We start from the raw sequence: 70,328 nt of genomic DNA, 5'->3' as shown, positions 1-70,328 counted from the left end.
TTGAGCCGATTACAATCTGCGCCTAGGGTGACGTCACCCGAGGCGCAGAGGTTCGGCCTCCGCTGCTGAAACCACGCCCACAACCAGCTCTCTCCGTCGGCTCGAGCTCCTCCATTGTTCAGCAGCGGTGGCTGTTTGAACTGTTTGAACAGCGAGTAGAAATGAGATTTTGCATCGACATTTACCCTCATAAAAGGATCAGATCCCACAGCACGGACCCGGCAACTGCACACGAGTCAGCGGTAAGTTCCTTTTTTTTTTAAATGTTATTTATATATTTTTTTTTTTAGTTAGTTAGTGATTTATTCCGAACATGCAATGATATATAACGTAAATATGAAAGTAAAACAGAAATAATAATACAAAATGGCCGATCAAGACAATTTTACAAAACAAAACAAAATAAAACAAAAAAACAGCACAGTAATTTCACTTGCATGTCCGAAAAGGGGTGGGAAGAAGTATAATTTATTTAATCCCACCCCTTCTCCATAAAATATTAACAATATTTATTTATGTCCTTCTTATTTTTACATTACTCTTTTCTTAATTATATATAAATATATACATACACACACACACACACACACACACACACACACACACGCACACACATACATACTGTACGTACATAATATACATATACACACAAACATACAAGTACACATACATGCATACATACACACACACACATACACTCTTTTTTCGTTATATTTCTTAATTGTGCTGACAACATATAAATAAATAATAATTAACAAAAGAAAAAATATATATATATACACATATATATATATATATATACATATACATATACATATTGTAGCGATCAGGATGTATCAGAAGGATGAGGAAGCGTAAACCAGTTTAACAGATTTATTATCTGTCACAGAAATGGGTTACTGATGGCCGTAACCACGCCAAAACAACAAAAACGCTGCTGAGTTACTCAATCAGCTGTTCAACTCCGCTCAACAGCTGTTCAACTGACGCGCCTCCTAACGGGCGCCGCTCAGCCGCTCTACGCATGCGCACACTCACACTCACAACTCCCGTGCTTACCCCGCCCCTACCTGTTCTCTACCCACAGGCTTAACATTAAACAGAACATCTGAACATGACAACATTACTAACATAACTGAACATAACTGCAGGGTCGCTACATTACCCCCCCCTTACTAAGTCCCTCGCCCCGAGGGGTGGCATAAAAAGTCTCTGAGGTGGCCCGGGGCTCTTCTCAGTCTTTGAGGCCGCCTTGGGGTGAACTCACGCGGCTGCACCTGCAGTCTGGGAACATCCTGCCTAAGAGCAGGGGGTGAGTTTGTGGGTGGGGGAGAGTGTGGGGAATCAGAGGGGGACACAGTCACTGAATCCGGGGGTGTGACTGCCTGGTTTCTCTGAGAAGGTGTAGGGGGGTTGAGGCGCTGATGTGGGCGTGCATCACCTCTGTATGGGGCCAGCCTGTCTCTGTGGAGGACCACCCGTCTCCCTCTAGGTGGCAGCTGGACCCTGTAGACCACCTCTCCCAGCTTCTCCAATACCTCACAGGGGCCCACCCAGTGACAGTCCAACTTAGGGCACCGGCCCTTCTTTCTTCTTGGACTATACACCCACACCAGGTCCCTGACCTTGAAGTCCCCCCCTCTAGCTCTTGTATCGTAATTTCTTTTCTGTCTCATGCCAGCCTTCTGTAACTGGTCACGGGCAAAAGCATGTGCTGACTCCATCCTATCTTGGAGCCTCCTGGCGTATTCCGGTCCCGGTGGGACTGTCGGTGTGTCTGGGGGTCTGCCAAGAGCCATTTCTGCTGGTGTCCTTAGCTCTCGCCCCAACATGAGCAGGGCTGGTGTGCATGAGGTGGAATCCTGCACAGCCGATCTGTAGGCCCATAGGACGAGAGGGAGGTGCATGTCCCAATCACGCTGATGCTCCGCGGTGAGGATAGCGAGTTGTTTTGCCAGAGTCCTGTTGAAACGTTCAACCAGTCCATCACTCTGCGGATGGAGAGGAGTAGTCCGTGTCTTTTGCATGCCCAGCCGGTCACACATAGCAGTGAACACTCTAGACTCAAAGTTTCTACCTTGGTCACTGTGGATGACCTCAGCCGCTCCGAATCTGGCAAACATGCCCTCCACCAGAGCATCTACCACGGTCACCGCCTCCTGGTCGGGTATAGCATATGCCTCTGGCCATTTTGTAAAATAGTCCATAGCGGCCAGGACATAACGGTTCCCCTTTTCTGTACGTGGGAACGGGCCCATTATGTCCACTGCCACCCTCTCCATCGGGGCACCCACTGCCAGCTGTTGAAGTTGGGCACGTGACTGATCAGTGGGACCTTTGTGCGCTGTACAAAGGTCACAGCGACGGCAAAAGTCCTCAACATCCCTCCTGAGCTGGCCCCAGTAGAAGCTCTGGCGGAGTCGACGCAGGGTTTTGGAGACGCCAAAGTGTCCTGCTCCCGTGGTTCCATGAGAGGCTCTAAGCACCGATTCCCTCAGTGCTCTGGGGACCACCACCTGCCACCTCTCCTCCCCTGTAGCAGTCTCTTTCCAGGCTCTCTGAAGCACTCCATCCATCAGCCGGAGAGCCTCAAACTTTGAAAACAGTCCTTTGGTGGCAGGCGAGCACCCAGCGACCTCATTCCACAGTGGCTTTTGTCCTGACTCCACCCACCTCAGCACTGGGAGTAGATCAGCATCCTGTTCCTGCTGCGCTCTCCAGTCAGTTGGGTCGATAACCTGCGTCTCTCTGCAGACCGGCCCGGCCCCATGGTGTGTGTGATCTTGCTCCTCCCCTGCCCGGAGCTCTTTCTCCCGATCCTCTCTCTTTTCGCAGTACCGGCAGCCGCTGGGAGCACAGGGGCGCCGGGACATGGCGTCAGCATTGGTATCGCGAGCCCCAGCCCTGTACTCCACTGTGAAGACGTATGGCGCCAGCTCCTCCAACCAGCGCGCAATCTGCCCCTCAGGCTCCTTGAAAGACATCAACCACTGGAGGGCTGCGTGGTCAGTTCGCACCGTGAAGGGCAGGCCGCACAAGTAATACCTGAAGTGGCTGATTGCTCTCACGATTGCAAGCAACTCTCTGCGTGTCACACAATAGCGCCGTTCCGCCTTGTTGAAGGTTTTGCTGAAGTACGCCACCACTTTCTCCCCCTCTGACCCCACCTGACTCAACACCGCCCCCATCCCAACATCACTGGCATCTGTGTCCAGGACAAACGGTAGGTTGAGGTCTGGGGGGGTGAGGATGGGAGACTCCGTCAAGGCCTTCTTCAAAGAGCTGAAGGCCAGCTCGCACTCAAGAGTCCAGGCAAAATCACAGTCTTTCCGTTGCAGGCAGAACAGGGGTGCGGCTATACAAGAGAAGCCACGCACGAACCGCCTGTAATAAGACGCAAGTCCAAGGAAACTCTTCAGCTCCCGTAGATTAGTGGGGGCTGGCCAGTCCTTTACTGCCCGCACCTTGTCCTCCAAGGTGCTGATGCCTTCTCCTCCGACTCTGTGTCCCAAGAACTCCAACTCTCTCCTCATGAAGCAGCACTTGTCGGGGTGGAGCTTCAGCCCCGCTGCTGCTATCCTCTGTAGAACCTGTCGCAGAGCTCCTAAGGCCGCTTGGAAGGAGCTCCCGTGGACCAGGATATCGTCCAGGTAGACCAGGCACTTCTGTCGGGGGACGTCGGCCAGCACTTTTTCCATTAGCCGTTCAAACGTGGCCGGGGCGTTGCACAGGCCGAAGCAGAGAACTCGAAACTGCCACAGCCCCCGTCCAGTGCAAAAAGCTGTCTTTGGTCTAGCTTCAGGACTGAGGGGCACCTGCCAATACCCGCTGCGCAGGTCTAGGGAGGAGAACCAGGACGAGCCGGACACTAAGTCCAGACACTCGTCGATGCGGGGCAGCGGGTATGAGTCTTTCTTGGTCACACTATTCAGCGGTCTGTAGTCCACGCAGAATCTCATCTTTGGACTCCTTTTCTTATTGACCATCACAACCCCCGAGGCCCAGGGGCTGTCAGAGGGTTCAATGATGCCGGTTGACAACATCTCATCAATAGCACTGTCTGCTGCTGTCTGATGGGCCAGGGGGAGGCGGCGGGGGCGTGTTTTGATGGGCCGTGCATCGCCTGTGTCAATTTCGTGCTGCACCAAGTGTGTCAGGCCCACCTCCTCTTCTGTCAAAGCAAAAATGTCCTTAAACTCCCACAATACCTGCCACAGCTCCTCCTGCTGCTCAGGTTCCAAGCTATCACAGCTGCGTTTCCACACCTCCCTCACTGCTGCCAGTCTGTCCACTCCCAGAGCTGTGGGTTGTTGAGTGGGGGTGAGGCTGGGGGCGGGGCTGGGGGTAGCATTGGTGTTGGGGGGCATTGCTGCAGGAGGGGGGATTTGGAGCGGGAGGTGTGTTTCAGCCACTCTCGAGGTTGGTGGGTGTGGTGACGTGGCTAGCGTGGGGTGCACCATTTCAACTGTGGGACCCCCTGGAAAGGCCAGTGTGTTCTTCCCCAGATCTAGCACACAGCGAGCAGCCCTCAGGAAGTCCAGTCCTAATATACAGGGGTCCTCTACTTCTGCAACCCACACCTTAAAAGACACTGACAGCCCCCCCACCCGTATAGCCACAACCCCTTTCCCAAGCATGGGGGCTAACCCACCAGTCACTGTTCGCAGCTTCACAAGAGTGGGTGTCAACTGTGTCCCTGCTGGAACCACGTCCGGTCTGATTAATGTAGCTGTGGAGCCGGTGTCGACAAGGGCCGTACATGGAGCCCCTGCCAGGGTGACTGGAACATGGCAGAAATCCCCCATGTGAGTCCAACCAACCACCCTCACAGACTCAGCGATGTCATCTGCTTCTGGGGGGAGTGGAGCCCCGCTCCCCCGTCCGTGCGGCTGGGCTCCGTCCAATGAAATCAAGGCAGGGTGGGACACCGGGGTGGGGGTCTGTGTCGTCCCATTTACACAGACCCGGGGGCGTTTCCCTGAATATCAGCATGCCTGGGGCACCTCACGCTTATATGGCCAGCCTGGCCACACAGCCAACACACAAGGGGGCCCCGGCGAGGGCGGGTGCCGCTCTGTGGTGATTGTAGAGACACAGCACGGATCAGTTCAGTCAACTCGGCTGCCCATGCTGGTTTCTCTTGTCCTGGGTCTCCCTGCATCGCCGTCCTCACAACAGGGTTGCTCTCCGGGTGGCCGCCCTCTACTGCTCCTCCAACGACCTCTCTCTCCAACGCCAGCTCCAGTGCTTCCTGCAGAGAGCTGGGGTGTGCCAGTTGAGTCTGGATGCGCAGCTCTCTTGGGGTTATGGCTCGGATGAACTGGTCCCTGGCCAGCTCGCTCTGCACCTCAGGAGACATGTGGGCGTATGCTCTCCGTGCCAGGGTTTCAATGTCATTAGCCAATATGCGGAGCGGCTCCCCTGGCTGTCTCTGTCTGCTTGACAGCTCTGAACGCAGCACACCAGGCTGGCTGCACTGACCAAACCGCCGCTTCAGAGCCCCAACCAAGGCCCCATAGTCCGCCCTCTCGGATGGGCTGAGTAGGAGCAAGCAGGATAAGGCTTCTTCTGTAAGGCACAGAGCTAGCTGGAGTGCCTTTTTGTCCTCAGACCAGCCCACAGCCTGAGCCAACAGTTCAAATTAAGCCTGGAAGGCTTCCCAGTCCGCTTTACCATTGTATTTCGGTGTTTTCACCTGGAACTGGTTATAATGGGCGCCACCATCCTTGGTTACATCCGGCACCACGTCACTTTCGGCAGGAGCTCCCCTGCTGGAGCGCCGCCCCGCGCTGGGTGAGTCGAAACCGGCAGCAGCAGCCAGCTCTATGGCTGTCTGTCTAAGGCGAGACAAACGTTCTGGGGCATTGTCATAATCACGCCATACACCGTCCATCCCCTCCTGTTTGACCTTCTGGCGAGCTCCGGATCGTTCCTGACGTGCTGCCATTACGTTTAACTGGCGAGGAAGAGCTGACGTTGGCAGAGCAGGGTGGAGGAAAATCCGTTGTTTAACTTCTGACACCAAATGTAGCGATCAGGATGTATCAGAAGGATGAGGAAGCGTAAACCAGTTTAACAGATTTATTATCTGTCACAGAAATGGGTTACTGATGGCCGTAACCACGCCAAAACAACAAAAACGCTGCTGAGTTACTCAATCAGCTGTTCAACTCCGCTCAACAGCTGTTCAACTGACGCGCCTCCTAACGGGCGCCGCTCAGCCGCTCTACGCATGCGCACACTCACACTCACAACTCCCGTGCTTACCCCGCCCCTACCTGTTCTCTACCCACAGGCTTAACATTAAACAGAACATCTGAACATGACAACATTACTAACATAACTGAACATAACTGCAGGGTCGCTACAATATATACACATACACACATATACACATACACATATATATATATATATATATATATACATATATACACACATATACATATATATATATATATATACATATACACACATACACATACACATAAACAAATATTTGTATGATCTTTGCATGGGCTAAGTATTTAGCTTAGCTCCGGAGCCCTGGCGCCGCATACGGAGCTGCAGGGGCTGCTCATGGACCGGACCGGCTCCAGTGTTCCCTAACGGAGCCACTCACTCGTTAGGTAAATTAGTAATAAATTTTTTCTGTCTGGTTTCAGATCTTTCAAGCACCTGAAGCTGTTCGACACCTTCAGAAAACGCACGGTCCTTCCTTGAGCCAGCAATAGTGCATAAATGTTATTTATATACAACTCATATTTTATTTTTTTAACAATAAAGTTGCCATTTGTGATAATTCAGTGTTGTGATTTCTTTACAGTTAACATGATTCATTTGTCTTGTAACATAAGAAGTGAAATGATGAGGAATTGGAGTAAATAACCGTGGTGTACCTGTTTAGAATTAAATTCAATCTTCCTGTGTGAAGACGAGGTGACTAAAGGCTGATTTATGGTTCCGCGTTACACCAACGCAGAGCCTACGGCGTAGGGTACGTGTCGATTTAACGCAGAACCGTGGACACGCTTTGCTACGCAGCAGCTGCTCTTCTGCCCGGAGCGACGCTTTGTCTCCTCCCCAGCTACACGTCATTCAAGCAGCCAATCAGCGCAGAGCCTCATTATCATAGCCCCCCCCGCCCTGAAAATGAACCACAGAAAAAGGCTTTAGAAGCGGAAAAAATAAAAACATGGCCCAGGGACTGAATTTCTGATTTATGTAGAAAAAAACAAGCTTTAGATTGTTTTTAAGACATTCAAGGCCTGTTTAAAATATACATTAAATGCCATAATATGTCTCCTTTAAAGTGCAAATGTTTGCACTCCGGCTCTTCTCGTGTACTTCTGCATGTTTCTTCAAAGATTTTTTACAATGATTGTGATGTTTTTCCTGAATGTTAGTCCAATACAATGTTAGAGGTATTCCATGTTTTCATCTCGCAGACATTATCTGTCAGAGTATGGCTGTATGCTCGAAGATCTGGGTGATGTGCTGTGAAAGATGACACCTCGACAGCTGATATGTTAACACCATCCTGTCAAGTTCATGGCCTCACCTTAATTTATAAATATAAACCATGATTTTTTTCTTTTCTTTTAAAGCTCTAAAACAACAAACCACCAAGAATGTAGGCTTTTTCTTTTAACTGAATAATTTGCTTGTTTAGTCCAAGATGCAGCACCGGTGTTTAGTGCTCTGCTGGTGTTTTGAAACTTGAGTCCTGTTTTGCCAGCAGATGTGCAATCACTGTGTATGAATGGTGTTTGTGAGAACCATCATTTTGTGTCATTTGATGCATGTTAAAACATCCCCGCGGTTTAAACCTGTAATACCTCTGCCCCTTAGATGTCACAGAGTTTTCATTAGACCTGGCGCAGGGTCTGCTGAGACTTATAATGGTCCAAGATAACCCTTTAAAGAATGACGACAAAGTCGGGCCTCAGCACTCAGGCTCTACCTGGAAGGCTGTCATTACTGCCTACGGGGAACTTATCCTTCCACACCCAGTTCAAAGTAAACACTTGACACTAAAATTACAAAGGAAGACATACCTTACTGCTTTTTCCAAGCAGTTCGATTCAGGCCATAGCATTTTATTTTTTTTATTTATTCATTTTTTTGCACAGTGATAACACAATAATTTTTTTTTTTATCATACAAGGACAAATAATTTGTGCAGGAGAGGAAAAGAAGCCCGAAGGGCTTATAAAAAATCCTCCCCTCAATACAAAATCACCAAAACAAATCAGTCAATAGCAAAAGAATAGAAAGGAAAAAAGAAAAGGTAAAAGAAACAAAGAAAAATACAATAAGTACACAAACAAAAATATCCATGACATGGCAATTTCATTTCAGTAAGAATAGCCTAATTAATTTTGTCTAAATAAAAGATACCCCACCAAGCTGGTCCTAAACATTTTTAAGGATGACACTAACTTAAGAGATCTATCTAAACAGTTCCAGAGTTGAGGGCCAAGGAATTTGATAAAGGATTGGTGACTGCAGGTACGACAAAGAGGTAAATGAAAGTTCTTCCCACCTCTAACTGAATAAGAATGAATATCTGATGATAACAGAAAAAAATTATGAAAAGTGCCTGGAATGTCTTGTTTGAAATGAATGAACTTAAACATAAACAGGCATGTTTGAAACTTGTTAATAGAGAAAATTGATAATAATTTAAATTTGCTAAATAAGGGTGCAGAAGGTGCTTGATGAGAAGAATATGAGATCATTCTCAAGAATCTTTTCTGAATTAAAAATAATTGTGTAAGGTACGAAGAATAAGCATTGAAAAATATAATGATAAAACTCGTTGTGGGGGTTTAAGTATGTGAATTATTCTGAATTAGTGTTACTAGGTGTGTTTGTTGGGTGCTTTGCACAAACCTACTTGAATAATACATCACACTTTTCTCTAATGACAGACCAAAGGCTTGTAGCATCCCACCCCTCACACCTAAACTGACTGATGTGGGTAATACGATGCCACGTGTCTAGAGATATAACACAAGCCTTATGTATGTAATCACCCCACCAATCTTCCTTCTGTTGACGGGGTAACTTCTAACCTCAGTTCATAACGTGATATTAGATCCTTCCCAACACCCTACCTTTGTTTGTTTTGAGCAAAACAAACACACACTAACATTTTGTTTCCAGCAAGACTAAACCCATCCAATGAATGCAAGCTAAGATCTCACTGCTGTGCCACGGATAGCATGCTTCAGCATGTGGAAATACCGGACAACCGTCTGCAGGTCTCTGTCCGAGCCCAGCCCGACAGCAGCGGCGGTGGGTCCTCAGGTGGAAAGGCTGTGACCTGAGACAAGGCTCATTTGATAAGCTGAGATCCAATTATTCCCCAGCTGCTAAGCAGAGGGGCATTAGAGCGAGAGGAGGAACACTTAGTCACCTCAGCCGGTGACAGGAACTGCAGGAGACCAGATGAAGAATTCTTCTATGTTTCTTGTATTTTTCCTGTTGTGCACTGATGGGATGTTTCCTGAAAACATATTACAAACCCGGGAGCTCTTGTAATAATGGCTGTGTGCTGAAATGCAGCATGCCATTCCCTTGTATCTTAATTTTATGTTCACCCTTCCTTTCTCTGTGTATAAGACGCAGAGCTCATCGTGCATGAATTACAGATGAGAGAGTTTCTAAAACAGGCCAGCAGACCTCAAGAATCACTCGTGCTGGTTTAAAAATGTCCAGAGACACACTGGAGCTGTCAGTATTGGAGGATGGGTTGAGGAAGACAAAAAGAGAGGGCCTCTGGAGGTGTTTGCTGAAATTCACCTCATTATAGAGAGACAGGGTGGGTGTCTGGACTGGGACTGACCAGTTCATCTGAGTGGCGACTAATGAAAACAAATGATCTGGCAGGGTCGAAGGGTTGAGATCAAGGCTGAAGGATACCCCGCCCGTCTCAATTTCCAACTTAGGAGATTAATGAGGGCAGAAAACAATCATTTCTCTGTATCATTTACCCCCTTAGGCCTTTGAACCTTATGGCAGCAGTCTGCAGCCCACCTGTTGGCCCATTAAGGCCCAGTGACACTGAGCCAGAGGCCATTGCCACTAAATGGGGTTCGTAAGTACTCTTCCCTGTTCACAGCACAGACAGGAGCCAACTGTGCTAATGAGGCTTCATCAAAAATGTTCCTGTGGCATCCAAAGGTTTTTACAATACATTCAGTGTGTAGATTTATCTCATTTGCACATAGTAACAATGAGTACACTCACACATCAAATTAAAGCTACACTAATTTGGAAAGTTATGTAGCCCCTTTCAAGTGATTATTGTGCATGTTTTTCAATTCCACAGTTAACTAAAACATTTGTTGAGCAAATATGAATTTAGACAAGCCAAGGTCATTATAGCAATGTAATAAAAAGTTGAGTTAATGATTTCTGGATTAATACAGTTACACACTGTGGTCGAGCCTAAGTGTTGCAAATCCAGCTAACTTACTAATTATGATTCATTAAGACACTGGATACAGGAATTCCTGATGATGTGTTAAATATGACCTAATCACGACTTGATCAGAAACAACAGGTAAAAAAAAAAAAAAAAAAATGCATTGTAGCATTAGATTGTCAACATTATTGAAGCGCTACCACAATTTAAGTGTCATTTGTTTTTGTAACATATTACAGGGGAATAGATAGCCAGGATAAACAGCCAAGCTGTGATGATTAAAGAGCTGCTTCACACCGCTCTGCTGAGGATGCTCTGTGGTTTGTAAAGCAAGACTGCTCCCTTGTGGTGAGTTAATATAAGAAAATGTGTTAACGCCAGAATAGTTTTAGGATAGATGAATGAATTAAATAAATCAGTTATAAAACTCCACCAGAAAGAAGTATCATATGAAATATGTATTCACCTTATTAAGGATGCTGGAGCCTATTCCAGCTCCCTGCTGGCAAAAGACAGGGGTAGACCCTGGACAGGTTGGCAGTCTATCACAGCTCACATATGGATAACAACATATAGCCTACTCACAGGGGCAGTTAAGACTCCCCTCAACTGAAGCTGACTGTGGGAGGAAGTTATACCTGGAGAAAAGCCACACATGCACAATGACAAGTGCAAACCCTAGAGACCCCTGAGATTCAGATCAGGAGACTTTTTGTTGCAAGGCAACAGCACTAACTCCTCTGTCAACTCCTTCAAACATGTCATAACTAAATCCATAAAGTATACATGCAGCTGTCCCAGCCAAAGTTCTCTCTGATCCTGTCCCCTCACTAACCTCACTAACACTGTCTGTTACTGCTGTTGTTTTGTTACTGTCTCATTTATGGTTGTCTAGTATCACTGTTTTTACTTTTAGTGTCTCTGTCCTTACTTAACTTGTTGTATGTCACTGTAGGTCAAACTAACTGTCATTCTGTGGTGTGTCACTGCATTATGTCTTTATTCCTTTTTCTTTTGTGTCACTGTTGTTGTATGTGCTTTTATTGTCTATATCTTAATGTTACTCCCCCTCTCCCTTCCCCTTAGGAGGTCTTTCACCTCCTACCAGGCCATTGCCTTAAATAAGAATGTATTCTTAGCAATTCTTGCCTGGTAAAATAAAGGTTTACTACTACTACTACTACTAACCCCTTTTTAAATGTAACTTGTTTGAATTCTTTACTTGTATTAGTACATATGAAACACTAGGTAGAGCTGTTAGCCAACTCTCAGCAGTGAAGGTTTTAATGAACATACTTTCATTCACGGGTAAAGAGACATTTTTTCCATGTTTTTTTTTCTACTTTATTTTATTTGTTTTACGACAGTGTGATACAATGGGAAAATATCCCACGCTGATACAAAAGTTGAAAAAATAAACAGATGAATGAATGAATGAATAAATAAATAAATAAAACAGGCATTCGTCTCCGTTGTCTAGGAGACGTAGCTAATGAGACTTAGACGTCCCAGATGTAATTGTCTTTTGCGTTTTCTCCACTTGGTTCAATGTAGTCTTGTGACTAAAATATACAAAAAATATAACAAAAAAAAATCCACAAGAAACACTTTAAAGGCGTCATATTATTTGGATTCTTTACACAAGAGCTCAGATGACTGCATTTCCCACATTGCACTGCTGCGCAGCCGCTACTTGTCCCTGCCGTGGCTCTGTCTGAGCGTGCCGGCGGTGAATTGGTCTAGCATCCCTGCGCAGGCAGTATAGGGCAAATATAAATGTAAAATAGTAATTTTAGTAATATTAATTTGCAAATATGTGATCCTGGAAAAAGATTTCGGCGTTGGCTGCTTTGCAATGAAGGACAGAAAATATGGCAGACTGGATTTTGCGCTGCGCCTCTGTGGAAGACGGACCGATATATTGAAAGAAATAATGCGGAATATTTCCCAACATAGGTGTTAGCGCAAAATAATAAAAGAATACAAAATGAAGAAGCAATTCAACCGGATGCGACAGCTCGCCAACCAAACGGTGGGGAGGTAAGGAAAGCTTTCCAGTGCGCTATTCTCGCCGGGCCAAGTGAAAGAGGAGAGAAACGCTTTTATGGCCCCTTAAGGATGTGAATGAAATCCACACATATGTGAGCTCATTCATTTGTTGTTCGTGTAAATATATATGGCTTGCACGTGATCGGTGATGGTTGGGGTAGGCAGGAGAATACCCCATGTTTTAAACGCCCTCAGTGTCCCTATGCGTAATATCCACTGGGATATGCTACCGCATAGACGGTGTAGGTAGGCGCATTGCCCCATTAGCTCCAAACTGCCCACGGAAATCCATCAAAAAAAGAAACACTTGCAATAACAAAGAGCATCAGCATGACAGGACCTAATTTTGACATCAAGCACAGAATGGGAGGGAAGTTAAACGGTGAGATTAGCGTTTGCATGTACCTCCTGTCACTAAACCTGTCAGCAGGTGAACGTGATAGAGACTGAAGCCGGAATTATGGTTCTGCGTTAAATCGACGCAGAGCTCCGGCGTAGGTTACGCGGCGACACGCACCGTACGCCGTGGGCTCTGCGTTGGTGTAACGCGGAACCATAAATCAGCCTTGATGCGGTGTGGGCTGCGACGTGAGGAAAAAAATGGGGAAAGGCGCAATGTTTTCATTACGCAGTACTGTCAGCTGTGAGGACTGAAGCATCTCAGAGGCGTGGGTTTTCTAGTCCGCCAGGCGAGATCTGGGGTTTATATAAGATGCATTTTGTTGGAGTAAAGCGAAGATTTTCTCCTTAAAAAGACTATTTTCTTAAACCAATTTAATCTGTAAAACTGATCTAAGTAAGAGGTTAATAAGTATGAGAAGATTTCCCACTCCTTCTGCACCTGCCTTGTGTCATGGATGCTTTTAAACCCCTTTACACACTTTCAGGAATAGATGTTTTGTGACCTTTAACTCAGGTCCAATGGGCTTATCAGCTCCCCCCTCCCTCTGCATCCATGGAGAGCAGCTTGTCAAGCAGCACAAGACCAGAAGGTGTTTTCTGTTCAGCACCGGGGGATTAGGAGCAAGAGGCCGGGTCATTATTACTACAAGAAGGCGTGAGTGGCATGCTCTCAGGAGGAGGGACACACCTTGCAGGCTGTGTTTGGTGTATCATCACGATTCACCCCCTGTTCAGGGCTGCATTTTCTTGCTGCAGTCATTTCTGTTTCAGTGTGAATTCAAGAGTGACTCAGTGTGTGTGCATGTCGTGAAAACTAAAATACACCCTATTTCGATGTTAAGGCATCCTCTGGCCCTTACCAGGTCTTAAATCAGGTAGGTGGAATCCCAGAGGAACAACACCACATGACACATTTTACTGTACCATTATTTATAAATAAAAATGAAGCCAAAATGCAGAAACATTGTGTGGAAAAACTCCTCATTCCCTTACTTGTTTCATGCAAATGAAGAGTGTGAAAATCAACCAATTGATGATAATCATATGCACATAATAACTTGATCATCAACAAGTGTAAGCATTTATACAAATTACATTTTTTTTTGCAGTTTGCTGGTCCGGGGCATCCAGGAGTTTGTTAACACGATTCTAAGGAGGAAAGAAATTAGCAGTGACATTAGAGAATATAAGTCTTACTGTCTATTAATCTTCCCAGACTGATAGGCAGTTTCCAAACACTTTCCATTTCATCATTCAAGTTACTTCCAAATCTTCCCAAGAGTGTATGTTCACAAGGTCAGACAGAGAAATTGTTAATGCCAGTACATATTCAAATAAGACATGTTTGTGCAAGATGCAACAAGAAAGCATCTTCTCTCTAAAGATAACATGGCAGCATGGCTTAAGTTTGCAAAGCTTTGCTGGAGTAAACCACAACACTAGAACAATATCCTCTAAAAAGTTTAGATGCAAGTAGAAATGGCCATAAGGCAGGGCACCAGATTTGGTGAAAACCAAGAGCAGCATAGCAGCACAAAAAATGTCCTACCAACTGTCAAACACAGTGGTGGAGGGGCAATGATTTGGACTTGTTTGGCAGCTACAGGGGCTAATTACTTTACAATCATTAAGTCTTAGATAAAGACCCTTTTGAACCAACAGACAGCGTCAAATATGAGACCATCTGTCTAGTTTGACTGAAACGATTTCTGCACAAGGTGTTACAATGGCCCAGTCAAAGTTCACACTTCAAACTGACTGACATGCTTGAGAGAACAGTGAATTTGCAAATGCCTATAAGCCTCAAAGAAGCGTTGCTGTGAAGATGAGTCAACCACACTTCCCCCCCTACAGTGAAATAAATCCATCAATCCATTTTCTATACCCGCTTGACCGTATATACAGGGTCACAGGGGTCTGCTGGAGCTAATTCTGATTCATTACAGGTGAAAGGCAAGGGCACACCCTGCACAGGTCGGCAGTCTATCGCAGTACCACATATATAGACAAACAAACACACACACTCACACCTACGGACAATTTAGAATCATCAATCAACCTAAGATACATATATTTTTGGATTGTGGGAGGAAGCTGCAGTACCAGTGTAGTATGTTATGTGCTCCTGGTAATAAAATGTTGTACTTAAACAATTATATTTCCTAGTATGACACGTAATTATACTAAGCCCAACAGTATAAAATATTGGAATTTTAAGAAAGTGAACTTTGTTCTTCCCATAACTGTATTTGTGACCTTGCAGGTTAAGGGATTTTACACAACCTTTTTTTTTATACATTTCCTCAGGTGTCGTACAGGTATAACACTCGTCTTCTCACTATTTCTTTCTTAATCTATTGACAGGAAGATGAGAATTTAGACTGGTACCAAAGTTATGAGTTGCAACCTACTTCTCTACCCGCCCTACACACCTGTCAGTCAGTCCAACAGTTCACAACTGTCCATTACTTGATTTTAAAGTGAGGCTCTGACACCACACTTGATTGAACATTTTTAGGAACTGAAGCCCTACCATCTCTATTAACCTGGAGAATATTGTTTAAAGAGGACATTTAATGCTTATAGGGGTTTTCCTGAAAGTCTAAAGTTCACACCAAAGAGGTTCATTCTTTTACACAGAAGGAAGTACAGTTGCTTATCTACCTGAAACACCACATGTTCCCTGCGTGATCATTGTTAAAGGGTTGTTATGTTGAACCATGGTTTATCTGTTGGCCTATGTCTGAATAGTTCTTTCTCATATTTAACCACGACGGATGAAAATTTGCAACCCACAAAGAGAGCGTTTATGCATATATTATAAAATGTCAGCATGCTTCATGCTTTATATGCATACATGGATCCATGTGTCCTTTGCACCCACACACTGTCAGGCTGTCAGTGTGGAATCAGTGGGTGGGAACACGTGTGCACATGCAGATTCATTAGGAATTTTAATGTAAGCGCTCACATAACAAACATTCACATCATGGTACAAATCAGCATTCATCCTGCTTTCCTTTTGTTTTTTTTTAACGACCTCTGGTGACTTAAATTGAGATTATTTTAGGGGGGGATTCAGTTCAAGCTTTCCTGTCACTTTCTGCTCCTCATCTTGCCATGTGAGTAATACAAGCCTCATTCAGGAGAAACTGTTAGCGGTTTCACCAAAAGCAGAGGCCTGTGATGTATTGCTTATTCAAGCTTCAACCATCTTCAGTCTGGGACAGTATTACATAAATGGTTTGAGCTTCGTGAACATCAGCAATCTCTGTGGAGTTGATCATCCCACAGTACAATCTTCTGTCACTTTCAACCAGCTCAAACTGAAACAATATGATTTGATGAGGATAGTCACCCCTCAATGGTATCAGAACATTCATATTCATACAGAAGTGTTCCTGCATGAAGAGGCTTTTCTATGAAGTCGCTCACTGGTTCATGGGCTGTATTGACATCTCTATCGTGGCACGTCTTTCTGCATTAACAGTCTTTTATCTTATACACGGTGGACAGCGACGGTCTTGTTTTAGACGTGCAGGCTGGCGTTCAGGTGTGCTGTGTCAGCATCCCTCTGGCTGCTACCGCCTGCCTGAGTAGCATCCATGTCATGTGATCATAAGCTTGACCAATTACCTTGCAAAGGAAGAATTTATAGTGAAGGCTGTGCAGCCATGCATGCACCATAGCTTGAAGAAATGTGTTGTGGTAGTGCAAGAGAGATGGAGCACCAGAGATCTGCAAAGTGGAGGGAATTAATTGTTTTCTTTTTAGTATATTGCTTCTTACTCAAGCATCAATATTTCAAGAGCAGACATATGAATTTTCACTTAATTATTTGAAGCTTTTCTAAAGATAACTATCTATCTATCTATCTATCTATCTATCTATCTATCTATCTATCTATCTATCTATCTATATATATATATATATATATATATATATATATATATATATATATATATATATATATATATATATATATATATATATATATATATATACATATATACACTGTATATCTTTATAAAAACTGAAGTGACAAGAAAAAAAAATCTGGTCCAGCTATTTTTCACCCTCCGTTTCTCATGACCTAGATCTCTATTCCCATCTCGCCGCCCTGTGCAGGTCTGGGACAGCGCGGCTGAGGCGTCCATAATACAAGCCTTTAAATGTGTACTGTATGTTGTACCCTACAACAAGATTGTACATATGAATGAAAAAAAAGAGTTAAACTGCATATAATCTCTTGCAGGAAATGTTTTGGTCCTGAATGTCAAGTCTGGAGAATTTGCTCAGTGATTGTCTCAGGCAAGGATAAACGTAATGAGGACGAGGGGAACATGGGGGAGTCATCGGAGAAGAAGACGCACCTGCACAGCTTGTACCACCAGCAGAGTGAAGGATGGCTGATACCCAGCAGTCATACAAGTGGCTTAGAAAGGGCAGCGAGGGCAGAAAGATAGCACTGAGGCACAAATCAGGCAGCACACGAGCGATAGAGGCAGGCATTCAGGGTTGTGATAATGGCTCCAATAGATTCCAAGTAATCCTATATCTTTGCCTCCTTAAATTCTTCTAAAAGATCTTGTGTTTGTAAATCTTTTCAAAAACTTCCAAACATGCATGCAGCTTTCCATGCCCTTTCCATATCAGCAGTCACCACCTGACTGATGCTCGTCATCAGCAATAGGATCAACGCCTTCTTCCTGCTTTTGTCTTTAGGTACTCACCACTCACCATTCCAATTATCAGAAAATGGCAGCCGTTCGTGGGCTGCGGATGCTGAATTGTCTCACTCTAACTTTCAGTTTCTGTCCTCACGGCGTGTGTGAAGGCATTACAAGGCAGCTTTTGTGTTTTGCTTTAATGGATTTGAAGTTACACACAAAAACTATAAAGGATTTAGCTGCAGGAAAAAAATTAAGAACACAAGAGAAGTATTACCTAATATGCCGGTTATTCACTTTTTGCATCCACTATATTGTGCTTCTTTTATGTAATCCTGACAGAAGGGTAGAAATAAGATTTAGTACAAATATGTGCAATATTCCTGAAGGAAGAAGCGGCATTTATCTGCAAACCAAATTCTTTTTGCATAAAAATGAGGTTCAACACTGAATGAGCATGTCTGTATCTCTTGACAGAAATTTGGGAGGGATTGTAAAAGAGCATCTTGTAGCCGACAGGTGAGATGAGGGAGGCAGCTTGTTGCATGCACAATACATCTCCCTTCATTATCCACCATGTTGCTGTGTTTTCCCACTTTGGCATGTGACAGCAGCACAAAGCAGGCCTGACAGCATGCTGCTTTCACTCTGCAGTTCCATTTTTGATTTACATTTGTTCACTTTGGGGCTGATCACTTTGTTTAATCTTGAAATTAAGGCCATCTCATGACAAGATTTGTGTAAGATTACCACATGAGCAATAACTAGAAAACAGTCATTACTTGCGTACTATATTATGTATTTTCATTCAAATGGAGAACAATTGCTGTTGTTGCACTGTGGTGCAAGTGTGCAAGATATTTTGATAACCCTTCCATAACCCCTTTCAGAGACAGCGGGCTGCAGCGCTCTGCAGGGTTTGGTCATGATAAAGAGCCTTTGTTAAGGGGCCATTTTGGCTATCAAAAGAGATGATGTAATATCAAACAGAAGCGTCTTTTTTTGTTGTTGTTTTGTTTTCTCCTTTCAGTGTAGCCGATTCCTCCAAAAGACTAACAGCTTGAAGAGCTTGTGTTCTTGTGATCTACTACAACTTCAGCACTAGACAGAACAACACTCACTTCCATCTGATGCACAATTTCTTTTCCACTCTGATTTGGGTTTTTTTTATCGTCCCAGTAAACCCACTGCCTGCTAATGGAGAGATTATTTTCAACACAACGAACTTTGCACCAGCTGTGTCAGTGCAGCACCGTAACCGTTCATATTGGTGCTTGAGGCGTCTTGTATTTGCTGCTGTCTTTATGCTGAACAGTGGGTTTTGTTGCTGAGAAAATTACACTTTTACATTGCAAAAACTCCACTAAAAGGAGTTATAGAAGAAGTACACCGGACTAAGTTTCATAAACCAACTTTATTACACAGTGTTCACTAATCTCTTTTACTTTAACATTATATTAGATATTTTGGTAACACTTCCAACGATTAAACCTTTCTGGGTTTTGATCGGTTGTACAGATATTATATTGTTGAATTGGTAGACTGCAGATGTCACATGACCAAATTAGATGACGTAAAAAATGTATGAAGGCACCATACTCTTAGCCTTTTGTTTAGTGTTAGGAAACACAATGTGACATATGGCATATGAATATTGCAATTTATAACCCCTAGCCATGTATATTTTTCTAACCTTAATGTCACAGTGAGTCGGGAGAAACCAAATATAGACTCACAGGTGGGAGGCAGATGGAGGAGGAATATATTTACTTTATCAAGTAAAATGAAAACAAAAGCATGCCAAAGGCAGGGTGTCCACAAACAAATACCCAAAGATGCAGAACAGACTTGGCAAAGAGAAAACAGCGCTGTGGGCTAACGATGACAATCTGGCAGTGAGCTACATAGACACGGTATATATTCTGAGGATAACTAATACAGTGCAGATGTGACAGTCAGTAACTGAAACCTGGTGTGAAACAAGGACAAAACAAAATTTAGCAGAGAACCCAAAGGTGGAATAGTTTCAAAATAAATTAGGAAATAAAGCCAATGCAAGAAACAGGAGAATTCAAAGGCCAAAAACTAAAACACAAGAGGAAATAACAAAATAAAACCAATAGACCATGACACATATGTATTTGTAACTCCTAAACCTGATCATTTGTAATTGAGAGAAAAGTGAAATAACAGAACATCAAATCTGTGGCATGAGTGTCGAATGTGAAAAGGAGCCTCCGACTTGTAGCTTAAATGTTTGTGGTCAAATCAGTACCGTTGGACTACTGATCACCATAAAACAGCCAACATTTGAATGTAGCCTGGATGAAAAGAGCAAGACACGAGTGACATTGTTGTTAGAAATAACTAATAAAGAGATGGGTGACTCCCTGTCAACATGCCAACTTCCTTCCATTCACGAACGTCCGTAGACTCCAAACGGGGAACGCTAATCCTCTAATAACAGTTTCCTGTTTTGTTTACCTACTGCTTTTACTGCAGTTTGCTATTTTTTTGTTTTACTTGTTCTAAAAGATTATTGTCCTCCTCCTCGTTCCTCTATAGAGTAAATGCAAAATCTTTCATTTTCTTGGTTGCCTAGGAACAGTCATTTGGTTCTTGCTGTTTCATCACATTTGTCTGCAAACTCACATTTAAAAATGTCAAAGTGGACAAGACGTTGGCAGAATTAACAAACACAGAGAGGTATTGATATGTATTGCTCTTTTATACTTCTTTGTCTGTTGATATCATTCAGGGGAGGTATGACTGTGAGCTTGGGGAAAGGTGTAAAAATACAGTTAGATCAGAGTACAGGGTGCTTTTTGTGGATTTGTTCACCATGAGTAAAGTTATTAGAGATAACTCAGTGGTTGTGTTTCCAGTTAAACATCACATAACACTGCAGGCTCTCGCGCTTGTTCTTCCTCAATCTGGACATATGCACATTTGTGCATGTGTGTGTGTTCACTCCCCTCACATTTATTCCTGCATACTTGACAGAACTGTGACCTAGTTTGCTGGACAACTACAGTAAGTGGGTTTCTCTGTTTCAGTAACCTCTTATTCTATCAGCCCCCAATGTCACATGGACGGAAGCCGAATGAGCCTTTAGATGCGCAGCAGTCGTTTGGGGAAGAAAAGAAAAAGGATTTAATGGAGAAATATTCAGAGAGCATCTTAAGCATGAACATGCTATCTTTTAATGTGTGGCTGACTGCGCATGCAATGCCAGCACTCCAAGCCATGTGGTGCCCTGCAGAGGCCTAAGGGCATCATTCTGCTCTGCTACCCTGTCCTAGCTGCACAGGGCTGTGCGTCTCGCATTGATCTCGCAGGCCTCAAATTGGGCGCCAGTTTTAGCCACATAAGCAGTGTCAGCTATAACTAGAGAATAGCATCTTTATTTTAGGTTCGACAAACCCCAGATGGTCTCCGTGTTTTGCCGGCTTGCAGACATGCTGCCAGCAGAATACGTTTAAAAGTGTAGATTTTATTTTGTTCACATTTTGACATCAATTATTCAAGCTTTTTAAACCATGCATGCTGCTGGGGGGCTGCGGGTGCAGCCACCCGATAGTAATCACAGGATAGAAATATTTATAACAGAAAATATTTTTCACTTTGAATGCGAAGCTGAAGTGGTCAGGTGGGTATTTCCATCAGTTTTTGCATCCACTTTAATGGAATTAGTCTAAGTTCTCATGTGTGCAATAACATCGCATTACTTCCTGTGCAGATGTCCCTTATTAAAATCAGACATTTTTGCTCATTAGTGTCTTGTTAATTTTATTACCAAGCATGGAGAGAGATATTATTGGAAGTGCTGCAGTTCATCCCTTTACATCTCTGTGTAGATATTGTCATTTAGTTTATCGTCATTAGCTGTCTGAATTCAACCAGGATTGTCTGTACACCTTTAAAGTCTTTCACACCAGTGGAAGAAAGAAATGAAGAGTTTTAGACTTTTTTTTTTGGTATGAGTCTGGTTTGCAGCCTGGCATAAAAGGTCAGCGTTTTGACATAAGCTAATCAATCTGTCCATCGATACATGGCTCCATGTGTTTGTGTTTGTGGGCCTGCTTATACTGAGTCATCAGCAGCTCTAGGTAGAGGAATGCCTGCACTGTGGCAGATGGTTGGTATAACCTGGCAATGTCTTACTCCCTCTTCATGAGTACATCGCCCACATGGCTGCCAGCTCTCCCACGTGTTTACTCTCCCCGGGAGGCTCAATCTGCACACTATTTGAGAGAACTATTACTCCTCAACTCAGAATTCTCCCCCAGGCATTTGCTTTGCAGGGTCTTTAGGACCAGGCAACTCCAAGACCACCATAAAAAAAAGTTTTCGCTCTTCGTTCTTTTCTGTGATTTTGCTTTCCAGTAGGGGTAATAGTTAAAGATTTACACTTGAATCAGTTTGAAGTCCTAATGGCAACATCACTGACAGATATTTACTTTCTTAATTTTTGTTTGGTTTATTTAAATGTCAAATGAAATAAACTTTAGCTTTGGTTATTTTTGTCCTTCTTTGTCAAATAAGCAACAATCTGCAGTCACACTTGTTCTTACTATTCATGCCAGAAATCTCTCTATTTGCTATCGTTCTCTTTTACTCTTTCTCTCTATAAGGCATGCACGCACACATTTCCTGTATTTTCCGTCCTAGCTCAGCGAGCGGTGCAGTTTTCCAAAAGACTGGCTGTGATTAGATCCACTGGAACATGGTTTGACCCAGTTCCCATGGCTCCATGTTCATATCTTGGCACTGAGGTTGGGGATGCTAATAACTGACATCATCAAAGCACTGCTCTCTGTTGTTGGTGATAATCACTGGAATTGGAGTTATCAGTTGCACCTCTAGTTAAGTAGAAATTATCTCTCTGTCATTTCTAGACTATAATTTTGAGGTGTTGTTATGATGTGGCAATTTGATAACCACATACAGTATCATGCATAAAAAGTGCATTTTATTTTCTTGCTGCTGATTTATTTTTGTCTGGGGGATGAATAACAAAGAACCAACCAAGGTCTTTTCCATTCTCTTGGAAAAGACAAATCCACGTTCATTATTTTTCTAGTAAGATTGGCATGGTTCGGGCACAATTGCAGGAAGAGGCTGTGTAGACAGGAAGTGGAAGTGCCAATACAGTGCGTATACTGCTGGGTGGTTTTAAGGGTATATGGGTGTGGTTCTGTCTGACTCCGAGAGGTCAAGCTGTCAGTCCAGTCTCCTCCCTTGTCAGCTTAAAAACTGTTTTTATGAACAGGAAGTGCACTTATCTTTTGCTCTCACACTCCAAAATGGCCAATAACTGTATATTAGCATCTATAGTTTGATAGACTTGAATTTTGGCATATGACACATTAATATGTATCATTCTGATAAATTAATTTACCCATTTTATCTTCTCTTGATGGATTATGAAAAGCATGCTGAGTTCTAATGAGAACACCTCTGCAGGCAAAAGGACTGAAGTCTTATAATATAAGCCGTCTAAACTGAGCTGACACCACGTATTTGCGACTTCCAGCATTTGGCTCTCTTGAGCTAATGGCTCGTTCACTTCTCCGGTTGAGCAGCTTTATCTGCTCCATCGGCACTACAGTTCTGCCCTCCTTTACAGAATTCAGCTGAGTCCCTGTCCTCTGGAATCACAGTGGGATGCCCTGTCCAACAGTGGGAACGGGCTTATCTGACTCAGTGTCTTTAATATTCTGTCATTATGTAGATTGTGCCGACATGACTCTGAGACAAAAGCCACGGACTCAAATGCTACAAGGAGACAGGATTGGAGCGCAGCTATGCCATTAATGTTGGAGATAACAGTGATTGAGTCTAGCTAATCTGTTGCAAATTACAGTTTATCAAAGAAAATTATGATAATTGTAAAATCCTTTACAAAATAAAGTCACATGGTATCAAAAGGGCATCAAAAGCGACATGTTTAATGACATTTTTTCCTATCCTCTGCATGACCTAAATCTTAATAATTCAACTCCCTTGTTTGCAGGGCAGAAAAAACAGAGGTGCTGAGTGACGATCTTCTACAGGTGAGCCCTGGTACAACGTCATGTGTGCATCTGTGTCGGAGAAAGGATTGCAAGCTCATAACATGTGATTTGCACTAAATTAAATAGATTATGGGCTTGCAGGAGTCCTTGTATAAGTAAGATAATTTTAATGTGTGCAAATGATGCGATTACACCAAGGAGGCTAGTGACTCCAACTTTTCTTTGTTTTTTGTCCCGAAATTTCATAAACCGAAGTGCATTGTTCTCGTTACAGATTTAGGCATATAGCTAAATTGTAGCTAAACATTCAAGCATCTCTTTCAGATGGATAGTCTCAAGATGCAACTCCAGATTACTTTATTAGTTACTTTTTATTCATTAATTAAGCTTTTTAAAATAATCTAAAAAAAAATAATAGTCATAATATACTGTCATCCAAAACAATCAATATTACCTACAGGAAAAAACATATAAGGAGGTATACAGTATAAATATTTTATCATTTATAAAATGTTTTTATATTTATATTATTCTTGCAAAATGTGCTTAGATGTCAATAATGCGGGTGCTGCCAATCTGTAGCATAAATGCAGAAGCAGGTGCTGATTTGATGATGCTGTATGTGGAGATGATAGTGGTGCTGTTTTGAGAACAGGGCTGTTTGCTGCAGTACATGGATATCCGTCTACAGAAGTATTTCAGACTTTTTCTCGTACATGTGCGTGATTGTACAGGTGGAGAAGCGTCTGGATCTGGTCAAGCAGGTGACACACAGCACTCACAAGAAGCTAACAGCTTGCCTGCAGGGTCAGCAGGGGACTGACACTGAAAAGAGATCTGTCAAGTCACCTTCTGTGAGTACCTGCCTTTTTTGATGGAAACTGATGGAAAGCAGTATGATGTGTGCTAGTGATTTGTGAATATTTTCACGTTTCTACGGAAACCTTTGTAATATTATGTGTCTGTATTGTCAGAAAAAACTGCCGCTTACAATCTTGGCACAGTGCATGGAGGAGGGTGCTGCAGTGTTGGGGGATGACTCTCTCCTAGGGTAACTAACTACTAACTAACTGACCGCCAGTGCTCACAAACCTCCTTTAGGCACACATACTCCTTCACACACACACGTAATGGGTCATCTTGAGTTATTGATCGAGCTAATTACCCTCCGCGTTTGTGTTTGGCTGCCATCAAACAGAAAGATGTTGAAGATGTGTGGGGAGACGGAAGAAAAACTGGCACAGGAGCTCCTCCAGTTTGAGTTCCAGACAGAGAGAGATGTAGTTGAGCCTCTCTTTTTGCTTGCTGAGGTGAGCTGGTGTTGCTATTATTCTAAGCACTAGTTGTGACATAACATCCTCTTGATAAGAAAGAAATGCAGAGCTGTACTTTAGTCTTCAGCTTCTGCAAAAAAAATAATATTCCTACTGTTGTTTTGCAGGTGGACATCCCAAACATCCAGAAACAGAGGAAGCACTTAGCAAAACTGGTCTTGGACATGGACTCAGCACGGACAAGGTCAAGTCCATTTAAATCAGTGTATTTAACTTTTAAGATACAGACAGAAACCTCTTCCTCTTAAGTTTTCCTCTAAAAAGTTTCTTTTTTTTCGGCCCACAGATATCAGCAATCATCCAAGTCATCTAGTCACCCGAGTACGCTGCAGCCTGGCACCAAATCTGAGTCCCTGAGAGAAGAGATGGAGGAGACAGCAAATCGGATGGAGATTTGCAGAGTGAGTCACCATCCAGATCAAATCAGTTTATCCTCCAAAACTGCTTTTGCTTTTACTTGGATTTGTAACCCTGCCATACATATTACACTAAATGAACCAATTTGTCAAGATATTACTCTTAAAAGATTTTTTTTTTCTTCTTTTTCTTTAATTTTCAGGATCAATTGTCAGCAGATATGTACAATTTTGTGGCCAAAGAAATAGACTATGCAAACTACTTTCAGACTGTAAGTAAATTAGGTCCCCAAATGTGTCAAAATAAGTATTGTTATTTTCACTTCCATACAAACTTCCCTTGTGATTGGTGTAATCTGCTGTTCCCTTCCCTTCTCCATAGCTGATAGAAATGCAGGCAGACTATCACAGGAAGTCATTAGAAATTCTTCACAGTATCCTGCCCCAGATTAAAGCTCATCAAGGTGAGTCATGCAGAGTGTGGACATGTGTGAGTAAAGATTTGCTGTGCTTCTGCACCTGAAGCAACATCATGAGGACAATTAAAAGAGAAGTTAGCAGCTTGTATGTGTCAAATAGCCGCCTCATTAAGCAACAGTTTTGCATCTTTTTAAACTACAGCAGCTTAAACTAAGCATAATTCTTCAACACTACTTTTTTTTTCTAATAAATGTCAAAATAGCATCAAAACAAATCTCCCAGGGGATGATGTCAGCATTCATGTTTACTGTGAGTTTTATCGTACATATTGCACTTTGTATGATTATTGCCGCTATATGTGTTGCAGAGGCGTGGGTGGAGAAGCCATCATTTGGCAAGTCTCTAGAGGAACACCTGAATATTAGTGGGAGAGAGATCGCTTTTCCCATCGAGGCCTGTGTCACCATGCTGTTAGAGTGTGGTATGCAAGAGGAGGTACAGAGTATACACGCATGCATCCCTTAACATATTTTAAAAGTGCGTATTGTTTGTTTTATTTTGAGCCATGCTGAACAATTCCAAATTTATGCCTTCATATATTTCGTAGTTTAAGTGAGGATGAGGATGTTTACCATCCTCATTGTTTTCTCTCCTGTCAGTGTCAGAAGCATGGGACATGTCATAACTGGTAATTACTAGTGATTATGTGATTATTGTGCTGGATTTATAGGGCCTCTTTAGAGTGGCACCCTCAGCCTCCAAGCTGAAGAAGCTTAAAGCCTCCCTGGACTGTGGAGTTCTGGATGTGCTAGAGTACTCCTCCGACCCACACGCCATTGCAGGTGAACTACTTCCACACAAATGCATCCTTAAAACCCACTTCCTAAATAACGTTCCTTTCATTTGTACTTGTTAGCAAGGAATAAGTCACTATTTATATGTAAGTTGTTCCTATGCTTGTTTTAGCAGATCTTGTTTTCTAGACCCACTTTTAGGATTTTATGTTGTTTAATTTAATTTAGGATTTTATGTTGTTTTATTTAAACTCTTTTAGTGTGTATTTTTCATACCCTATCACTTTGCGTTGCATTTTTTATTTGTATGAAAAGCGCTATACAAATAAAGCTTGATTTGATTTGATTTGACGTACAACAAGATGATTTTCCTTTAATGTTGTGAAAAAAACATTGAGCTTGTTTAGACAACATACCAGATACTTAGGATAATTCATTAATGTCATCTCAGGCTACATGTTCACATATTACTGTCTAGTACAGATATTAACATTAAATCTGTGTTGAACTGTCAGAATAAGGCAACCGCAAGAACTACTAATGTTGCTCGAGGGAAGTGAAGATACAGGGCATGGTGTTGCCAGTTTTCCGGGCCAAAAAAAAAAAACAGCCCTCTATTTAACTCAAATATATTTATTTTTTTACCCTCATCTTGTTTGTCATCTTTGTTTTTCACCCACAGGGGCCCTTAAATCATACCTCCGTGAGCTCCCGGAACCCTTGATGACCACTGAACTTTATGAAGAATGGATTCAGGCCTCTAAGTGAGTTGCTATTCTCCTATTAAAAGTATTTCTTCAGTTATGCCTTTAGCAATGAAGAATAACAGAAAGTAGTCCAAAGTCCAAAGTCCCTGTAACTGACAAAATGTAAAATGATGACATTTACAAAGAAGTGGAGAATAAATAGGTTAGCTTTTAAAATGTTTTTCATTTCCTCAGCATTCAAGATATGGACAAAAGACTACAAGCATTAATGACCGTGTGTGAAAAACTCCCTACAGACAACTTGAATAATTTCAGGTTAGTTCCTTTTTTTTAATTTCCTGTCGTAAATTTGTACAATTGTACATTTTATGCATTAACCATGCATATCATAAGTTTGTGTATGTTAACAATGCAAAATCATTCCCCTATAGCAATGCTACATTATCATCTAGTTGAAATCAATGTTATATACCGATAGTTCTAAAAAAAAGCATCTTTTGTTGTATTATTCCTCCCAACCTACTCCGGGCAATAGAGACCATGTACGTGGGAACAAGGGCCAAGGTGGTGACCCCAGATGGCAGCAGCGAGGAGTTTGACATCCTTGCTGGGGTTATGCAAGGAGATACATTAGCCCCCTTTCTCTTCATCATAGTCCTTGATAATGCACTCAGGAAGGCAATCAGTGGGCGAGAGCAGGAACTTGGCTTCACGCTAACACCAAGGAGGTCAAGTCGAAAACCTGCAGTGGTGCTCACAGACCTTGACTATGCAGATGATATCAGTTTGCTCTCTGACAACGTGGAACAGGCACAAGAACTACTAAACAGGGTAGAGCTAGAGTGTGCCAAGGTTGGCCTCAGGTTAAACGCCAAGAAAACTGAGGTCATCACCTACAACATTCCACCAGAACATCAACCTCTGACTAGGTATTTGATGACTTCAAATACCTGGGTTCGTGGGTCAACTCAACTGAGCAAGATCTAAAAGTGAGGAAGGCACTTGCATGGAGGGCCCTGAACGGGATGACCAGTGTATGGAACTCCAACCTCCCCCGCCAAATCAGACTCAGCTTCTTCAACGCGACAGTAGAGTCTGTTCTCCTCTATGGCAGTGAATGCTGGACCCTCAAACCAACCCTAGCGAAATCCCTGGACGGGTGCTACACCAGGATGTTGCATGCAGTGCTTAACATCAGCAAGAATGCACATGTAACCAACCAAGTCCTATATGAAGGAATACCAAGGGTGAGCGAAAAGGTTGCTGTAAGGAGAATGAGACTTGCAGGGCACTGCCAAAGACACACAGAACTGTCAGCCAGCAAGCTGGTGCTGTGGGAGCCAACACGCGGGCGCCGGTCAAGAGGACGTCCTACACCAACATATGTGGACATACTCAAGAAGGATGCCGGGGCCCAGAGTACCAGCGAACTGGAAAGTTGTATGGAGAATCGGGATGACTGGAGACAACGATGGACGGCTCGTCTGAGGACGACCTAGTATATATCTACTAAAAATAACTGTTTTAGCAACAGTCCTTTTGCTAACCATGGTGTATGTCTTATGGAAATTGTTGCTTGCACAAAATCCCAACAAAAGAACAGCAATGACACCCCACTGTTGCTCAACTGACTGTTAAAATGTGCACTTGGCATGAGGACACCCCAGGTTGCAGATCGATGATCGACTTTGTAGTCGTATTTGCGGATTTGCGGCCATGTACTTGGACACTCAGGTGAAGAGAGGAGCAGAGTTGTCAACTGAACACTACCTGGTGGTGTGTAGGCTCTGTTCTATAGGACCTTTCTGGCCCATGGGACTCCAGAGGCACTAGATAGGTATAGGCAGGCCAAGCAAAATTGGACAATGACTTCTGGATGGCCTCAAACGGATTCTGGTCCACCATCCGGTGGCTCAGGATGCGTAAGCGGTGCACCACCAATACTGGTTATAGTGGGGATGGTGCACTGCTGACCTGAATTAAGGACATTGTGAGACAGTGGGGGGAATACTTTGAAGATTTCCTCAATCCCACGGACATGCCTTCCTATGAGGAAACAGAGCCTTTGAACTTGGAGGTGGGCTCTCCTATCTCTGGGGCTGAGGTCACTGCAGTTGTTAAGGGAGCTTCTGGGTGGGAAGGCATTGAGGTTGGGTGAGATCTGCCCTGAGTTTCTCAGGGCTTTGGATGTTGTGAGGCTCTCTTGGTTGACATGCCTGTGCAACATCGCCTGGACTTTGGGGACAGTGCCTCTGGATTGGCTATCCGGGGTGGTGGTCCCCCTCTTTAAGAAGGGGGCAGAAGGGTGTGCTCCAATTACAGTGGGATCACAATCCTCAGCCTTCCTGGTAGGATCCTGGAGGGTGCATGGAATTTTGCCCAACCAGTTCACATGTGTTGTGTGGACTTGGGGAAGGCATCCGCACGTGTCCCATGGGGACTTTTGTGGGGGGGGGGGTTCTCTGGGAGTATGGGGTGCCGGAATCCCTTATACGGGCAGTCCAATCTCTGTACATCTGGTGTCAGAGCTTGGTCCTCATTGTTTGCTGTAAGTCGGACTTTTTTCAGATAAGCAGAGGAAAATGGATGGATGGATTGATGGATGGATGGATGGATGGATGGATGGGCGGACGGACGGACGGACGGACGGATGGATCGTGTTAAAATTTCCTAAAGAACCTAAATGCCAAATCTTCCAGCAACCCAACCAGAGACTTTAAGAAGACGTTTCTTACGGTTACATACAGTACATAATCGAAAATAACAGTCAGAACCAGTTGTCCCGTATGTGAGGCTGCAGGGAAGCTAAACTTTCTACATTTAAGTGCCAAAACAGAGGGTTGCAAGGAAGTCCATCCCTACTTTCTCCATCTCAGACATCTCACACACAGTGTGTTATAATCTGTCAACTTCCTCCAAAAATTTGAGTTTCCTCCTCATCAAGAAAGCTGTGTCATTCCATTTGTCTTGAACTAATTGCAAGGAATCAGACCACCAAAGTTCACATGAGGGTGGTCTCAATTAGCTAGTCCAGGGTATGTCAGGCTGCACTCCAGTGACAAAATACTTCATTTTGGCCTGGGGGCAGACTGTCCTCAAAACAAACCTTCTTGAAACGCGTGAGCACTCAAACTCCTCCACCATGATAAAGTCACATGAAGGGGTGCTTTCCAAACCATGGATGGATAAGATTGAAATGTGTAAAAATGAACTCAAGCAGGTCCAACATTATGAATTCTTGACAAAAACATAAAGAAAGAACAAATAAATAAATGTACATTGATTGGCCCCAACATCATAGCCACCAGCCTAACATTGCGCAGGTCCCCCTTGTGTACCCAAAAGACCTCTGAGAAGTCAGGGTCTCAACAAAGAACATCTCTGTGTGGAGAGCTAAGTATTGAGATGTCAGGAAGGGATTTTTTGAGCCCTGTGGGTTGTGGGAAGGGTTCTCTGTGCATCAGAATGGCATCCCTAGATACCATCAGCTCTTTCCCATCAAATTGGACGTTTGGAGACCAAATTAACACCTTTCTTTGAGCACTTCTTAAATGTTTTCTTGAGAGCCTCCGCTACTGACCTGGGGGAGGAAGTTACTGTAGGGGAATAATATTGCCATGTTGGAGGATTTGATTGCTCTGCAGAAATGTTTAGGTAGGTAGCAAGTGTGAAAATAAAATTAAATAAGCTTTTGTTTAACTCTACAGATATCTCATCAAATTTTTAGCAAAACTGAGTGAATATCAAGACTCCAATAAGATGACCCCTGGTAACATGGCCATTGTCCTCGGACCTAACTTGTTGTGGACACACACAGAACCGTATGTATTTCAAAAGCATTCCTGCTATACTTAAACTATCCATTTAGATATATTATTTGCAAACCAACAGCAGCACTACTCTCTTTTCTTTCCAGAAACATGACGGAGATGATGACTACTGTGTCCCTACAGATCGTTGGTATCATTGAACCAATCATCCAACATGCTGACTGGTTCTTCCCTGGAGGTAGGCATTACATGTGTGTGTAATATTGAACACACACACAAATACTGTAAATTGTACAGTCTATGCTGATGCTCTGTCTGTTTCTGTCACAGAGATTGAATTCAACTTAACAGGCTGCTACGGCAGCCCAATCCACACCAACCACAACTCAAACTACAGCTCCATGCCCTCACCAGACATGGACCAATCTGAGCGCAAGCAGCCGCATGACCAGAGCCGACGCCCACTGAGTGTCGCCACCGACAACATGATGTTGGAATTTTACAAGAAAGATGGGTATGAAGCGAAGTGCTGCCAAACTCTCACTCTGCATATATCACCATTTCACTCTCCTCTCCCACGCCTCTCTTCAGGCAGCTGCTGTTAAATTCCTGCATTTGAGGAGGGAAGCAGTTGAAAATTAAAATTCTTGGGAGCATATCAACACATCATGCAATCTAACATTTTCACCGCAGTGTGTTGAAACGTTCTTACAAGGAGGAGAGCATGCAAACATCGCAATACCATTTATTACAACTCCAACCCCCAGATGCATCAAGAAGAGCCTGATTTTTTTTTTAAGTGGCATTGTATCTATGGCAACAAGTCTCTGATGGAGAGCTCTTGGTTACTTATTTTCTGTTTTTCAACAAATGTTTCTGCAGCACTATCTTCCCATCCTCCCACACCCTGCTCCTCCCCCACAGACTCACTAGCACGTCACCTGGCCTGATTCATTCATCCAGTCTGTGGAAAATAACTAGTGGAGAAAAAATAACAAAATATGCCTATCAAATTAAGAAAATTAAGAGCTTGTAGTCTTGGAAACATTAATCTCAAGTTGCAACAGTAACATACATTAGCTTTAATAATGAACAGAACAGAAAAAATATGTGCACTTTCACGCAAGACTAGAGATGTTTAATAAGATTAAGAAAAGGACTGTAATTACCATTAAGTAGCCAAGTGCACATGGGTAATGTGACCTGACATGCTCTCACCTTTTGGGTATCCCATCTGCTTCTCCCTGCCACTGTGGATTACATTTCCCTTTCATACACGCACAGTGACTGAGTGGCTTCAGTCTGGTATTGTGAGCCATGTCTGCATTACTTATGACCTCACATCCCTTTTGCCTCTCGTTTCCCCTACTAACGCAGCATTAGGAAGATACAAAGGTACTGTATCATTCCTTCTTCCCCACTTCTTTCCCAACCACCCCCGCCCCCCTTCAGACTGGCATTGTCATCCCCATATATAATACTTGACATGTGTTTTTCTCCAGTATGGGCGTGCGGGTTATGGATACCTCCTGGGTGTCTCGCAAAGGTTCATCAACGCTGGCACGCAAGACTTCCTCCACCCCTCCAGGCATGCAAGGGCCTGGCTCTCCTGCAGACACGCTCATCCCAGAGCAGCCTGGGGAACTCACCATCTCTCCGTCTGCCACACCACCACTTGGAGACAGGGTTTGGTAAGTCACCACGGAGGCGCCTACGCTTTCTTTCTCATTCCTATCGTCATCACCATCATCATCACCATCAACAACCCCAATTGAATCTGATGAAGATCCTTGGCTTGTGTCGCCCATGCATCTGTAATCTGCAGTATTGTTTTCGGTGTCAACATGTTCATGTTTCATTCTGTAATGGTTCTTATGATTTGACAATCTGCATTTCTTGAGTTTTTCATGTGCAGCTTTGCCAGGCTATTATGACTGTGGGTGATATTTTCGTTTTTATTTATATTACTTCAGAGGTGCTTTCAGTCCAAGCACTTCATCCAAGTTGTGTTGCCATAAATGCCACAAGCTTCAATCCGCAAGTCCTTGAAAGCATGCTAATATGTCCAACAGTTCCCTGTCGAGTTTTGGCTTTTGCAGTTTAGTCATGCCTCTCTTTTTTAGTTGACACTCAAACTAATTTCACAATATTTTTTGGTTCATATATAAACACATGAATAATCACCTTACGGTCACTGTGTCTGCCTATGTGTCAGACAAAATATATTTTAGCTTCTGGCTTGGCTTGCTTTCCCTCATTTCCTGTGGCTCTTTCAGCCATTGAAAGGGTTTTGTGTCTGTTTTACACTGCCCTGGGCTGACTGCAGGACCAAGGATGCAAACATGGCATGTAGGATGAGGACAGATGGGTTTCACATCCAGCAGTGAGGAGATATTAAGCTCAGCTCGATCATACTGAAAGCATTTTGGCTCCAGAGAAAGATCCTCAGAGCTCTATGCAGTGTGCAGACACAAGGTGATCACAGAAGAAGCCCTATGGACTGTATTATTTTCCTTTGGCGAAACCTGATTTTCTTTGCTGTTTCTTTGTGCTTGTCTTTGTATTTACACTAAGCTGACTGTGTGCTAAGCTTGGTGCCCACCACCTATCTTAAAAAAGAAAAATGCAGATTTTTTTGTTCTTTTTTTTTCCACCTTGTTTTTGGCTACGGACCAACTAACACCGTAATCATCAAAATAGCTTCTATCCTACAGTATATCGCTCCAATGCGTTTCCCTGTTCAGTCACTAGAGCTGTTTTATTTGTGCTGTCTATTCTCGTTATATCTACAGCTCAGACAACGTGTCGCCCAATCGGCCGGATACCTCTCATGCCCACCCACCCCCTGGGGATGACCGGCCACCCCCACCTTACCCCACCTCCTCGTGCCTCTCTGGCCCACACCACTTCTATCCCAAACCCCCGCCCTGTGCTCGCCCAGTGGCACCAGGTCCTGAGTCCCAGCCTCCTTGCTCACCCCCACCCCCAGTGCGCTGGCCCGGCTTCAATCCTCCTGCCTTGCCCCCTTCCTCCTCTTCCTCTTCTTCTTCCTCGTCGCTTGACATCAATTCAAATCCTAAACCTAGCTGTCTGCACTTCCCCAAGCACAGCCCGCCTGGTGACATGTCGCATGCCCCCCCGCCTGATATTAATGCTTCACCACTTTACATCAAAACCCCTTTGGTACTAGCCCGCCATGACCAGAGCCTTGGCAACCCCCCTAGCCTCCCTTCGTCCGCACCCCCGCCCCCACCGTGGACTGCCTGTCCATGTGCCCGAGAGAGAGGACCCCCCAGGCTGACTAGGTAAATACAACACACCCATGGCGACTGTGGATGCATCACAGAGTGGCAGCTGTATTTCTCCTCTAGCTCGCTGGCTCATTTGCTTTTTGCTTTTCTTTTTTTCTTTTTTTTTTTTGCCCTCCCATTTCAATTAGCACACCTAAGATTCTATTACATTGGGGTTGTCTGAATATGCCTGTCATGTGGGTATCCTAGCAACCAAAGATACTCCTGGCTTTAGTAGTTTGATGCTAGTAAAACGCACATGAATGTTTTGTTGTTTTTTATTTGATTATTTTTACAATGAATTTGAATTAACAATTGAATTTTTTTCATTAGCAACTGATGGATAGCTTCTCATTTTTAGAGATTTTTGAAGTTGTTCATACAATACATTGATCAAATATGAAACAACAAGCAATGCAGGACATTATAGAATATCCCCCGGGTAGCATGAGCAAGTGCTGAGCTTGCAGAGAGTGACTTTGGCTCCTTCCTGTCTCATATGGCTTCGGTGTTACAATCACAGCGGGCAGTATGAATCATTACGACAAATCTTCGACAGCTCAATTGACGACACTTCTCCTTGCTCCATGATTTGCATTCCAGGTTGTTTATTTGTTGGGGACAGCAAACTCATTTATAAAGACATTTAAAGTCACTTCGATGTTTGTCCAGACAGTGACTGTACTGCAAGATAAGGGGTCCTTGGGAGCAAAATCTAATATTATGGTGACCATACATACACTAGATAAGAATGTAAAATATTTGAAATACAATGTATGCCACCATCTCATATTTCAAAACTATATAGACAAGGTTTGGAGTTGGGGATCTTACAGGGTTAGGATTTACACAGCTACAACTACACTGCATTGAGAATCAAAGGACGGCAATGGCCCTAATTGGTTCCTGACACAAATTGCGTTATTTAATGGCACAGTTTCCATGAGACAAGGTAATACTAAACAAGACTGATTTTGTCATAGTGCTAAATGCCAGAAGAGACTCAGAGATTTGCTCCAATTGCCACTTTACAATTGCCACCTTAAAAACCCCATCTCAAGCAAGACTTTTCATGGTTTTCTTCCAACTGCAGAAATCAAGGTCAGTATAAGTGGCTAAATGATTTCATAAAACGTTACAGAAAAATCTCCAAGGCATTTCTTCTTAGAAATAGATACATATATTGAAAAAAGAATCACCCATTAGGTAAAAAATACAGGCTTGAAATATGTTTTCAGGTTTTTTTTTTCTGTACATCTCATGTCCCTTTAGACTAGAGATGTACCAGTTCATCAGCTGGTGATCTGAATCAGAAATAATGGTGTAAACCTGCTGAAAGTGCTCAAGGTCGTGAAGTCAGCAAAGGTTAAAAGGCTAATACATGCAGTTGATCATACCGGTATGAGCTGGTCAAACCTTTAACACAGGATTGGTGAAGAAAAAAAATGAAATAGCTGCATCTCTACTTTAAACCCACAGTTTTGATAATAACTACTGAAGTCAGCTTTTACATATCGTTTAGTTCTGACCTGAGGAACACTGAATTATCTCATGTATTTATGGTTTTGTATCATTGTGATGTATGATATAATAAAAAAAGCAGACTTTTTTTGAAACACAAAAGTAATTTCACAAATGCAGCCCTTTTAAATAAGTTGTCATTCTATCACTTTAACATATTTTGCAATCATTGTGATTAGGTTACTTTGTTAGGAGGTCACTTTTCAAACAACTTCGATGCATTTGCTGTTTGTGTTTCACTAACTAAGTGTGCATCCAGTTGCCTGTAATATGTCAAATCCACTTTGATATCTTTGATATCTTCCCGTTTGTTTATGTTACAGCAAAATGAAATGAACTTGGTCTGTATTAATACCGTGAATTCACTTTCCATGTCCTGTTATTGATTTATTTCACATGACAAAATGTTTCACATCACTCATCCTGTGGTTCAGAGGACTGAAATTCAAATGTTGAAGCTTCATCTTTGATATAGTACAAATGTTTTATAATTAAAAATTTGTAGGTTTAAGAAATTCTGTGCATCATTTAAAAAGTTGAAATGTTATTTGCTCTCAATGAATCTGTAGCAGCTCTTTTGTCTTATATATTATTTTTTGGATTTAGATAATGCTTTAATGTTGGTAGGAGTGTCATTTAACGCGATAAACGTAAGTGATGGTGATGATGGTGGTAGTGACTTGTGTAACACCGAGGTAGTGCTCGGCACTTCTATGAAAGAAGTTCAAAACAGTCAAACACAAATGTGTCTGGTCTGATAGAGACACTTATATCTGACTGTTATTATTTTTCCAGTTCACTGAAGAGTAAAGAGCTTTCTCCTGTAATTGGGCACAAAGGCATCCAGGTGGCAGGGCCAACAGTCCCGCCCAACAGTAGCCCTCAGAGCAGCAGCCAGTCCCCCCACTCCACAGAGCACAGTCCACACACTTTACGCAAAGGTCAGTACCTCTTTAAATCAGAGCTCTCACTGCGCTTCCTGAGGTGTTTTGGGGTTTTTTTTTTCATACATTTTCACAGGATTTGTTTATTTGATTGGATCCCCATTAGCAGCTGCACAGCAGCTACTAATCTTCCTGGGGTCCACCCGCAAGTTCACATTGAGTAATGAAAAAGTTCAACTAAAATACGAATTATAATGATAAGGAAAAACTTACACTAATGATGACTGCAACCATTGCAGCAATAATTAAAACAATGATAACAATTAAGTAAAATTACAAAACAAAAAAAACAGAAACAACAAGAAAAAAATACTACCCAATAATAATAATAAATAAATAAAATGAGACAGAAATAATTATCTCATACATTAACTTAAGGAGTAAAACAAAATAAAACAGTAACAACAATCTTGATCATCATCATTTGTGAGTGTGTATGTGTATGTGTATGTGTTTCTGCCCGTGCCCTCGTCGTGTGCCTTCTACCTATTACTATATATTACTATATATTATTATATATTACTATATATTACTATGGGCTATCAGATGACATTTCAGTAGCCTCTTTAAACCCAGTTTTGTTTTTTCTTTGGTGATGGTTTCTGGCAGTGCATTCCATGATGACCTGGCTCGATACAACACAGTACTTTGCATAGCGTCCTTTTTTGCTTTAGGCAGTTGGTAACAACCTCTTGTGGCATGTCTGGATAAAGTGATAAAGCAGTTTCCTGTTTTTCTAGGTTCCAAGAAGTTGGCCCCTGTGCCTCCCAAGGTCCCTTACGCCCAGTCTGGAGGGATGTCCGACCAGTCCACAGGTCAGCCATCACCGGTCAGCCTTTCTCCAACACCTCCAAGCACACCTTCCCCTTATGGACTGACCTGTCCGCCAGGGCAAGTCCCACCATCCTCCCCTGGGCAGACTCCACTAGGGGCACCCCACTCCCTTTCGTCACCACCCTCCCTGACGGGAACACTCACCAAGTCACGGCCTGCCCCTAAGCCCAGGCAGAGACCCACCCTGCCCCCTCCCCAGCCGCCCACCGTTCCCCTGGGGCTCTCTGGCCTGGCCACAGGCCCAGTCCCCCAGCCTCTGGAGCAAGGCCTCCTGGACGGACTGTCTCCTGGAGAGAGCATGTCTACAGGTAAACATCAGCCCTCGACAACGACACCCCCCCCACCACCACCACAGGCGGGGCTGCAGCGGCCCTGTCTCAGACTTGCTGTGGCTCTGTCCAACTTAGACGGTGGTCGAGTGTAGGACCCTGTAGGACTGTAGGCGTAGAAGACACCCTTTTTTCCTTTGACTGTTCCCCAACAAACACCTGAATGAAAAAAAGTTGCCTTTTAAACACAGATGCCTGAGAATTATGCAATGTAAATGTTAGTATTTTTGTGCTATTGTAGTGGGCAGATCTCCTGACCTGTGTAATCATTGCTTCTGTTATGTGATGATGTTTCCGGGTAATGTGTGGAAACATCAAAAAGCATAGCTCGTCCTGCTTGTATGGAAGTTGCCATTAGATTCATCATGTGCTCTCTGTTTATCTGTGTTACCCAGACCCCCACGCCGCAGAGGTAGGTCAGAGGCTTGCACAGTGCACACCAGACAGGTGTCTCTTACTGTGAGCAGGCGTTCAAACATATTCAGATAACCCCCACAGTATAATGTTCTGATGATGAGGTGTGCTGTCAATATATACCAGTCATTCTTTTCCTTTGTTATATTTATCGTTCTCTTGTCCCCCCTGCTACTATTGTGTACTTTACAGCTGTGTGAGGCCAGAGATTCAGTGTGGGCTAAATGTGAGGGGGACTTTTAGGGTAAGCCAGACCGCCCCCGCCCCATGCACTCCATCTCACCGCCTGGCCTCGTACTGTGGATGCCTCTGGGGTCTCCTGCAGCCTGCCCAAACAGTCTCACCTGTAGCTCTCAGTCAAAACACTTTCCCCTCTTTGCAGCTTGTCATTATCGTCTCATTGCGCTGTTTTGCAGTTCAACCAATAATGCACGGCTTAAGGACTTCCCAGAGTGCACCACGCTGTTGTCACATTGCAGACACCATTGCTTACAAAGGTTCATCGTAAAGCCCCCCCCCCCCCCCCCCCCCCCCCCCTTTCTTTTTCTTCCCCCATTCCAAGCTCCCTGCTGGCAGACATCCCCCTGCCCTATTAACGGGGGTCCACTGGTAACCCCCCCACTTTTCCTTTTGCAGGTCCATCGCTGCTTCTTCTTTACTACACTGCCTCGTACCATCTCATTCCTACACAGGAACAGTCACCAATCTGGACACGCAGCTTCCAGTAAATGGAGCCGCACATTGAATTTTTTTTTTTTTCAGCAAAATTTTTACAGGAGATTTTCAGTTACTTTAAGCCACTTGCTGTATTTGTGCCATTTTTTTTTCTAGAGTTCCACATACATCTTGTTGCCTCTGTGTTGGTTTATCTGGCCATTGTTGTAGCTGTGTAATGTGTCGTTGTAAGGACATTTTGACCGGTTATTGAATGTTATCTGACAGAATATCTGTTGCTATTGTCTCAAAAGACACAAAAAGCTGTGAAACACACCAGTATTCTTTGCCAAGTTTGTTGGTATCACTGATACCATACTTAACGTATCCCTGTGTAGAATGTGAAGCACAAATAATCAACTGATTCTTTCAATCAGCGCAGTCACCATGTGCCACTTACCATGAGTTCAGACGCTAAACAATTAATATTATTTCTGCTCTCTTCCATTTTTACACCTCATTCTCATATGCCCTCCTCTTCTCTTCCTGTCACTCATGAACATCATTTCATATTCTGCTCATCAATGCTCACCTCTCCCATCATTGCTCACCATTAGATATCTTCAATTATGAAATCCCCTCCATCAATGTCAATCTGGACAGCCTCATCGATGAGTTCAGCGGTGCCCCCCGCAGGAGGTCCCTGGCAGTGACGGACTCTCCAGAGGGGGATGCTGTGCCTGAGGAGGAGCCCCAGAGCACCATCCTATGACCAATGACTGAGGCATCATTTACCAGCACCCCGGTGGCTAAACATGCCCTTAACTATCGCCGCCAAGGTCTGATGGAAACACCAAGTGGTCCTACCAATGCCCACCTGAAACCAGAACATGTACCTTCCGCCACATCTGCCACAGACTTCAAAAACACTCATCTTTTACGGCTGCTCGCTATTACATTAACGTGACTACAAAACACCAAAATGCCATAGTGGAGGAACAGTTGCCTTTAAGAGGAAAGACTGGGATATAGATAAGTATTACTTATTTCTTTTGCTTTGTATAACTGTTGTTTGATGCATTGGTCTCTATTTTTCTGCTTTTTTTATTTCTTTTTTTGCCTTATTAGAAAATGCAATCAAATTGCAATATGATATTGTACAAACCCAGAGCCTGACATAGTTAAGAGTAAAAGCCCATCCTCAGGTTGAAACAGAGACAAAGAGTGAGAGCGCAGGTCTGGTTTTATCACTCACAGGGTATTCAAGCTTTGTGCATATTAGAAACATGCTGAGCCCTTGAGACGGGCTTTTCATACTGGATGAAACATTTAATGCAGTTTTTGTTCCTAGTTTCAACCCCCCCCCCCTCCATTTTTACTTCTCGTCTTCTGCCACAGAATACAACTATCATTCTTTATCAGGCATTTACCTTTGTATAGGTAAGCTCACTTTAACTCACTTTATACACTACCAGCACAGAATGAAAAGAATGTTATTGTAAATCAAGCTTTTGTACTTGCCTCCATTGTTCAGTTTGGGAGAAGAACCACCATGATGTTTTTGCATGACAAGCTGATACTGTATCTTTGACCTGTGTCATATCAAGGGCCTCAGAATGACAGTTCATTATTTTGTGTGAGTGCTACTGTTCTTCCTTTCTTCTTTTTCCCCCCTGAGATTAAATTTAGACCCCATGCCTGTCACGCTGTTACAGCTTTCTGATAATGGATGGATGACTACACAGACTTTTGGTTCGCGCAAATATATCACTCTTAACTTTGTTTGAAGTGCTTCAGGTTCAGGTTTGAGTGTAAATACAGACTGTACATAAACTGATGTGTATAAAGCTGAGGGGAAAAGTATATGTGAAATATCTGGAAAATATAATAATAATTATAATATATGTGCTGATATTTATTGTGTAGGAAATGTAATGATTCAAAAATTGATGTTATTTTTGTCCCTGCACACAATGAACAGGTGTACTGTAGACTTATAATTTTTTACTGTAACACCAGGTAAAAATGATGCTTCAGCCGAAATGCAAAATGTTCTTTCTGCTACAAATCAGCTGAGGTATTCTTATTCTATCTCACAAGTTTTTTAGTTTTAGCACGCTAAAGGTCTTGCACACTGATGCCCTTTGTTTTTAGCTCTTTTAGATAAACCTGTTTTGTTTTGTTTTTTTAATCGTGGATAATAATAGCCCACTCTTCCCCTCGTGTACCATTCTAAGCCTATATTTTTGGACTGACTATTTGCTTAGTTAAATGGCATCATACATTTTGGCATACATCTAGATTTGAAGATATTTGCATCAAGTGTTGTTATTCTCACCCCAGAAAAAATAATTGGGGGTATTTTCAGATGCCAGATGCTGCAGTGTCACTTTTTTATTAAACGCAAAATATGTGTTAGGACGGTAATTTTATCAGTTGAAGTGCAATTACAGTGTTCACTGATCCACCTCAGTCTAAAAAAAGGGGTCAGTCACCCTTTCTGAACCTTCAGAAAAATAGCCATTAATTTCATTACAAAGCAGTCTTTCTAAGTTTGTTGAGTTATTGCTAAATTTTTATTTTTTATTTGTTTGTTTGTTTTTTATTGTGTGAATTCAGTGGCAAAATGAACTCTAGGTTAATCTCTCTAAAAGGGATCTATGGTATGCATCGGTGTGTGTTCTCTATGGCTTATGTTTATGGAGATTTTGGTGATGTGGATTATATTGATAGTTGTGGTAAATATATGACAACATTTGCAAGTGCCCTCACTCTGGTTGTTATTTTGGAGCTATAGGCATAATTATTATGTGCTAGAGGATTTATTTTCTGTGCTGGATCCATACATTTGTACAAGGAGGCAGGTGTATCTCTGAATGTGACCCAACAGATTTCCAACGGTAGGCTACCTGAATATGTAAGAACGAACAGGGTAAATGAGAATTTAAATGAAGTCAGTTGGGGTCTGTTGGCATGTATTATTACTGAAACATGGCAGTATTACCCTAATCCTTTATGCATCATAACTGGAGCTTACAGCCACCTGGAAGCATGCGTTCATATTCATCATAAGTCTGGTTACTATTAAGCTGCTAAAACTATCTGTACCCTCCCCAAAAATCTGAGTCTTGATTCCATTGCATATCTCATTTCATGATAATTTAAGAGTAATTTTTAATGATGTATTCATAAGCACTAGGGTGAAAAGATTAGTCATGCAGAAGGGACTGAGGTGAGGTGAGCTGCTGCTCCTCCACGTCGAGAGGAGACAGGTTCCTGGTTAGGATGCCTCTCAGGCACGTCCAGCCGGGGGACAGAGGCAGACCAGGACCTGCCAGAGATTGCACATCTCGGCTGGCCTGGGAGCCCCATTGGTGTCTTACTGTAAGAGCTAGAGGGGGTTGTTGGGGAGAGGTTACCCGAACCCAGACAAGCAGAAGCTAATGGATGAGTGCATATTCCACGTGTAATCTTTAGCACCAAATGCTACACTCATACAGTTTCAGCAAGCTCTTTTCAACAACTATAGGCCTCTTTCCTAATTCATATGATCACCAAAAATGTCGCTCCAGTTAGTTTACATTTTTTGTGTGGGCGGTTAAATCTAGCAAGAAGTGTCATGCATGCATTTAGAGTTTTGATAATCCACGTTTTTGTGTCAATCACTATCTTTCTAGAAATTGTTAGAGGGGTGACAATGAGATGCACTGATGGATTCAAGAGAATGTGGGTCCCAGTAGGTGGTCCTTTGTGAGGTTTTGAGCAATATAGTAGAGGAGTGGAAGTTGCCTGTGGATGTACTGCCTCCTTCTGCTTTCACAACTAATGTACAAACAAAACCTGCCGCTTCTCAAGCCCACCGTGCCCACCCTTTCCTCCTCTGCTTAGCATATCAAGTGGAACACAGTGTGTACTGTGAAGCCTATCTGCAATCCTTATCAGAATGTCAGAAATAAATATATATTAAAATCTACATTTGTAATAATCTCACCTGGTTAATGTGACTTTCTTCTTGTCTTTTTTTTATTTTGACATTCATCTAGTCCACTAATTTAGTCATTAATCGAGCATTCTTTGCTACCTTAATGCAGACACAGATAGGTCGTGATATATTTGGACAATGATCGATTTATTTATTTTTTTCACGATATTGTTTAGGAATCGTTTAGGAATTACAGCCATTTTAAGCAATGCAAATATTTTGGGGTAAAAAATTCACATCATTGTAAATATAACTTTCATTTTTAATATTTGGATGAAATTCCAATACAGACCCTATATGTATATCACCAAAACTAGAAAACTTCTTAGCCTTCAAAATGTCATGCGTTGCTCTCTCAGTGTGTTTAAGGTCATTACCCATCTGCACTGCTAGGGACTGTCCTGTCAGTTTTGCAGCACTTGGATGAATATGGGCATAAGTAGATGTCTTTATGCACCTCACAATTAATCTTGCTACTTCTGCCATCAACAGGCCTACATCCCCATGCCATGACACTGCCTGCACCAAGTTTGATAAACAATAGTCCTTATATAATTAGCTGCTCCTTTCCTTCTCTGTAATTATCTCTTCCCATCTTTCTGATAGAAGTTTATCTTTGCTTTATCTGTTCAAAAGATCCAATCCAGAATATGGGGGGCATTTTAGAGACATTCTGGGAACGTTTAATCTGGTTTATGTTACTGATGGTTTTCACATTGTTGAAACCGCTCTGTATTTGCATTCATGTCTGCGTGTCTGCATTGTTATGACACACATACCGGTACATTCCCCCACCTATTCTTGACTTCTGTTGATGTTACGGAGGGTCTTTCTTCATCAAGGAAAAGCGTTTTGCTCAAGCATTTAAGTTGTCATTGCATCAATGCTTTCTTTCTTTTTAAGAGCTTACTAAATGCCAAATACCATCTTTTTATGAGACTGTTTTTATTTCAAGTTCATTGTAGTGGTTTATAATGTGGGAACTGTTATTGTCCAAAAAGCTATATATATATATATGTATATATATATATATATATATATATATATATATATATATATATATATATATATATATATATATATATATATATATATATATATATATATATATCCATATATACACATATATACACTCACCGGCCACTTTATTAGGTACACCTTGCTAGTACAGGGTTGGAGCCCCTTTTTCCTTCAGAACTGCCTTAATCCCTCGCAGCACAAATTCAACGAGGTACTGGAAACATTCCTATGAAGAAACAACCTCTTCAGGTGTGTAACCTGTAGGACTGGCCCGGCAGGATGGCTGAGGTTTGCCGCAGGAGGAAACTAGGAGTGTACGTTTGACAGGATGGTGGTGACACTAACAAAGCTCATTCTTAGACAAAGTCTTTAATTTGTGATGAAGCGTCACAACAAGCTGTCTAATGCACTGCAGCTCAGTTGTGTAAGCATTTCAACATCTTCCTGCACTTCCCACGTGATTTTTGCATTATTTTTTCAAATTGTTTTTCATTTCTTTTTTTGTTTGTTTTGATATAAATTCTGTGCTTTTTTTCATTTTTAGCTATAATAAACCTACCCTGTCTGTACCAGTCAAAAGTCTGGGCACCACCTACTTATTATTTTGTGGTATGCTCACACTTTTAACTGTTACTGGTGCCGTCATCAGTGGTAATCTAATGCCAACTTCCAGCAGGGTCTCTTCTTACAACATTGAGCAGGGCACCGCTTCTCTCCTTCAGACTGCCAAGGACGCATCAATTATTTCTTATCGAAACATATGAAGAGGTCTCTTTTTACACTCTTTTAAAGCACATTGGAAGGAGAGTGAGTCTGATTGGATATGGCCAGAAAGTTAAATACTGCCATTGCTGTGAAGTGTCACCCAGTAGTCTGAACCCCGAACCAGTCCAGAGTTCAAAGTCTTCATCCCCTAACCTTCCCCAGCTATTTTAGATTCTTTTTTTTTTTTCATTCAATGAGTAAGCTGTTAAAGTCAAAAATCAAATTGGTGTGAAAGTCAGCTTTTAATGTGCTTTACAATAATATTTTCTTTTTTCCATATAAACTTGGGCTAAATGTTAACTTTTCATCTCTATTTGCAGTTTCACACATTTAGCCTAATCCTGAAAGTGGGAGGTTGTGGCTGGCAAAATTATTGCCTGCTGCTTGGAAACAGGGAAGTCAACAACACAGCACAAGACTGAAATGAGATGCTCGACATCATGTGTAAACGGTTTCCAATTGTTTCCAATTGTTAAATTATGGATTATCAACGACATTTTGGCTGTGCTTGAATTCATTAAAAGCATTTTCCTGTTTCACATGTCACAGACATAACTTTTCCACTGTTGAAGGTAAAAGAATAGGATAAGGCATTTAGTGGGTCACATCGTAAAAACAACAAAATAAGAAAGTATTCCAACAAAAACACATTTTAATAGATTCATTGTCGTCTATAGGCTATCTATATTAACCAGTCAGCCAAAAACTCACACATTTTGTTTCAGTAATAGATTCCGTACAAGTGTAGAAATAATGTCATCAGCCTCTTTGGCACTTTAATCCAGGCCTCGTCGTAAATGGGTCATGCCAATAATACCCAGGGTAAAGTTGCAGCTGCCAGTGCGAGTACAGTAAATATCGAAAGCAAGAGCAGCAAGCATCGCGCTGTTGTGCAAATTCTGCGTCTTCGCCTGCGTTGAGGATGCACCACAGTCAACACCACATCCAGCGCATCTTCCTCGGCCATAGGTCGTCCTTGGGCGCTTATTATGAAGATCTGACATGCATGCTGGCCGGGACTCATTAAACTCTGGCGACAAACTCGCTGGGAGATCCAAGCGCAGCTGTAGGCGATCCAGTTGACGCCCCGCTGCAAAGTGTTCCTGGATGCGGGCGCTGCGCTCGGGAGACGCGCCGGCGGCGCAACGGGCACCTCCAGGGTCTGCCCTCCATCTGGACCCTTGCTCGCTGAAACGGAGGCGAGCGCTTCCTTTTGTCTCCTGATGAATGTCAGATGACGGCAGACGGGGCAAGCGATGGTGTCTCTGATGTTTCCATCACTGTTGATGCTGACCAGGGTTTTGACCAAGCAGTCGTGGCAGAACACATGTCCACAGCTCAAAGTCCGTTCAATGCCCGAAAGATTCTCATAGCACACAGGACACTCTGGTGTGTCTTCCTGGCCGTCTTCCCCGAATAGTGCCATGTACAGTTTACCAACATTTAAAAACAAATCGAGTCACAAGTTTGTGGGTATCAGGTGAGGTGATCTCAAAGATGCCATTTTCTCATTGGCTCATTTTGCTCTTAGTTCATGGGTGGAGAGTCTTGTTAAACAGGGCCGGCCACCTGACAGCCTGACTGACTGGATCCAGTTCAAGTCTGAATTACTTTTCATGAAATACATGACACTTTTTTTCTTTTCCTTTCTCTTTTTTTTATGACAATTACGCATCAGACCACATAAGGCTTGTAAAACACGTATGATTTCAAATTAATTTGTGTTTTACCAGTGATATATTTTAATTGGGCAATAGATTATATCCTTTTTTCAATTATATATATATATATATATATATATATATATATATATATATATATATATATATATATATATATATATATATATATATATATATATATATATATATATATATACACACACACACACACACACACACACACACACACACACACACACACACACACACACAAAACAAGAACATAATCACAATGGGACAGTATATAGGTCTATAAATTGGGTCTCTTTGAAAAGGAGGAGGAGAGGAAAGATTATGCAATAGAAAATAGGCTGTATATAAAGATGTATGTGCCAACACTGCTGTATAATACCAATACAGAAGCTACATCAGTTGGTACCTAATTCAGGATACAGTAGGAATTAATTCAATATACAACATACAATAAAGCTTTTGCTCATAAAAACAACACCCACTCAACAAGGAAATAGCATACTATAAAAATACAAGTTAAAAAATGTGCATTCAAACTTCAAAAACGTGTATATATGGAATTTTAACACTAATTTAAAATGCCTCTGACCCTGTGTAGAGGGAAATTCATTTTCTGGCAGTCAAACGCCATCTTGTGGTGAATCAGGAAACTACAACTATGTTTTAACCATCCAGCAACATAAAAAGGTGTGTCCGCTACTGGCGCGTTACGTTACGTAACGCCAGATGACGTCATCACGTACGCCGGTGTCGGGATTTACGTCGGTTCCGGGAGACGCGTTGGCAATTTCCTAAACACCGTCCAGTGACCTGCTCGGTACCGCAGCCTCGGTCCTACAACGTTCGTGGATTATTGGAACCGGCGGAAAGACGACCTGCTGACACAGAGGGCGCGACGTCGAGTTGATATGAGCAGGTACTGAAACATCTGTATCTGTGTTTGATGTCTCGTGTAAAGCCTGAATTATGGCTCTGCGTTAAATCGACGCAGAGCTTACGCCGTAGGTTACGCGTACGCGCTGCGTTGGTGTAACGCGGAACCATAAATCAGCCTTAACGCGCTCAGCTCTTCACTGGATGGTAACTCAATAAGAGCTGACCGCTTTTAATTATTTTTGCTTAGTACGTCACTCACTTCTAGTCTTTGTCTGATGTCCCTCTCTCTTTTAACATTATAATCTTACAGTTTGGTTTTAACCTTTTTTTTTTTTTAGCGCATGTCAAAACACGAGATGAAATGACCACGTTGACAACAGTCTTAAAATGAGCTGCCTTGTTAAATAACGACATGTCACTGTTGAGCTAATACTGGCCTGCTAGTTGGGTTTTAAAATAAATATTATTAATAATATTTAAAATGTTGGTCTTTGTTGACGGTATGGATGTTAAGAAATGAATACAGCTTTCAGTTTTACATATAAACGCCGGTAATTATGTCCTCTGGCATCCAATTTACTGAATTGTTATACTCTCTCAGGAAAAAAGTGAAATGAAATAGACTGTATGCATATCTACCTGGAGGCTTATCAATTACTGTAAGGGATTAAAATATGGAGCAGATTTTAGGGGGGTCTTCGACCACACCCTATAAACCTAAAAGTCTGGTTATTATTCACACTGACGCAAATCAGCAAGACTCCCACAAAGTTATTAGAGGAAGAACTGGTGTCATCCTCTTCACCCCACTGAGCAAATGTAACCACATCAACAGTTAAACTGCCAAAAAAAAATTGAATCTGTATCTACAACATATAGAAAGTAAAAATATGGCATACGTTCATCTTTCTATAATTTCCAGAGTTGCCTGGCTCTGTTTGATCAGTTTAGTTTAGTTTAGTTTATTGTTTTGCACAGTTTTTAAAAAATATACAGGACATATCAATGATAAACACTATAGGTGCAGGAAGAGGCAAAAAACCCAATGGGCTTATTTGAAGCCTCCACCGAAGATATTAAAATTTCATGTCAAGATTAACATACAAAAAAACAGAAAGTAAAACTACACAAAAGTGATGGCAAACTAATAATGCAATATATAAATAATAAAGAATAAAGACAAAAAATAAGTGTGTGTGAGTGTGCATGGGATATTGTTTTTACAATTTATATTATATTGACTCCTGAGCAAATAAGACTGTACATGTCACTATGAGTGAAACACAAACAAAAACAAAAAGAACATGGATACATAAACAACAATACATTGGGGAAACGGTTACAAAACAGCAGTCAAGTGGTCCTTCAAACGTCTGTTGTGGGTGCAGAGGTGACTCTTCCAAAGGTGCAGAAATGAAAGACAAGAGGAGTTGTCATGTGTTCTTCTGGCAGATTGTCAACACTTGTTACATGATACAGCTTAACCTTTCCAATTAGTGTTAAGTTACCTGTATTGTCTCACTGGTCCATTACAGCCTAGAAGTGAAATACTGTCTCTTTTTCTCCTCATTTGATTCTAGTACCCCATTAGTAGGGAACTTCATCTCTTGAATTGCCAAACCATTTCATTTCATGAACCATTTTACGTGCCTATAGAGGTCAGTAAGTGCATGATTCTTTCAGTATCACAGTAAATAGTTATGCGTTTATCTCTATACAGTTAATTTTGGTACTTTCCTGGAGAGTTGTAAAGACTCCCCTCTGCCAAATGATCATGTTATGTCAGCTGTCGCATAGAAACATCTCCCTCTCTCCTCCAATGAAGAGTTAAGTTGTAACTTCCTGGCGTGTGAGGGTCTTGCATTCAGTAAATAGCTAATGACTCCACCTCAGAGGAATGTTTAAACGGAAGAGCAGGCGGTCTTTCCTCGGAGTCGCCATCCCTCTGTGTCTAGACCATCCTGCTCTTTGCTGGGGAAGCAACACATCATCGTCTGAGCTCAAACTGGGGCAGTCAAGTCATGACTTTTATATTAACATATGGCTCCAGGCTTTCTAATTCACCAAACTACATTTGTAAAGTTTTAATAATATTCATTAAAAAATTCCAGAGTATTAAAACTAAATGCTTGAAACTTCTGTTCATAATTGTTTTGAACATGGGTTCAGCTGAGTGGTTTCATGTGTTATGGTGACTGACTACTGAGCTCAGGACTGATTGTAAATATTTCTGGAACCACATTGGCAGGAGTTGTGGCCATGGCAGCTGTAGCCCCCTCCACACAAAACAAAGACAGCAACTTTTTCCAGATGTGTTGGTAATTTCCTGAAAACCCTTTTGTTGATGTGTGGTGATTATAGAGTAGAGTAGAATATAATACCCTCACAAGGAAGAAAAGAAAAAAAGAGGAACAACTCATTTTTGCAGAAGTGCAACTTCTGCAAACAGGAAAGAGAAATTAAACGTGCTTAACATTTGACGTAAAAGTTCACAACTGAGGTACAGTATTTGTAATTAAACATTCTTAATGTGGATGGATTATAATTGGGGAATACGTTGTGTTGACATCCCATGAGTTGAGCTGCATGGAGGTGAAAATGTAAAGGTTTCTGTTGCTGGGCTCTGTAGGCAAATCAAGTCTTTCCATGCTGGTCAAATGGAAGTATCTAAAATATTTTGGTATTTAGAGATGGTATGGGCGATTTGGAGGCATGGTGTTTTTCCATTGTTGCTTTGCAGCAAGATGTTTTCTGGACCAAATCTCAGCTAGGCCCTTTCTGTGTGGAATTTGCTTATTCTCCTGGTTCTTCTGACGGGAATCCAACTTCCTCACACCATCCAAAATCATGCAGTTTTAGGCTTAAAGGAGCCGTCTGTAAGAAATGGCCAAAACTGGTACTGCAGTCACTTTCAAAATATTGTTGAGCGGCGTGTACCCTCCCCCTCCTCCCCCCGACCAGAGGTTGCCAGGTAGGCTGCAGAATGCAGCAGGAACGTAGGCTGCCATGGCTGCCATAATTAGAGCCGAGCTGGCAACCCGGATGCCGAAACAATACTGACTTCGTGATTGGGAGATAGGTGGAGGGTGGAGCTTTAGGCCAAAACAAAAAATGACAACATAAACATCAGTTGAGGGCTGCAACTCCTCTTTTTAAACTGGAATATCCTGGCTTGAGTGCTGTTGTCAGTGACATAAGTATTTGAAATGAACATGATTTTTAAATGTCTGTTGACATATTGGGGTCATTTTATGATTCGTTTTATTATTGCTCTTACATACAGCTCCTTTAATTGTTGATCCTCATGTGTGAGTAATAATATCTGTAAGCGTGCATGTCTAGTTTTGTTTTTTTTCCAGATCAAATCAAGTTTATTTGTATAGCCCTTTACAATAGCCAACAGATACCCAGATAAAAATGTTGAAGTCCTTGGCAGGACGAATGTCGTGGGGCAGTTTATTCCATAATCTGGGGACTGCAACGGCGAAGGAGCCGTAACCCCAAATGTTTAGATGGGGATCTGTGTTCACTCATCCAGTGAAAGCTGGCCTCAAGAGCATAGGGTGCCGTGGTACTGGATGGCTAAAATCTCAGACAGAGAGGTGGGCGCCAGGCCGTTAATGCACTTAAACACAAACAGCAAAAGTTTAAAATCAATTCTAAAACAGACTGTAAGCCAGTGGAGAGACGACAGGACAGGGGGGATATGCTTGCATCTGGACATGCTGGCTAAAAGTCAGGCAGCAGCGTTTTGTACCAGCTGAAGACGTCCATGAGGTGACTGGCAGAGGCCAACGTACAGGGACTACAATAGTCCAGTCTTGAAGTGATAAAAGCATGGATTGCCTTCTCAGTTGGGTGATGACAGCTGGGATAAGCTCCAATCCCTTTGTGATCCTCAACAGGATGAAGTAGGTATGGAAAAAGGACTGATTGTTAGAAATACATAGAGATAAACTCATGTTTGATGTTAGTCATTGACTTCATGAGTAATCAAGGATTATGTGGCCACAGACACACACAGTCACATTTCCAGGTTAAGTTGGCATTTTTTCTGCACCATCAGAGAAAAGAAAATCTCTCCCTTATTCACATGAGTGAAGCAGGGAAATTCTCCCTGAATGGGGGAAAGTTTAAACCTTGATCTTGCAGCTCGGTTTTGAGATAAGATGGGAACGCACTGTCTGCTTGTACAGTCCGGATGACATGATTACACAAGAGTTATGCCAAGCAAATATGCATGTAAGGCTGATAAGCATGTGTCTTTGATCCGCAGGGTTCCCTGACATGGACACAGAGATGATTCCTAAATTTTCATCAAAGGATGAGGAAGTGGATTACTGGAAGTCCCAAGCCCTTAAATATAAGAAAAGGTAGGTTTCGTGCATTTGCATGAGATTACACTCTTTGGTTTTTGCTTTATTTTTTATTTATTTCTTTAAGTCAGCTTAACCTCTTTGTAAAAAGACATTTAACTTCTTGTTTAAATCTGAGACAATTTATTTATTTATTTTGTTGTACATTGAGACAGATCTTCTCTTGTGATATCATGAATTTTAAAATGCCTGTCCAAAAATGTCACTGCCGGTAGTCAACTCAGCAAATAGTATTAGACAAGCACAGCAGGGGTTAATGTGTTTAAGCTGGCAAAGAGTTACTTAACGCCAACTGATGTGTCAGCAGTCACATGCTGTGAAGATACTGTTTCAAAACTGACAAATTATTGGTCCACATCAGGCAAACAAGAACCGTCCAGCTCCTTATCAACACTCAGAAGGATAGTGAGAAACTATCATCTTCGACAGTAGAAATCACAAACGTGTTTCAAAGGGAATTAACATTTCCACACAAACAATGCAGAAAAAAAAGAACTCGAGGTTCAGGGACGAAACATCTGCGTGGCTTTCAGAGAATCATCTTGTATGCTTTAGTGGGTCAGATGTTGGTTAAGCAAAGTAAATACACAAAAATGAGGTCAACTGACTGCTTGGATATACAGAGTGAAAAGGGTTTACATTTAATATGATGACATCAAGATTCACCAGGCTTAAACTGTTAAATTAAGGTTAAGTTCAGGGTACACGGTGCATCATTTTCACACATTGCTTGGCCACCTCAGAGTTGAAACATTAACTCCTTTGGGATGTGCTGGAAAAGACTTTACACAGCAGTGGAACTCACCTATCAGTCTGTCTATCGAGGTGGAATGTTTTTTTTTATGTATTAATAACTGGGATAGTTTATTAAATATAAATGTGCACCATGAATTATTTTGATGTCCAACTTGCAAGTAAAACTTGTAGCACACATCAGACTGCAGCAGTTCCACCAAAATTATATGAAGGAGCCAGCATAAGTAGAAAAATGCTTGTGGTTTTGTCTTGGTGAAAAGTTTCTGCACAAAGAGTCCAGGTTTGGCCCAAATAAGGAAAATGAACAGACAGGCTTCATGAAATCAGAACTTGCTGACTTACTCATGAGGAAGTGAGCACAGCTTTGACGTCTTAAACAGACACCACATGCACATTTAGGAGAAGGCATCAGTGGTACTTCAGTTACGTAAATCTTTGAATTTGTTCTCCTTTTTTTTTGTTTTTTTTTTCTTTCTATTTTTGGAGCTGGAAACCATCATACATTAACAGGAAATGTATAATTGCACAGGAGGAGTTAAAGTCCTGGTGGTTTTCTGAGAAATTCCTACTGTGTGGAAAACATCTCTGCATGGAAAAAACAAAGCTGACTGCTGCACATGTTTTCTCAGGAGGGCTTTAACACTAAATCATTAACAGTTGTAGCTTGCAGTTTTGTTAAATGTTACCTTTCCAGTCAAGTTACCTATTTGTCACTCTCTTTGATGTAACTTTTTTTTAGTGGACTTAATGGATCAATGCTGAACTTAAGCATTGATCAACACTAGGGGGCAACATCAAAACCACGATGTTTCTAAATGATTCTCCACTGACTTTTGAAAGGTTTCCTTCATTGAACTTAAATATTAACAGAGCAATCACTCATCAATGTTAGAAACATGCATTATTCAGACCACAAGACAAAATATGAGGCCTGAACTTACTTTTATCCTGATTAAATTGTTTTTGAGATTTAATTGTGATCACAATTCAAATTTGATTGACAGCTATAATTCTCTAACCCCCCCAGTGCTGTTTCATGCACACATTTGGAGAAATGTTGAACGGGGCTTGATGTTATGTGTTGTTAAGGGAAGTTATATGACCAGTATGCTGATCAAGCAGCCTTTGTGGCACTGGTATGTGTGGTACGAGCGTGCACAACAACTGATTCAAGGGTTCCAGTGCTGCGTGGAGCCACTGAGAGGCCATCATCCCAGCTCAAATCAGCTGATCTCACACCAGTATCAACACGTAGCTTTCTTAGAAGGATAAAAACCCTGCATATTTCATTCCACATGATCACATGATGTGATTTATTATTTTACTCTAGCTTGAGTTGCTTATTAAGATAATTTTCCACTAGAACTATTTTAGGGTTTGTTTGTGTTTTTCATTGTCTTTATTGGATCAATCCAGAGCAGTAGGTAGTACACACATCCTGTTTCTTTCCTGTCTCCTTTTCTCTTTAATCCCGGCCTTTAACACTTTCCAAGACACATGACGTGTTCTTGTTTTGCTGAGCGACTTGTGAACCTGCTACTGTCACAGTTCAGCTATTTCCTCAGGGTGGTATATTTAGAAGGCTTAATTAAAAAATGCTGAGCTGTGCTCGCTGTCCTGCTTTGCAGAGTCAGTATTGAAGGTTAAAAATCTAGAAATATCTACCAAGCTCTTTGTGCCGGTTTATTTTGCACCAGTAAGGGATTGGAGGGGAAAGCTACTACAACATGCCTGAGCTTGGTTTGTGTTGCAGAACAAAAGCCTCAAAATTTTCTAGAACTGGCATTCATGGTTGTGCAGAGCTGAATGATGGATTGTGAACACAGTTTCTGACTATTTTGACAATGACTTTTTGTTTTTCTCTACTCTGTGTGTACCAAATAGTTGCCAAGATGCACAAGAAGAGCTGCAGGAGTTCCAGGAGGGTAGCCGAGAGCTGGAGGCTGAATTGGAGGCACAGCTCATCCAGGCTGAACACCGGCTTCGAGACCTACAAACCGAAAACGAGAGGCTGAAGAACGAAATGTCCAACCTCAAGGTAACCCGGTGATTTGTAGCTTATTTAACACCAGTTGTCTTTATCGTCTACTAATAGCAATTTCTACTTACTGGAGGTTATCTGATCTCAGTTGAGATCCTGGAGCACAAGGTCCAAGGTCTCTTGTTTGGCAGGGGTTAATAGGCCGTGCTCTTAGGTAATACTGCAGCCATCCCTAATAGGATGTCAGGATAATGTAGAAGAAAATAGGATGGACAAGTGTGCTTCTTAATCACAGGAGGCATGAACCCTGGGTTTCTTATCACTTACATTTTCAACTGTGTTGTGTACATTAAGGGATTTACTATCCAGATAGTAATTACACTGTAAAGTACGTCAGGCAAAAGAGGCACTGGGCTCCTGCATGGAACAAAACAAAAGGATAATATGGAAGAATGTCTTTATTGCCTTGTGATTCATCTAATTTCCTCTGCTGTTGTTTATGACTGGAGTGTAGTAAACTAGTATTTTCAAACTAAGTGGGTCAACAACCCTCATGTGCCTCTCTGTTTTTACTCCATCTATCTCTAACAGGATAAGCTGGAGCAGCAGTATGCCCAGAGCTACAAGCAAATTTCCATGCTAGAGGATGACCTGGGCCAGACACGCAGCATCAAGGAGCAGCTACACAAATATGTTCGAGAGCTCGAACAGGCCAACGACGACTTGGAGAGGGCAAAAAGGTCAGAATGATATAATTTACAGTGTCTGTTAACGGCAAATTCTATCAGTATTCATGTTTTTTGTATCTGTCCACACCACAGTGCTGATTTAAAAGAAGAAAAAAAAACTAGCTTTTGTTTTTCTCTATTTTTAGGGCAACTATTGTGTCTCTTGAAGACTTTGAAGGGCGTTTGAACCAAGCCATTGAAAGGAATGCCTTCCTGGAGAGTGAGCTGGACGAGAAAGAGTCTCTCCTAGTTTCTGTGCAGAGACTGAAGGATGAAGCACGAGGTAAATGGCTCATTCAACACTTTCCTAAGCAGCTAGTCATCTGTGTGAGGGATTGCGAAAGAGTAATTTCACTCCATCTCCTGCAGATCTGAGACAAGAATTGGCAGTCCGAGAGCGGACCACAGATCGGATGTCGGCACCCAGTTCTCCCACTTTAGACATTGACAAGATGGATTCTGCTGTACAAGCTTCTTTGTCCCTCCCAGCAACCCCTGTAGGAAAGAATATAGAGCACCCCTTTGTCAGCTCGAAAGGTTAGGATTAATGCCCCCTTTTATTTTTTGCAGAGATCAAAAATGTTCCATAGCATTTGCTCTAACTTTGGCTTGTATGCTTTAGTTTTGACCAACGGCTGTGCTGGCTCCGCCCTCACTCCCTCTGCTAGAATCTCAGCTCTTAATATAGTTGGAGACCTTCTGAGAAAAGTTGGGGTAGGTGTTATTCCTGCTAGTTTTATACCTTATTTGTGTGTTTGGAAGTGTTGTTCTGTCTTTACATTTTTATTTTCTGAATAGGTTGTCAGGGCAACAAAGGGATGTTTCTGTTGGGGCTAAACCTAGATTGTATGTCCTCTCTTGTCACTAGGCTTTGGAGTCCAAACTTGCTGCTTGTAGGAACTTTGCCAAAGATCAGGCAGCAAGAAAAAGTTACCCCATAGAGAAGGGCTCGCTCATCAATACGAATGCCACCAAGTTCTCACACTCTCTACACACCACTTACTTTGAGAAAACGTAAGTCTCTTTGCACCTGCTATGTTTTTACTAGAGCTTCCTGTCTCTCAATGGAGAAGTTTAATAATACACTCATATACTTTGTTGAAAAAAATCTGGTAATCATTAGGAATGGGTGATATTTTACCGTTCACGATATACCGTCAAAAAATTCCTCACGATAAGAATTTGTCATGTCACGGTAAAAACGATAAATTCCCGTTGATGTTTTTGTGCAAAGCTGATTTTTGGAAGGAAGGAAGGAAGGAAGGAAGGAAGGAAGGAAGGAAGGAAGGAAGGAAGGAAGGAAGGAAGGAAGGAAGGAAGGAAGGAAGGAAGGAAGGAAGGAAGGAAGGAAGGAAGGAAGGAAGGAAGGAAGGAAGGAAGGAAGGAAGGAAGGAAGGAAGGAAGGAAGGAAGGAAGGAAGGAAGGAAGGAAGGAAGGAAGGAAGGAAGGAAGGAAGGAAGGAAGGAAGGAAGGAAGGAAGGAAGGAAGGAAGGAAGGAAGGAAGGAAGGAAGGAAGGAAGGAAGGAAGGAAGGAAGGAAGGAAGGAAGGAAGGAAGGAAGGAAGGAAGGAAGGAAAACAAGGGAGGGAGGGAGGGAAGAAGGAAGGAAGGGAAAAAAGAAAGAAAGAAAGATAAATTCCCGTTGATGATTTTTTTGTGAAAGCTGATTTTTGGAAGGACTGAAGGGAGAAAACAAGGAAAGAAGGAAGGAAGGGAGAAAAGAGGAAGGAAGGAAGGAAGGAAGGAAGGAAGGAAGGAAGGAAGGAAGGAAGGAAGGAAGGAAGGAAGGAAGGAAGGAAGGAAGGAAGGAAGGAAGGAGCAGGAGGAAAGAAGGAAGGAATGGGAAAAAAGAAGGAAGAAAGGAAGGAAGGGAGAAAACAAGGAAAGAAGGAAGGAAGGGAGAAAAGAGGAAGGGAAGAAGGAAGGAGAGAGCAGGAGGAAGGAAGGGGGGAAAAAAGAAGGAAGGAAAGAAAGAAAGAAAGATAAATTCCCGTTGATGACAAACATGGCGGATCTGAGAGCGAGATAGATTCATAGTTAAAAAGGTGGAGTTGAATTGGTATTTTTTTTATCGTCATTTTTATCGTTATCGGGATAAATGCCAGAAATAATCGTGATACATTTTTTAGTCCATACCGCCCATCCCTAGTAATCATTGTATGGTACTTGATCTTATGCATTTTTGGTTTTCTTTGTTAAGTGTGTCCATGTTTGCTGACATGTCGCGTGTCCATCTGCAGCACTGTCAACGGCCTGGACCCCAGCCCTCTGACGTCCGTGGCGTCATCCAGGGCCGTCTCTCCGCCGGGCATGCTGCCGCTAAGTGTGTGAGGGAACCAAGGGCCACGTAAACCTCTGCTGAAACGCTTTTTCACCCAGTGCAGTGTGGCAACAGAGAGGACACTTGTGCTACTGTATGTGTGCTTGAGTACTTGAAAGGGAGAGTGAAGTGTGTTGGCCTGTGTGGAAGTGTGCATGTCTGAGTTTGATGTATGTAAGAGGCTTGACTAAACAATGAACCTGCCTCCAGGTTGCAGCTCTAAGTGCATCAGTGAGTAGGTGCACATGTTCCTCCCACAAACTTGCATGTGCCTACAGCTGTACTGTACTATGCTTGAATGATTGTAAATGCAACGCGTTGCTCTCCGGACGTCAACTTCCAAGTTGACCAAATTACTATGGCAATTCCATGATTCATCTGAAAACTGTTATCCGTGACAAAAGGTCCACAATAGACCACAGCTTCCTTTTTAACCTCATTTTCCTCTCAAATTTTTCTCCTAAATTGCACAGTTAGTCATTTTTTTTTTTTAGAATGTATAATATTTATTGTAAAGGGATGTGTTCATGTGAACTAATTTATCTTGCAGTATGCCTCAAAATGCAATGTTTCTATTTGTTTTTGGGTTTTTTTTTTTTGCACGTGTGCATATGTGATGTGTGTTTGAAGTATGGGCGGAGCCCATATTCATGAGAATGACCGAAGTGAATGTTGCTTGTCCAAAGCCATGTAGCCATAGTTCAGTCGTTGCTCTTATTACTGGCTGAAATAATTTTGGAAATCCCAGCGGGTTCTCTTCTCAATTTTAACACGCTGCTGCTCACAGGTTTTCGCCGCAGTCGAGTGTATTCCTCTGTCGACGTCCCCTGGCATTTTCAAGAGAACTCTTTTGCCTTTTTGATGTGTATGTTTTGTTACCTTACTGCGAGCTTGCTGCATTCCCTCACTGACACCAGCGGTTGGTTATTAAAATGAAGATATGAATTTGGCTCCAAAATCCCCTCTAATAGAGCTATAAGTGAAACAAAATGGTTAAAAGCTTTTATACAACTGCTCATTAATTTTGCCAGATCTGTTTTTAATTATTAGTACATCCGAGCTTTTGTGTAATGCAGCACATTTGCTATTCATCTCTTTGTTCAATTTGATTTAACTTGATACTGGCTTGATATCCATTTTACTTACCAAAACTGTATCTGCATCAATATACCTTTTTATTCCTCTCACTTTCTCCCCCTCCACCTACTAATTCCTCTCTCACAGCCTGGAGTACATTTCAAAAGTTAGTATTAATTGTTATTGTAACGAGTATTTGAGATGTCACTGAGCGCCAGCAGAGCCTGTTACCAACGCGAGTTCTACAGTCAGTTTGTAAAGTATACTTTGTATAGATGTTAAAATTTTGCCCACCACTGTACATATTCACATTTGGCATTAAAGTCCTATTTATTTCAGATTCTGTATGGCATGTACCGGTATTCAGATAATGAGTTTTACTCTCACAGTGGTTTCGGCCATTGTATTATATTGTTATTAAATTGTTTGTCAGAATTGTTAAATAAAGATTGAGATGATGAATATGTTGCGTAGATTGTATTTGTAATGCAGCAGTAAATGAGGATGCCATTTGATATATTCCCTAAGGGGGCTTGTAATTTTCCACAGATTTCAGTTACATCTCATACATATTTTCCAGGTCAGTAATTAAACTTCACATCAGCATACTTTGCATTCAATCATCATTTAAATCTCAAATCAACAATGCAATCACAAGTTAAATACTACTATCCACCGTTCTGTTACATAGTCCCGGCGGAGGACTACTGGTTCCTTTTTTAGGACTTCCAAACATAGTCCGATGGGCTCCACAAAGTTAAAGGTCTAATTTCTTCTCCATTGCTTCCGCCAGTTTGTTCTTCTTAATCTAGGAAAAGAAACCAGTTGCAGTTTAGTAACCAGCCATGTCAGTGGCTCTGCATCTCAGATGTGTCGGCATTAGAAGAGTCTTCCCACCTTTCCTGAAGCAGTCAGAGGGTAGCTGTCTACAAACATCACATAGTGTGGGATCTTAAAGTGAGAAATCTAGAGAATAAAACATCAGTGCACAAACTGTTAACAAGTGTGACTATATTTTTTTTTTTTTTACTATTTTTGTCCAGCATCTTTTCTCACCTTCCCTTTGCAGAATTCTTTAATCTCCTCTGCGCTCAAGGTTTGACCCTCCCTTACTCGGATGCAGGCACACACCTGCTCCCCGAGCCTCTCATCTTTAACTCCAACCACCTGGAAAAAGGAAGCAGGTCGGTGGTAATTCAGGCCTGCTATCTCAACAAATTAATTTGGTATCTCCATACTGGTGGTTGCTTGATGCCATGGAAATGGCTGGTTCCATTCATACAAAATTAAAGTTTAATGCCGGTTCCTTGCCTGGGGCTCCTTGAAAAACCTTTGCTAGCCTCTAGTGGTTTGAAATCGTACCTGCACCTCCAGCACTTTTGGATGCTTGTAGAGAAATTGCTCTATCTCAGCTGGGTAAATGTTTTCCCCTCCACGGATGATCATGTCCTTTATGCGTCCCTCAATGCAACAGTATCCCAGACTGTTTAGACTGCCTGTGTCCCTGTATGGAAGACAATTGTGCACAAGGAACTCTGATGCCTGTTATTGCACAAGCATGGCCCATTAAAATGTAATGCATCAAGTCGCAATCTACAGCAATTGGGCCTGGGCCTGAGCAAGGCCTTAACCCTAATTGCTCCATGGTGTGTGTGTCTCAGATGTAAGTCGCTTTGGATAAAAGCGTCTGCTAAATGACAGTAGTAGTAGCAATTACTGAAAATCTATCTCACCCTGTGCTGTACCAGCGACTCTGGGAGATGGCCTCGCTGGTTTTCTGAGGGTCTTCCCAGTACCCAAGCATCACACAGTTGCCTCTGATCATCACTTCGCCTGAAGTACCCAGAGGGACGATCTCCCCAGTGACTGGTTCCACCACTTTAGCCTGCGTTAAAGATTCCCATATTCAGTAAGTCACGATGATAAAGTGACATAAATATAAAGGTTTGGGGATAAAGAAGTTATACCTCAGTGTGACTCATTATGCACCCAACAGTATTCATCTTCAGTTCTTCGTTATCTTGTGGGAATCCCATGAACGTGATGGGACTATTTTCAGTGGTTCCATAGATAACCTGTTAAAAGATGATATGCTATCTTATGACTTGATATCTCTCATAAAGCTTCTCTAATTCTATTGAGATACAATAATTGTGTTTACTCACTGTTATCTCTTTCATATTCATGTTTCTTTGTATTTTCTTGATAATCTCAGGAGGACATGGTGAGCCTCCTATTAGGCCTGGAAAAAAAAGAAGCGAATGCTCACATTGCAGGAAAGTTCATTAGAACATATTAAAGTTGTAAACAACATTCTTACCAGCTTCAACCGATGACAAATCATAGTTGTTTAAATCTTGGCCAAGCATGTCTGTGAACATGGTTGGAGTGCCGTAGACAAAATTGCACCTAGAATAACAGAAAGAGATCAATAACAATAAGTGAAAGTGCTTTTCTCCAAGGTAGGATGCTATTTTATATATATATATATATATATATACACATACACACACATACACACACATACATACATACACCTTATTTCAATTCTTAGGTGTTATACTGTATAAAACAACTTGATAAAGTTCATTTTGACCATACCATGTCTTGAAATCAGGTAGGTAGTTGGGCAAATACAGCCTTTTTTTTTTTTTTTTGTGAATACAGTCTGATGTGACATCCTCCCAACAGCTAAACCTTGTTAACAGTGCACCAGGACAATGATTCCTCACATTTCTGCAACTCTACAACAAAAGGGGTGGAGAAAAAAAAAGAAAAAAACGTGTAAATTGTAAAGAGGAGTGACCTAAAATTCCTCTGAAATAATGAGAGACACTGATTCAAAGCATCCCAGGCTTCCAGAGTATTCCTACTAAAGGTGATTCAGGCTATTTAGTCATGGGGTGTATTAGTTTTTCACACAACTTTATTTAGTAAACAATTACAGTCTGTATTCTGTGTTGTTCTTCATCTGAGGTTGTAGCTACCTCATTTTAAGACATGGTAACAGCCAACAGATACCCTCTTTAATTAATTGCATGTAAGAAATGAAAGAGTGTGTAAATATAGTTTGTTCATACTTTTCTCTCTGAATGGCCTCTAAATTGGCACAACTGTCATAGCCTGTAGAAGGGAAGACCAGCGTGATGCCGTGAATTGCCATGTTCATGCCTGCAGCCACGGAGCCGAAGCAGTGGTACAAGGGTACGGCCACACACACTCGTACCTGGGGCTGATGGCGGGAAAACACATTCAAGATCAGTTTCATTTCACTGTTGGCATTCAGAACGAAACATGGAGAAGCAGCATGCGCTACAGGGATGCTGAATCCCTCAGTTCCTATAAATCAAGGTTAAAAACTCATTGATTTACAGCTGCCTTTTTACTGAATTATTTAAACCATTCTGAGTTTAGATTTAAACCATGTTAATTTCAATACTAAACTGTAACTCTAGCTGAAGTTTAACCTTTCTTTATTTTGCCTCTGCACTAATTCATAATCTTTTTCTCTCTTTCTTTTTCTTTCCCTCTTCACTCTTCACTAAATGTTTTCACTATGTAAAGGACCTTGAATGGCCTTGTTGCTGAAATGTGCTATACAAATAAACTTGCCTTGCCTTCTCCTTCAGATTAGGGATAAGTGTGAACTTACTCTCCGTTCATATCCCAAACGCAGACCTGCGAAGTAGGCGTTATTTACAATGTTGTGGTGGGATAGAGTGGCTCCTTTCGGTTTTCCAGTTGTACCCTAGTACAAATGAACAAACCCCAATTTATTTTAAACATCGTTAGGTCACAATAGTGGTCTGTGTAAATACACTGCATGTGTGCTCATGTTTCGAGGGATAATGTGAAAGTTTTACGGATGTGAACTGGATGTTGATGGGGTCATCAGACGACAGCTTGGCCTGCAGGTCCATCAGCTCTGTGTAGTGTCGACTCTCCCCTGCTTGCATGACATCCTCCATATGGAGCATCCCTGGCTGTCTGCTGTCTGTTACGATCACCATCTGCAAGTCTGGAACTCTGGGAGACCCAAGACAAACTCATATCACAACCAGAAGATTATTTTTTTGTAATACAGTGTTCACTCAGAAACTTGGCTCGGTCAAACCTGGAGCCTTTGGTCGTGCTTGTTGGATTTGTGTCAGTTCCTGGCCAGATCTTCCTGAGCATCTCACAAAAGTTCTGGCTTTTGAAATGAGTAGGACACACTACTGCTTTGCACTGGACCTGCAGAAAACACATTTACATTGCCATATTATTGTTATTCAGAGCTGGGATAACTTTAGAACGAGCATTATATGTGTTATATTCCACTTTGTACAAAAGTACAAAACATGGCATTATGTAAGTAGGATCTGGTAACCCACTACCTTCTGCAGGGTAAACTCCAGTTCCTCCATTTGGTAGGCTGGGTTCAATGACACCTGTCAGAACAGCAACAGATTACCGTTAAATTAATTACTTAAGCATATTTACAGGACAAACCATATCACACATTATATCACTGGGCTGCATAACATAGAAAACCATACTACATACTGTGTGGAATATAGCATCCAGATAATAAGAATATGACCATAGTTGAGTTATGCAACAGGTTCCCAGAGGTCAGTTTCTGGGAACACAGATTAGACACCTGGTAATATGATGTTAAAGGCACATGCAGCCCCTAAACTGACCAAAATGATCCCAGCCTTCGCTGTAGCAAACTGGAAAAGGATCCATTCATATACGTTTGGCCCCCAAACTCCAAGTCGATCCCCCCGTTTGAGTCCCAGAGCGAGTAAACCTGCAGCTGCCTTATCAACCTACACAAAAGCAAAAAAAGAACATTGTTTTACCAACCAGGGGAGTGAATTATTAACAGTATTCTCTACATCATGTTGAAACATGCAGGAAAGCAATAGGTTAAAGCCTGGAATCTGAGACGGACATCTTTCTGAAATTGAGCAAAGGTTTTCCTGATCCCTTCTTGCAAAAAGACCACGGCCTCCTTGTCAGGAAAGCGTTGGACTGTGGCGTCCAGGGTCTGGCCTACGGTCAGAGGAAGCAGCGAGATGGAGGAGGTGCCATGGACATAGCTGGTGGTTAGTGAGGGTTTTTGAGGAGGACAGTCGACATGAAGAAGCCTGGAATAGAAACACGAGATCAGGGGTCAAACACAGCATGTGACCAGTAATTTGACTATGTTTACTTGCTCTACTGTGAAATTATTGCTCTCTTATAAATCTCTTATCAACACAAGGCTGTTAGAGGAAAAAAAAGAAAACAAAAAGAGGGGAAGAAAATCATATAACATGCCAGAACAATCAAACTCAGTCTTCTATCTAATAGCCAAGAAGTATGTATAACAACATAACTACAAGCATAAGGAGTCATTATTTCAGTGCTTTAATTTAACCTTTCCAGCAAAATATTAATATAGACGATTAGACCATCTTGCATCTTGCAGTCCATGCTGGATCATGAACAAACCAAAAGACCACAGACATCCATTTAAAAAAGAAAAACTGTGTTGAACACAATGTTACCATTGAAAGAGTGTTAAGAATAACTCACCGACACTGGAGCAAGGTTATGCTGCATTCCTGGCTGTGTTTGAGTCCTTGCAAACATCGAAGACCTTGAGTGTAGGATCTGAGCAGCGATGAAGAAATCATTGCTGACATATCTAGCACCTCACCGTTACTCTCATTCAGCTGGACGGAAGTGCAGTCACACTTGAACTGGGTGGAAGGTCTTCATTCTTGTTAACAAATAAACTGGCTTACTCTGGTTTAAGTTAATTACAGCTTGTTTAATATTTAACCTTGTCACTCTCACTATCTGACAGATAAGCATATCTTTGCTGTTTGGTCATGTCACATGTCAGGACTTCAAAATGTAAGAAATTGATCAAATTTACTCTAAAATTAAAATAAAAAACAAAGAAGAACTCCCATGCAGTGTAATGGATCACCAATTTTGTTACATATTACTTAAACAGATATCAAATGCTAGGAATGTATCTTGGGCCAACAAAGTAAGAGGTAAGGTAAAAGAAAGAAACATCCCGAACAGAAATAAAATGAAAATATTATAATAACTGACTCCAAATTCTACGACAAATTTGTTATAAGTGGTCGTTTGCCAAGTAAAAAGTCCACCATTTATTGTAGTAAAAGGCTTGTGTGGTGGCATTGCTGAACGGCGGTTGCAGACCTCCACCAGCAGGGGGCGACATTCAGTCGGAGGAGCTGCCGAGCTGAGCAAAGTCACTTCCGGGTACGGTTGGCAGTGAGCTGATTTCGTGTATTGACAGTAAGTTTTTAAGGTGTTCTACCCCATTAAACACCCTTTTAACTGATTTACCGCTCTCTTTAAGAGTAAATATGAGTAACTATTTGGTTTAGTGTTATAAAATGAATGAAATATGGAACTGCTATTCAATTTCTTCTTTGTTGTGGTTTTTCTAAAGGCTGATTTATGGTTCTGCGTTACACCAACGCAGAGCCAACGGTGTCGTTGTGCGTCGTTGCGTACCCTACGCCGTTCACCTACGGCGTAGGTTCTGCGTCGATTTAACGCGGAACCATAAATCAGGCTTAAGCCAGCACTTTACAGAAGACCGTCCTGACGAATGACAGTTTCCCGTGTGGCGTTTTAATCAACAAAAGCGTTGTTTTATTTCCATCATCAGCTGCGCTGCTTCTTCCAGCCACCACACCCTGAACAATGGCCGGGAAACGAGCTGCACTGAAGGCTGTGGACTGGGTGGCCTTTGCAGAGAGGGTGCCACCGAGCCAGAGGACCATGTTCAACAACCTGAAGACCAGAAGTGATGCTGTTTCTGCAAAGTTTGTATTTCTCCATTGAATTGAACCAACTTAAGCACTTATGGGTGCAGTGGATCATTTTTTGCAATGATAATTCACGTAAACAAAACAAAACGTTCCCGGTTGTGAGTCCACTGAGTGCAGTTTGCTCTCACCTCGTGATCTGTGTGTTTGCAGAGCATATGGTGAGAGTTTTCAGCCCAGTCTCCAACCCATATGACTCACTGATCTGGGAATTATTTCTTGGAAAGTCCCTGTAAACGTGCAGATTATTAGAAACCTTGTGCATGTGCAGACTTCGAAGTAACTTTTCACCAGGGTCCTCATTCAGCTGATTATTTTAAAATGATGATTTTAAATGTTTTTACATAAATGTGTTACTAAGCAAATGCTTTATTAAAAAAAAAAAGCTTTAGTTTAGCAGTAGACGTATGATGAGTTGCTTTAAACAAAGATGTTTGATCTGTGTTCACAGACTTGCCTCTCTGCCTGAGAAACCTGCTGCCATCGACTGGAGCTACTACAGGTCTGCTGTGGCTAAAGCAGGGATGGTAGATGAGTTTGAAATGAAGGTGAACGGACCATGAATACTTACTTCTGTCTTTCATGTGCTACTTAAAGCAGCACAATGTAACTTTCAGATTTTGTTGAGTTTGGCGTCTCCTTTGGACAAAAGCGGTAGTGCTTTACCAGTAGTGTGGAATGGTTCCTACCATGCTCCTCAAAGTTACATAGTGCCAGTGAAGGCGATACAGACCCCTCAGACCATGACAGAGGTGTCATTAAACCTGTTGGAAGTTGATATACCATCACAATGACTCTGGAAATATTAGATTAAGGTGGAAAAGTTACGTAGTGTCGCTTTAAAACAGCCGCAATTTTTTACCAGTAGCATGACTCCCAAATAGTAATAAGTGTGGATGCATATGGGACGTAATATCAAAGCATCCTGATTATATTTGTATTTTTTGTAATTTATGAAGTATGTGCTTTTTATGTCACAGTTCAGTGCCCTGAAGGTTCCTGAGCCCGTTGACACTCAGACTGCACTTATTGATGCTCAGGAAGCAGAAGCGGTGAGTGCTGAAGTCTTGCTGGATGAAAACCTCCACATCTGAAATACAGGACTGTCTCAGAAAATTAGAATATTGTGATTTTCTGTAATGCAATTACAAAAACAAAAATGTCATACATTCTGGATTCATTACAAATCGACTGAAATATTGCAAGCCTTTTATTATTTTAATATTGCTGATCATGGCTTACAGCTTAAGAAAACTCAAATATCCTTTCTCAAAAAAATAGAATATTCTGGGAATCTTAATCTTAAAATGTAAGCCATAATCAGCAATATTAAAATAATAAAAGGCTTGCAATATTTCAGTTGATTTGTAATGAATCCAGAATGTATGACATTTTTGTTTTTTTAATTGCATTACAGAAAATAAAGAACTTTTTCACAATATTCTAATTTTCTGAGACAGTCCTGTATAAACAAAAGATTCACGAAATTCACTGATTACCTCTAGTACACAATCTTTTGATGAACTTTATGATGGTATATTACAAAATATTAAGGAAAGCAAAAAGAATGAATCCGCCTTTTGGAGAGAGAGGCTGAGTTTGACTTTTTACAAAAATGTCAAAAATGTGCTTTTGACAGGAGTAAAACATGTTCAACTGAAATCAATTTTAAAACAACAAACCATTGGTACCATCCAGAGTTCAGCATGTGCAGTTGCTTCACATTTTCTTTCAATTGTTATTTTTTTTTATTAAAGCTGTAAGTTTAGTTTGGGTGTGATTTGTTTTTCTTTTTTTTTTTGTCTTCAGAACAAAACAGCTGCTGCCTACATTGAAGCTTCCAAGGCTCGTATCGGCCAGTATGAAAAACAGGTGAGATGTGCATTTTGTGAGTTAAGTTTTCCCTTCAAAGGTCCAACATCAGACCATTGAAGCTGTGGGTTGTGCATCTGTGATGGTTTATAACCACATACACCCCCAGTCAAAAGTTATAGTTTCGTTTTTAGTTTTGCAGCAGAGTTGGAGAGAACGTTCTGAAGAATATTTCATTTACATCGTAGAATAAATACCAAAGCATGACTGTGATCAGCTGTTATCTCTGCCTGAGGCCGCTACTTCCATGAGTCAAAAGTTTATAAGAAATTTTGGTTTATGAATTGATTCCATGATTTTTTTATTGTTTAAAGTGGATTTTTGTTATGCATTATTCTTTCAATTCAGAGCACAATGAGCCAATGTATACATTTCAATAACAAACTGAAAAAGTTGGGGTGTACATTCATTTTTATATCTGCATACGTTTGGTCTGGGGGAATTCGGTTTTCACATCACACATGAGTCTTGACTGTCAACATGCTGAATGGCATTTGTGCGCATAAACTCAAATCTGGTTGGTCTGTAACTTTTCCTCGTATAAACCGTATTTACCGTATTCTTCATAGAGTCTAATCCTGGAAGGTATTAGCTTTTATTTGATAATGATATACTTTTTATTGGCGTTAGGGAAATGAGTAGCTGGCCTTAAAACTTCAAATGTTTGCAAAATGTCTATGCAAGTCAAACTGTGGTCACAGATGGACGGTAAGAACGTCCTAGCTGACAGAAAAAGAACAAAAACTCCACAAGTTTGTAACTCAGGTAAAGTTTCTCCACTTCCAGGTTTTTTTCCAATGACTTTAAACATCCTCATCTTGCATAATATCATTTCTTTCCTGTTTTTCTCTATCTAATGACCCTTAGAACGTTTTTAACTGTTTGAAGATAATAATATTTTGGGTTCTACATCTGGGGCCTGTACTACGAAGCGGGATTTGGGGTTAGCGAGGTAACTTCAGGTTTAACCCTGGGTTTTCAGGACTACGACGGTGGTTCACTTCTTACCGGGGCACATCGCCATGGTAACTTATGCTGAACAGCTAACCTGCTCCGGAGCAGGTTATGTTCGAGATACAGATCGCCGGGTATAAAAGCACCGCCCACTGACCAATCAGCTCTCTTGGAAAATGGCATGCCCTTTCGAAGAGAATCCAGTGGAGCTCGGTGCGCGGATCGTGAGAGGATCCCTCCGATCTTCTTCTTGTCATTTTTTTTTCTGTTTGCTGCAAGTAATGTCAATGCTATTTCATTGTGCTTTTGTATACTGATATCATCCTAAAACAGAGAGTGATAGAAACACTAAAGCCTTGTACTTGTTGTACTTCTAAGATATGAAAGTGAGCCTACTTACCGCTTTGAATTATGTTTTTATATTTATTTTTTATTTGCTCCCATGTGCGTTTCACTCCGCTGGGGTTGCAGCTGAAGGAATGAGGCTACAATTGTCATACACGCCATACGAATACATCTAAGCAACACATGCATTTAACAGAATAGACAACTGTAATTATAGTCAGATCTACTTATGCCCTAATGATGGGGCAGTGATGTTTATATCCCATATGAACTTACGCATTTATACAGTCAGCGATCTTTTGCCAGCTGTCTTTCCTGCATTTTGCAGCTGCAACTGTGTTGCTTTTTACCTGTATTATATGCCTATACTCATCATATTTCCGTAAAATTATTGTTTGCTCTTCGCTACTGAAATAAGTGGCTCTGACAGCGGACTTCTCCATGCTTGTGATTGGTCATGCGCTGAAAACACCGCCCCTTTTATGTGCACGCGCTCATATCCAGATTGAGAAACCTGGGTTGATATACCGAGTTGATAACCACCGTCGTGTGACCGCTTAGCGTGATTGCAATTGTCCCGCTTAGTGAATCTGGATAAGGAAAAGATATCCTGGGTATGTTGAACTTGCTTCGTAGTACAGGCCCCTGACTTGCTTCAAAAGCTGCATATCATCTCCACAGTGACAAACCCGGATAAACCTCCCCATCTCAGATCTCTCTGATTGTTCATATCCGCTCTTCTTTTCTTTTCTTCTTCAGCTGGACAAATTCAAAAACATGATTCCCTTCGACCAGATGACCATCGAGGACCTGAATGAAACTTTCCCAGAAACAAAACTCGACAAAGAGAAGCATCCTTATTGGCCTCACAAGCCCATCGCTGAACTGTGAATATCATCTATGCTGCGTCTCCCACCAAGGAAACCATGTATAGCATGTGTATAATATTCAGGAGTGTCTAAACATTATCCTGTAGGGGAACAAAAAACATGTTTATTTCTATTTGATGTCTCAGTAAATTCTGATTGTGAACATGGTGTAGGTGTTTTTTGTTAAAGGCGTTAATGGTCCCTGGGGTTCCCAGGCTCATCATAAACAACTTCACAGATCCCTTGCAGGCAAACAGCTGTTATATTATTACTGTGTTTCTTCCCAGATGTCGTGAACTAAACCTGATCTGTTCCATTGTGTTTTCTTTCTAAGAAAAATCACTCGGCTCTCTGTGAGCTGTTAAGCGCACACTCAGACACGTCATCCTCAGCAGAAAAGTGAGGATTTTGTGAGATGTTGGTGTTGTCTTTGGGGAGGTTCTGGACTTGTCTCTGTTCATTCTCTGCTCCACCACGACTGAAGTTTTGTCTCATCTGTATGCCAACTAGTATAATATTGTGCAGCCTTGCACACTTGATTTAAAGCCCCTATTGTAATAACTGCTGTCTTTTACATATGACTGGTTTAAATGATCCATCACTGCTTGGACAGTTTGTCTGCAGAATAAAAGGTCATGTAGCATCAGTTTTGTTCAGGTTTTGTTGTGATTATAACATGAATCTAACATTCACCACAGCTTGAAATGTGAGCAGTCTCTCTGGGGTTGGAGTAGGCTCCAACTCCAGAGAGACTGTGGGATTGCTTGGATTGGGGGTTGGTACTGTACTAGTCACTCAACACAAACCCTGACAGATGGAAAACGGTTGTTTCCTGGGTTTTACATTTTCAACAGTCGGATAATTCAGTCCAGACATGTGACTGCTGCTTCCAGCAGGTGGCAGCAAAAGCCTGAGGATAATAAATCCAGAGC

General features: G+C 41.9%; 5 protein-coding genes across 13 annotated transcripts; 3 read left to right on the top strand and 2 right to left on the bottom strand.

Annotated features, from left to right (window-relative positions):
- Window positions 1-12,146: 12,146 nt before the first annotated feature.
- On the top strand, window positions 12,147-42,529 carry arhgap44a (Rho GTPase activating protein 44a). 8 transcript variants are annotated; one of them, XR_009770692.1, is made up of 23 exons: window positions 12,147-12,472; window positions 23,570-23,609; window positions 24,305-24,424; window positions 24,545-24,621; window positions 24,769-24,880; window positions 25,012-25,088; window positions 25,191-25,305; window positions 25,464-25,532; window positions 25,643-25,724; window positions 26,048-26,175; window positions 26,411-26,522; window positions 27,157-27,238; window positions 27,416-27,496; window positions 30,889-31,002; window positions 31,098-31,189; window positions 31,282-31,465; window positions 32,329-32,346; window positions 32,454-32,642; window positions 33,744-34,256; window positions 36,558-36,703; window positions 37,447-38,328; window positions 38,476-38,527; window positions 39,555-39,646. XR_009770692.1 is itself a non-coding variant. In XM_061711319.1 (22 exons), exons 1-22 carry the CDS (start codon window positions 12,420-12,422, stop codon window positions 39,707-39,709), a joined length of 2,634 nt encoding a protein of 877 aa, XP_061567303.1. In that variant the 5' UTR covers window positions 12,147-12,419; the 3' UTR covers window positions 39,710-42,529. The 8 variants fall into 8 exon arrangements, 5 of the variants coding, with proteins under 5 accessions (XP_061567303.1, XP_061567300.1, XP_061567302.1 ...); XR_009770691.1 differs by having other exon boundaries at window positions 37,447-38,527; window positions 39,555-39,573; XR_009770690.1 differs by lacking the exon at window positions 39,555-39,646 and adding an exon at window positions 38,920-38,992 and having other exon boundaries at window positions 37,447-38,527.
- A 2,384-nt stretch (window positions 42,530-44,913) lies between these two features.
- LOC133422144 (RING finger protein 222) lies at window positions 44,914-46,217 on the bottom strand. The gene has a single exon (XM_061712054.1). It carries the CDS (start codon window positions 46,128-46,130, stop codon window positions 45,507-45,509), a length of 624 nt encoding a protein of 207 aa, XP_061568038.1. The 5' UTR covers window positions 46,131-46,217; the 3' UTR covers window positions 44,914-45,506.
- Window positions 46,218-47,160: 943 nt separating this feature from the next.
- ndel1b (nudE neurodevelopment protein 1-like 1b) lies at window positions 47,161-58,967 on the top strand. Its single transcript, XM_061712800.1, has 9 exons — window positions 47,161-47,314; window positions 51,551-51,647; window positions 54,291-54,444; window positions 54,979-55,127; window positions 55,262-55,398; window positions 55,485-55,652; window positions 55,738-55,829; window positions 55,984-56,129; window positions 57,355-58,967. The coding sequence occupies exons 2-9, from the start codon at window positions 51,562-51,564 to the stop codon at window positions 57,443-57,445; spliced, it is 1,023 nt and encodes a 340-aa protein (XP_061568784.1). The 5' UTR covers window positions 47,161-47,314; window positions 51,551-51,561; the 3' UTR covers window positions 57,446-58,967.
- On the bottom strand, window positions 58,831-64,251 carry LOC133422730 (medium-chain acyl-CoA ligase ACSF2, mitochondrial-like). Its single transcript, XM_061712799.1, has 16 exons — window positions 64,077-64,251; window positions 63,451-63,646; window positions 63,197-63,325; window positions 62,888-62,941; window positions 62,626-62,744; window positions 62,375-62,537; window positions 62,164-62,259; window positions 61,592-61,743; window positions 60,832-60,920; window positions 60,677-60,753; window positions 60,479-60,586; window positions 60,245-60,396; window positions 59,874-60,015; window positions 59,568-59,678; window positions 59,409-59,477; window positions 58,831-59,319 (listed from the first exon to the last, which is right to left on the bottom strand). The coding sequence occupies exons 1-16, from the start codon at window positions 64,184-64,186 to the stop codon at window positions 59,269-59,271; spliced, it is 1,818 nt and encodes a 605-aa protein (XP_061568783.1). The 5' UTR covers window positions 64,187-64,251; the 3' UTR covers window positions 58,831-59,268.
- Window positions 64,252-64,747: 496 nt separating this feature from the next.
- On the top strand, window positions 64,748-69,559 carry atp5pd (ATP synthase peripheral stalk subunit d). Of its 2 annotated transcripts, none has more exons than XM_061712802.1 (6): window positions 64,748-64,817; window positions 65,215-65,353; window positions 65,808-65,904; window positions 66,337-66,408; window positions 67,166-67,228; window positions 69,287-69,559. In XM_061712802.1, the coding sequence occupies exons 2-6, from the start codon at window positions 65,232-65,234 to the stop codon at window positions 69,416-69,418; spliced, it is 486 nt and encodes a 161-aa protein (XP_061568786.1). In that variant the 5' UTR covers window positions 64,748-64,817; window positions 65,215-65,231; the 3' UTR covers window positions 69,419-69,559. The 2 variants fall into 2 exon arrangements, with proteins under 2 accessions (XP_061568786.1, XP_061568785.1); XM_061712801.1 differs by having other exon boundaries at window positions 65,197-65,353.
- Window positions 69,560-70,328: the final 769 nt, after the last annotated feature.

The sequence above is a fragment of the Cololabis saira genome, chromosome 21 (genome assembly GCF_033807715.1).
Source record: "Cololabis saira isolate AMF1-May2022 chromosome 21, fColSai1.1, whole genome shotgun sequence".
Classification (NCBI taxonomy): domain Eukaryota; kingdom Metazoa; phylum Chordata; class Actinopteri; order Beloniformes; family Belonidae; genus Cololabis; species Cololabis saira.
The sequence above is the reverse complement of the archived record's forward strand: the minus strand, read 5'-3'. Positions and strand labels throughout refer to the sequence as shown.

What these genes read in the sequence shown, in the direction of transcription:
- arhgap44a (XM_061711316.1), top strand. Translation starts at nt 12,420, where the DNA reads ATGAAGAAGCAATTCAACCGGATGCGACAGCTCGCCAACCAAACGGTG. An exon ending in GGGGATGACTCTCTCCTAGG is followed by an intron (nt 24,622 to 24,768) that starts GTAACTAACTAC and finishes GCCATCAAACAG; the next exon opens with AAAGATGTTGAAGATGTGTG. An exon ending in TGACTGGTTCTTCCCTGGAG is followed by an intron (nt 31,190 to 31,281) that starts GTAGGCATTACA and finishes TTTCTGTCACAG; the next exon opens with AGATTGAATTCAACTTAACA.
- LOC133422144 (XM_061712054.1), bottom strand. Translation starts at nt 46,130, where the DNA reads ATGGCACTATTCGGGGAAGACGGCCAGGAAGACACACCAGAGTGTCCT.
- ndel1b (XM_061712800.1), top strand. Translation starts at nt 51,562, where the DNA reads ATGGACACAGAGATGATTCCTAAATTTTCATCAAAGGATGAGGAAGTG. An exon ending in ACTGAAGGATGAAGCACGAG is followed by an intron (nt 55,399 to 55,484) that starts GTAAATGGCTCA and finishes CATCTCCTGCAG; the next exon opens with ATCTGAGACAAGAATTGGCA. An exon ending in ACCTTCTGAGAAAAGTTGGG is followed by an intron (nt 55,830 to 55,983) that starts GTAGGTGTTATT and finishes TCTTGTCACTAG; the next exon opens with GCTTTGGAGTCCAAACTTGC.
- LOC133422730 (XM_061712799.1), bottom strand. Translation starts at nt 64,186, where the DNA reads ATGTCAGCAATGATTTCTTCATCGCTGCTCAGATCCTACACTCAAGGT. An exon ending in TTGCTCAATTTCAGAAAGAT is followed by an intron (nt 63,326 to 63,450) that starts GTCCGTCTCAGA and finishes GCTTTTGTGTAG; the next exon opens with GTTGATAAGGCAGCTGCAGG. An exon ending in TCAACATCCAGTTCACATCC is followed by an intron (nt 62,260 to 62,374) that starts GTAAAACTTTCA and finishes CATTTGTACTAG; the next exon opens with GGTACAACTGGAAAACCGAA.
- atp5pd (XM_061712802.1), top strand. Translation starts at nt 65,232, where the DNA reads ATGGCCGGGAAACGAGCTGCACTGAAGGCTGTGGACTGGGTGGCCTTT. An exon ending in AGTGATGCTGTTTCTGCAAA is followed by an intron (nt 65,354 to 65,807) that starts GTTTGTATTTCT and finishes CTGTGTTCACAG; the next exon opens with ACTTGCCTCTCTGCCTGAGA. An exon ending in TCGGCCAGTATGAAAAACAG is followed by an intron (nt 67,229 to 69,286) that starts GTGAGATGTGCA and finishes TTTCTTCTTCAG; the next exon opens with CTGGACAAATTCAAAAACAT.